At 46.2% G+C, this 71,890-nt stretch overlaps 1 protein-coding gene across 1 annotated transcript; it reads left to right on the top strand.

Annotated features, from left to right (window-relative positions):
* Positions 1 to 20,778: 20,778 nt before the first annotated feature.
* On the top strand, positions 20,779 to 41,238 carry CXCL12 (C-X-C motif chemokine ligand 12). Its single transcript, XM_005307327.4, has 4 exons — positions 20,779 to 20,939; positions 26,780 to 26,897; positions 30,132 to 30,218; positions 37,836 to 41,238. Exons 1-4 carry the CDS (start codon positions 20,879 to 20,881, stop codon positions 37,849 to 37,851), a joined length of 282 nt encoding a protein of 93 aa, XP_005307384.1. The 5' UTR covers positions 20,779 to 20,878; the 3' UTR covers positions 37,852 to 41,238.
* The last annotated feature ends 30,652 nt before the right edge of the window (positions 41,239 to 71,890 follow it).

Raw genomic sequence — 71,890 nt, 5'->3', positions numbered from 1 at the left:
TGGGCTCTAAAACGCCAGCTATGTTTTTTCTGGCTCCCATATCACAACCACGATCCTGACTCAGCAGGGCACATTAGCATAGGCTTAAATTTAAGCACCCCGAACAACTACGCTTAAATTATGCTTAAAGTTAAGCACGTGTTTAGAATCGCTATCTCAATGTACAAGCAAGTTCCCTTTTTTCCCTTCATTTCTTTAAATGAAATGATATAAAACACTCAGAAGTGACGATTTTTACAATACTGTCAACTTGCCCGTATTTTGCATCCTATATATTTTATGCTGGACATTTAGCTCCTCAACAAAAATACCTAAAGCAGCACATTTAGTAAGAAAAAGACAGTTCTAGTGGTGCAGTGTGGCCAATGGAACCGTGTTCCAGCTGTTTTAACTTTGGTGACTCCTGACATGTATTTGTCTGCACAGCCTTAATGCTGGATTGGCATAGGAGGGTTTGAAAACTGTTTTCTCACAGGGACTGTGAGCACGCCATGGAGAAGCTGAGAAGGTCTGATGCTCAAGCTGTGCATGGAGTGATGCTCTGGTAGGATGGGGGGACTCCCAAAGATTGGATGGAACAGTGGGTGGAAAGCTCCTCCTTCACAACAGAAGTTGGCCATGTGGACAGATGGGCCCATGCTGTAGGTGCAGGGTCATTGCACTGAGCCAAATGGGATGTAGTTGGCAGAATCCGATCAGGAGTCAGACTGTTCTTGGCCAAGGACAGCAACTCTACCTGCATGTGCCTGCCACACCGTGAAGGGCCCAGTCTACTGCCACCAGTGGAGTTTGGGTCATTGGGGGAAGAGAGACAATGCGGCGGTGGGTGTCTGACAGACTCCAGGATGGGGAGGTGCAGAAGAGGAGTGAAAGGCGCAGGACCAGGCGAAAGAGGGAAAAGGAGCAATAGAGCAGGACAGGGCAGGGAGGAGAGGGAGAGGGGAAAAGGAGTGAAGGGGAGAATGGAGAGGTGTACAGGGCAGAAGAGGTGAAGGGAGAAGGAGAAGCAGAACAGGGGGAGTTTGGGTGAATGGGGGAGGGGAGAGACTGTGAGGAGGCAAGAGGCAAAGCAGGGGGAGGAGGCAGAGAGATATGGAGGGAGGGTGGGTCAGGACAGCATCAGTGAGGGACGGACCCTGTGAGGTGTTGAGCATCTCCTATGAGATGCTGCGGGCTCTCAAACCCCACAGCATCTTGCAGGACCAGGTGGCACCTGACGGCTCTGCTGCCCCATTTGTGTCCCTGCCCCCCAGCAGGGCCTTTTATCACTGCTCTGAGCTGTTTCCCCCCATGAACCTGGCGTTACCCTCACAGCCTGAGGAGTGGCCATGTCTGGAAAACTCCTATTCCTCTGACTCTGCAGCATCTGGTGTTAAGGCTGAGTACAGCCCCTCTGGCTGGGAGGTTTTGGAGAGAAGTCCTGTTTTCACTGGGCCTTTAGACAGTGAAATAATCCTTTTGACACTGACCCTGCTAGAGATGGCAGTCCCAGGCCACCAAGGATCTGCTAGACTTGAACTCTTAATAGCTAGAGTTACACTCGATGCTTTAGAATTTTGATTCCTTCCCAGCATTTCCTTCCTACATACCAGTGCACCATGGGCAGTACAGACCCTGCAGTACAGCTATCTAGAACTAAAAAAGCAATATGCAACCACTGGGAATAGCTAGCAATCAATATAAATTAGAAGTTATGAAGTGCAGAAAACTGATAAGGGAAGCAAAAGACATCTGGGAAAAATCCATGGCTCGGAGGGCTAAGGACAATAAGGAGTTTTTTAAGTCTATGAGGAAAAAAATAAATCCTAACAATGGTATAGGTCCATTACTACATGGTAAAATTATGAATAATGATGCGGGAGTGTTCAATAAACATTGCTTGTCTGTATTTGGAAAGAAGTAGGATGATGTTCTCATAGTATATAAGGATAATGAAGTACTTTCCAGGTCGTTAGTAAATGAAGAGGATGTAAGAGAAAGGGATAATCATTTTCAAATCATCAAGCACAGATAACTTGCACCCAAGAATCCTAAAAGAGTTGGCTGAAGAGATCTTTGGCCTAGTGCTGTTAATTTTTAATAAATATTGGAAGACCAGGGAAATTGAAGAAGACTGGAAGAGTGCTAACATGCCACTCTTCAAAAAGGGCAAGCAAGATGACCTGGGTAGCTATAGGTCGGTTAGCCTGAAATCAATCCTGGGCAAAATAATTGAAGAACTGATATGGGATTCAGTGGATAAAGAATTAAAGGATGGGGATATAATGAATGCCAGTCAATATGGCTTTATGGAAAATAGGTCTTGTCAAAGAAACCTAGGGGAGTTCCTCACAGATTGGTCTTGGGACCAATCTTATTCAATCTTCTTATTAATGCCCTTCGCACAAAGCAGGAGTATGCTAATAAAATTTGCTGATGCTGCAAAGTTGGGATGCATCGTCAATACAAAGGAGATGATCAGAATGTTATACAGGAAGATCTGGCTGATCTTGAAGACTGGAATGACAGAAATGAGATGAAATGCAATAGTACAAAGTGCAAGGTCATGCATCTAGAGTTTAATAATAAGAATTTCTGCTACAAGTTTGGGGTCTATTGGTTGGAAATGACAGAGGAGGAGCGAGACCTCGGTGTGCAGGTCCTCATAAGATGATGATGAGCCACCAATGTGATATGGCTGCAAAAAAAGCAAGTGCAATTGGTAAGACTGAAATACTGTATTCGGTTTTGGTGTCCACATTTTAAAAAGGGTGTTGAAAAATGGGTAAAGGGGCGGATAACATACCTGAGAGCGAGAGACTTAAGGAGCTCATCCAAAAGAAGACTGAGGGGTGACTAGGATTGCCAGCAGGGCCAGTGCAAGGAAGTTTCACGCCCTAGGCGAAACTTCCACCTTGCGCTCCTGCCCCCCCAGTCCTGCGGCAGCTCCCCGCCCTAAGGCGCCCCCCCCCCCCGCGGCAGCTCCCCCCCAGGGAGCCGTGCGGCAGCTCCCCACCCCAGCTCAACTCTGCTCCACCTCCTCCCCGAGCACACTGCCCCCGCTCTAATTCTCCTCCCCTCCCAGGCTTGTGGCACCAAACAGCTGATTGGCACTGCAAGCCTGGGAGGCGGGAGAAGTGGAGTGGCGACCACGCGCTCAGGGAGGAACGCTGTAAAAAAAAATTGGGGGCACTGCTTTTTGGTGCCCCCAAATCTTGGCGCCCAAGGCAACCGCCTAGTTCGCCTTAATGGTAGCACCGGCCCTGGTTGCCAGGCATCCAGTTTTCAACCAAAATGCCAGGTTAAAAAGGGACCCTGGCTGCTCTGGTCACCGCTGACCAGGGCGTTAAAAGTCTGGTCGTCAGTGCAGCAAGGCTAAGGCAGGCTCCCTGCCTGCCCTACCTCTACGCAGCTCCCGGAAGCGGCCAGCATGTCCAGCTCCTAGGCACATGGGCGGCCATGGAAGCTCTGTGCACTGCCCTCACCCTGAGTGCTGGCTCTGCAGCTCCCATTGGCTGGGAACCACAGCCAATTGGAGCTGTGGGGGCGGTGCTTGCAGGCGCAGAGCCGCATGGCCGCCCCTGCACCTAGGAACCAGGCCGGACATGCCGACTGCTTCCAGGAGCCACACGGAGCCAGGGCAGGCAGGGGGCCTGCCTTAGCCCCGCTGCACTACTGACTGGAAGCCGCCTGAGGTAAGTGCCGCCTGGCTGGAGCCCACACACCGAACCCCCTCCCACACCTCAACCGCCGGCCCCAGGTCGGAACCTCTCCCACACCCTAACTCCCTCCCAGAGCCTGCACCCCAAGACCCTTCCCCAGCCCTGATCCCCCTCCCAGAGCCTGCACCCCACACCCCCTCCTGCACCCCAACTCTCTTCCCCAGCCCTGAGCCCCCTCATGCTCCCAAAATCCCTCCTGGAGCCCGGACCTTGAACCACATCCTGCACCCCAATCCCTCACCTCCACCCCAGAGCCCGCACCCCCAGCTGGAGTCCTCAACCCCTCCTGCACCCCAGCCCAGTGAAAGTGAGTGATGGTGGGGGAGAGTGAGTGATGGAGGGAGGGGGGATGGAGTGAGTGGGGGCAGGGCCTCTGAGAAGGGGTGTGGTCTTGGGGCAGGGGTGGGGGAAGGGTGTTCAGTTTTGTGCGATTAGAAAGTTGGCAATCCTAGGGGTGACTTGATTACAGTGTGAGTAACTTCATGGGAGAAAATACTAGGGGGAGTTAATTTAGCACAGAAAGGCAGAACACATGGCTGGAAACTGAAGCCAGACATGTGCAAATTAGAAATAAGGCCCAAGTGTTTACCAGTGAGGGTGACTAACCACTGGAACAAACTCCTCGGGAACTGGTGGTTTCTCCATCTCTCGATGGCTTCGGATCCAGACTGGAGTCTTTCTGGAGGATGCTTTAGCCAAACACAAGTTACTGGGCTCAATCCTCTGGCCTATGCTATCCATCGAGGATCGAATGGACCCTTCTGGCCTTGAACTCTATGACTCCATAAGTATTTGTCCGTATTTTCTCAATTAAAAGTATCATACAACTGTAATTGTGTCATTCAAGACACATAATACTGTGCTGTGTGGTTCAGCTACCATGAGTCATACAGTCACTGACTCGTCTAGTACTATCAGAATTTTAGCTCAGCACTATGCAGCCAGGAGGAACATGTAAGTGCAGTGTGTGTGCAATGTCTAAAGCACACTGCTATTAAATGTTGTTTGCTGTGCTGTGTTGTATGTGTGTGTGCAGTGTGCACTGCACTTAAATGCATAGTGCAGTGTGTGTGTATGTGTGCATTCATGTACTGTGCAGTATATGTGTGTGTGTGCACGTCCTGTGCAGTGTGTGTGTAGATGCATGTACTGTGCAGTGTGCGTGTGCAATGTGCTGAGTGTGTGTGCATGCATCTCTGAAAAGTCAGGCCCTGGGTCACTCAAGCTGGACACCCAGAATTAGCAGACAGTTTTGCAAATGTTGTGCTCAACGTCTCTGTGCCTCAGTTGCCCATCTGTGCAATGGGGAATAATAACCCTGCCCTGCCTCCCAGGGGCATGTGAGGATAAATACATGGATATCCATGAAGAGCTCAGACCCTGCAGGTACAAGCCCAATAGAACCACCCAGGTGGACATGAATAATTACGTATTTTGTGCCGGATGCAGATGGTGGGTGGTGAATGAGGCAGGGACTGCACAATTGAGGAGGAGGAGGATATAAAAAGCAACATTGAGCAGCTGCTGTACCCCTGAGCACCATCCATTCTGTGCACTGAATGAAGCAAGGCCCTGTGGAGGGAATAGTATGTGATCAGGTCATTAAAGACAGGGTATATGCACAGACTGAAGGTTGTATGGTAGTGGTAGCCATGTGAGCCTCTAACCAGATATCTGTCCAAGAATGAACCCAGTGATTAGCCACACATTAAAAACAAGGCTCAGGCTCTTTTGCTGCCATGTTATATCAACCTTCACTGGGCCCAGGCTACTCGACTTCTCCCACCTCTGGAGCTGCCCAGGCGAAGCACTATTCATCTGGTTTTGTGCTAGTGTAGACAAGCCCTGAGTGGGTTTGATTCGGCTCTCACTTACCACGGCCGGCTCCAGCTTTTTTGCTGCCCCAAGCGGCAGAAAAAAAACAAAACGGTTGAGCTTCCGCCGAAGTGCTGCCGAAGAAGAAGAGATGGAGTGAAGGACCCGCTGCCGAAGTGCTGCAGAAGACCCTGACGTGCCGCCCCAATACCAGACAGAGTGCCGCCCCTTTCTATTGGCCGCCCCAGGCACCTGCTTCCTTCACTGGTGCCTGGAGCCGGCCCTGTCACTTACACACATCAGTGGGGAAAGCATCTACCACCTGCTTCGTTTGCAAGTGAAGACGGGACTTGAGGGACTTTTATGACCTTTAAAACAATCATTCTATCCCCTGCATCCCAGCTGCAGGCAGCCCACCTGGCAAAGGCATTTGCATTAGAGGAACAAGCTACCTTCCGAGGGAGATCTAAAAGGCTTTTGTTTCACTGCTTCCACTTAAGGTCACCTGTTTGACAGCCTCTGAGAACTGGCAAAGAGACCGATACGTCCCCACAGACCCAACGAGGCTATAAATCATGCCAACAAAGACCTTACCCTGGCGTTTATGAGCCCATCATATACCTGCCTCCCTTGTGCAAAACGGGCCAGTACAAACACATCCCTAACAACACCGGTGCATGGAGCTTTTGCAGTGTGGCTGCTCTGAGAACATGTCCTGCAAGGGAACAAAGCAGAGCACAACGGTGACTTTCTGGTGAGCCCCTGTGCATTCTTCTTCTTGACAGACGAGTGGGAAAAGGCGGCTCCTATACACTCTGTCCTGGGCACAGAGCAAGGGATTTGGCCTAAAACTGATTTTGCATTCTGGACCCAATCCTACAAACCAGCCTTTCCAGGCTGTCACATGTTTGCCTTTCTATTAAATGTTAACCTTCATTCTGAATTTCATAAGTTTCTGACACTTGCCTTTTTAATGACTACCACCAGCATGCAAGGGTCTATACCCAGAAGTGACTCATGCACTCTCAGCCTTACCTCTGGCTTAGCAAAGGTTGTGTTTTGTTTTGTTTTCCTGGCGCTATTATAGCAGGCTCCTGTTATAACTAAGGTTGCAAATCAGGCTCCATTATAACGCTAGACCATCATAGTTTTCGGAAGCCCCTAACTTTCCAAGCTGTTCACCCTTGGGGCTGACATTTTCGGTGCTCCATTTCCACCTAGCTTCCTTTCACTGAAGTCTGACCCTTCTGCTTTTTGGAGCTGGGAGGGGTGGGAAAAGGGGCTTTTCACACTGGGACAAAAATAATCGCCCTCCTCGGAGGTGTTTCTTTTCCATGGGGGATAGCACAGAAACAAAGGAGCTTTAAGGGCTAGATTCTCTGCCTCGTGTAACTTCTGTTGGGGGAAGTGGGTACAAGAGAGGCAATCATGGCTCCTAGAGCATGGAGTTGCTGTCCTGTATGTCGGCGGGTTACATTCCCCCGGCCTAGAACAGCCGGAGCATGCCACACTCCCTCCCTGCCCTTGACACACTCTCTGCTATGCTGGGAATCACAGCAGGGTGATATAGACACCAGCTATGTTACCTCTATGCTTGCCATGCACTTCTCCACCCTTGGGCATTCCCAGCTGCATCTAAGATCTAAGAAACTTCTACCCTCTTTGTGCTTCTGGAACTGCACAAAGGGGCTGGAGCGGGCCAAGCAGCTGGCCCTAAATCTTCGCAGCCCTTTTTGTACAGCATGTGCTTCTCGAAGTTTTAAAAAATCAATTGTAAATCAACTGAAATATCCCTTTTGTGAATGGGACATAGCTGGGAAGTATGCCAGTTTTAAACACCTACTCAACTAATTCACTGCCACTGGGTTGATGTTCTTTAAACATGACTTAATGTTTAGATCAAGAAACGAGATTAGTTTAAAGTTTCTAGCCGGAGCAGTTCTGCAGTTTTTTGACTGCAAACGTTCTGAGTTAAGTACCTTTTCTGAGAACATGCCAAAGAAATGTAAACTTGCAGAACCCCAGCCAATATTCTTCAAACACGCTTTATGTTTAGATCTCGACAAGTTGTACAAAACAAGCCAAGTCTGAGGTTTCTAGTGCAGCAGGGATGTCATAATGTGAATGCAGATTTTCTGAGTGAAACAACTTTCAGCTGACCAAAGCCCCTAAAATTAAGCTTGCAAAGCAGATTCCATTCTAACTCCCTCTTTTCAGAGGTTTGTAAGTTCCTAAAACTTTAATCTTTGGGGATGCATTTTCCATGCTTGTTTTGCTGCCCAAAGGTGATTTTTTTCTAGCAAACTTTGAACAAAATCCCTCTGTCAATTTTGGAATTTTACATGGTGGGGGGAAAAAACCACACTTTTCCCACTGAAAAAACAAAAGACCCCCAAAAGTTGCATGGTCCTATTTCATTCTGGATTCTTAACATGACATTTATCATGGATTAGTTCTTCCTGTGCAGTATGTGCTTTGCCAAATTAAAAAGTAAAAACAACAAAAACCTGATGGGTGGGATAATATTTTTTTATAGGCCCAACTTCTGTTGGTGAGAGAGACAGGCTTCTGAGCTTCACAGAGCTCTTCTCCAGGTCTGGGAAAGGTACTTAGAGTGACACAGCTAAGGCTTTGTCTACACTAGCACTGACCGATGTAAGTTTCACCAACAAAAATGCTGGAGTGGACAGCGCTATGACAGTGGGAGACGCTCTCCTGCCAACAAAGCTACTGCTGCTCGTTGGGGGTAGTTTAATTATGCCAGTGGGAGAGCTCTCTCCTGTTGGCGTAGAGCGGCTAGATGGAAGACCTTACATTGTACAGTGGTGCCGCTCTAAGATCCATAGTGTAGACATAGCCTAAATACAAGTTCAAACAGATAGTTTAGCATAAGTAGTTAGCACATATTCTAAAGGACCATTGAAGGTGAAGTGACCCATTAATACCCCTGCAGTCACAGGACAAAAAGGGGGTTAGTGGGTTACACATTGTTGTAATGAGCTGATAAAAAACAAAAACACCCCATCACCTGTGGGTGAACACTTCTCACAAAGCGACCACTCTAGATCATAGAATCGTAGGACTAGAAGGGACCCCAAGAGATCTTCTAGTCCAGTCCCCTGCACTCATGGCAGGACTAAATATGATCTAGACCATCCCTGTCAGGTATTAGTGAGATAGACAATCAGTCTTCAGCCTCAAAGGAAACCTACACAACGCTTTCAAAAGACGAGTCTGGGAGCTTCAATTCATAACTTTGCTAGACACTAAAACTCATGGACTGAACAGAGACACTGGATTTATGGCTCATTACAACAATCTGTAACCCACTAACCACCTTTTTGTCCTATGACTACTGAGGTCTTAACCAGCTACTTCACCTTGAATGGTCTCTTAGAATATGGGCTAATTCCTTATGCTAAACTATCTGTTCAACCTTGTATTTAGCTGTGACACTCTAAGACTTTTCCCAGACTGGAAAAAGAGCTCTGTGTAGCTCAAAAGCATCTCTCCTTCATCAAAAGAAAGTTGGGCCAATAAAAGATTTTACCTCACCCACTTTGTCTCTCTCATATCCTGGGACTGACCCGACTACAACAACAGTGCAAACTAAAACCTGATGATCAAGTAACATCGTTATGAATGCTAGAAATGGTCTGTCTGTGTTTATACACTGAGATACAGCAGGAACAATACCAATTTTGGGGGGCTGGCTGGAGGGAGTGACCTAAGTGGGGAAATGAAATGACCGATACATCTATAGCTCGGCTGAGTGATTCCTAAGGAGAAACATAAAAGTCCAGGGAGAGGAATTATTAGGGTAGGGTAGTTAGGAGTCACGGGATCAAGAAAATTAGGCTGAGTATAAGGACAACCTTCTTGACGGTGAGCTCTATTGGACTGTGGAATAGCACTGCATGGAAGAGGGAGAAGCCAAGTGTCCCGAGACATTTTAAACCAGCCTGGACAAAATAGTAATGAATCTTCAATAAGGAACTAACCTGTATGCCAATGTATCTGGCTTCAAGACTAAGCTTGATAAGTTTATGTAGGGGATGGTATGATGGGATAGCCTAATTTTGGCAATTAATTGATTTTTGATTATTAGCAGGTAAATATGCCCAATGGCCAGTGATGGGATGTTAGGTGGGGTGGGATCTGAGTTACTACAGAGAATTCTTTCCTGGGTGCTGGCTGGTGAGTCTTGCCCACATGCTCAGGGTTTAACTGATCGCCATATTTGGGGTCGGGAAGGAATTTTCCTCCAGGGCAGATTGGCAGAGGCCCTGGAGGTTTTTCGCCTTCCTCTGCAGTGCTGGAGGATTCTCTGCACCTTGAGGTCTTTAAACCACGATTTGAGGACTTCAGTAGCTCAGACATAGGTTAGGGGTTTGTTACAGGAGTGGGTGGGTGAGATTCTGTGGCCTGCATTGTGCAGGAGGTCAGACTAGATGATCATAATGATCCCTTCTGACCTTAAAGTCTGTGAGTCTATGACTAGATGACCTCACCATTCTTCTCCATCCCCAAGGGTCTGTGACTGAGTGACTCTTTGGGGTACTTTTCTGTTGGTTTAAGTTTTGTAAGCAGTTTGGGCTGCAGAGGGGTACAAGACGCTGTATAACTATACGATGTTATTATCCATTATGATTTTACTAGTATTTGAATTTGTAACCATTAGTACCAATATACAGTATAAGTAGAGTGGCCTAAGATTTATCATCAAATGCAAATTTTGGAGAAATTAGGAAGATATGCTACAGCATAAAGGAAAGATGCCCAGTACTGTGACCATTGTAGCCCCATTGACAGAGCTACACACTGATCTATCCCAGATGAGGAGTTGGCCTTCTGTTTTCATGCCCTTTGGAATAATATATTCCTGTCTTTGTACCTCTCGGCTTTATCTCTATGCAGAATTCCCCCCGGGCCATGCAAAATTTCAGGAGCTGACGCTGACCTAACTCATGCAAATAGTCATTAGTTACATCAGCAAGTCAACTGGGTTACTAATGTGAGTAGAAATTACTTTTGTGGGTAAGAAGGTGGCAGGCTTTGGCCCTTGCTACTCCATACCCAATGAACTCAATGCTATCCTTCTGCTATCCCTCGATGCGAGGATGAGGTCTGCCAAGGGGGTTCACTGGTGGGCAGTGCTATAAGACACGCATGTAACTAGTGTATGACTGACTCGAATGTTAAGTGACGTTAATAATTGTTTATTGCAAAGGAAACATTTCTACCATCTGGCAACTTTGGCTGTCTAATGTCAGAACATTTCAAGCAGATGAAATATTTCCACCCCAGTAAACAAACTATTGTCCTAATCCTGTGTCAGTCTGAGATTCATACAGCTGCTTGCAGCCTTGACCACAAGTTTTGCTGAAAGTGATTTGAAAAATAGATCATATTTACATTGTCTGCCTCATTGGTCCCTCTGGTACTTAGTGTATACAATAATTGGGTGCTAATTCCTTTCTCCTGGCATATAACATACGTATCACAGCCCTGTACTTAGATTTAGCTAATGTGAACAGAGGAGCAACTTCTGGGAGTAATAATGCTTTCCCTCTCCCCAGAGATGTGATCCCCAACTTTGCTTGCCCTATGGCTAGTGGGAGGAAAAAGAGAAAGGGGTCTGCTCTCTTTCCCTAAGCCAAACCCTCCTTATGTTTTTTATTCTGTGCTGCTCTCTCCTAGAGCTGGGGGAATCACAGAATTTTTTGGTTCTTTGGCAGTTTTGAAAAGTTGAAAAAAAATTGTGCCAGGTTGGACAGAAACAAAAAATGTGGAAATTTTCAATGAACCAAAAACTTGGGGAGGGGGGATTAATTCCAGGTGCAACAGAATGAATCATTTGCTTCATTTTGACAAAACAGAAGCGTTATCCAATGTCAGAGGGTTTTAATGGTTTTGAATTTTTTTTTAATAAAATTCCAGGACATTTTGAACTGAAAGGTCATTTCAACCCCCCCAGATGGAAAAGTTTCATTGTGGAAATGTTGAAGCTAAACGTTCCAGTATTTTCCCCCCACAGTGAACAAATTGGTGAAATCAACGTGGATCTGTGAAGGGTTTTGATGTCGCTGAAGCTGCTTTGTTTTGCTTAAAAATGCCACCCCGCTCTATTCTGGCCCAAACCATTCTTTGTCTCTGCCCTGCCCTAGCTCCTGTTGGTGCCAGCTGGCTCTGGGCTGCTGTACCTGGCACAGACTGTGCTCCAGGGAGGGCGTAGACAATGCAGCATTTCCTCCCACCCTGCAAGAGGCTCCACTCCCCACCTGAGGGATAATGGGTACACTGAGCGCAGGATGGCTGTGAGGGAGCCAAGGACTCAGTGCTAAGGAGGATGTTGGCAGGAGACAGAGCACAGGGGAGACAAGGTGACACTGAGCACAAAACTCACAAACTCACCTTTCTTGGGCATTAATCACATTTTGAAATTCAGCTCAGGTTTGTCACAGGTCTGGGGAGGTTTGGGGCCATGTGAATCAACCTGGGCTGCTGTCAGGCCCATCCCATGCTGGGGGATTTGCACGGCATCAACTAGAGATGGGCTCCAACCAAAGCCCTGGATCCAAGCTGCCCCTCCTGAGCTGCAGGGAAGGTCACACTCATGGCCAAACTTTGCAGCTGGCCCCTGTGCCTCTAACCATTGTGGCTGAGTTCCCAGAGCCGAACACCCCAGTGTCTGGGAAAACTCAGAGCTAGGTCTGCACTTTGTGGCTCTGGCCGACCTCTGGATTCATGAGTTTTGTTCGGAATTTGGGGCCCCTTGCTCTAGGGGTGGGATATGTGTCTGTGTGGGATCAGAGTGTGGCCCTCTGTGAATTGAAACGCTGAATCTGACACCCCGCCCCTCAACCACAAGCTCTCAACTCCCCAGAGATGAGAAGCAGGAAGGGTTCCCTATCCTGCCTCTAGGGGGAGCCAACAACTCCCCTCATTCCCTCTGCCTCTCTCACGTACTGACTGTCTTGTGCAGACACCCTGGTCACTGGCTACAGTACATGCAGGCAGCACTGAGAACTGACTCAGGCCTTCTGGCTCTAGGAACATGTCTCCAGCACTAAAGCTGAAGGAAAATCTCTATTAGCTTTTAACTGTTGATGGCCTCCAGTATAAATCTCCCACAGGGATCAGATCTTGGCCCTATGCTAGTCAACGCTTTATCCGTGACTTGGAAGAAAACATAAAGTCATCACTGATCCAGTTTACAGATGACACAAAAATTGGAGAAGTGGCCAATAATGAAGAGGACAGCTCACTGATACAGAGCGATCTGGGTGGCTTGGTAAACTGGGCGCAAGCAAACAATATGTGTTTGAGTTCAGCTAAATGTAAATGTGCACATCTGGGAACACAGACCGTAGGCCAAACTTACAGGCTGGGGAACTCTATGGGAAGTAGTGACTCTGAAAAAGATTTGGGGGTCATGGGGGTTAATCAGCTGAACATGAGCTCCCAGCATGACACTGTGGCCAAAAGGGCTAATGCAGTCCTGGGATGCACAAAAAGGGGATACTCAAGTAGGAGTAAAGAGGTGATTTTATCTCTGTATTTGGCACTGGGGCCACTGCTGCTGGAATCTTGTGTCCAGTTCTGGTGCCCACAATTCAAGAAGGATGATGATAAATTGTAGAGGGTTCAGAGAAGAGCCATGAGAATGACTAGAGGATTAGAAAACCTGCCTGATCATGATAGACTCAAAGTGCTTAATCTATTTAGCTTAACAAAGAGAAGGGGTGACTTGATTACAGTTTATAAGTATATACATGGGGAACAAATATTTAATAATAGACTCTTTTATCTAGCGGAGAAAGGTCTAACATGATCCAATGGCTGAAAATTGAATCTAGACAAATTCAGAGTGGAAAAAAGATGTAAATTTATAACAGAGTAATTAACCACTGGAAATTTTACCAAGTGTCGTGGTGGGTTCTTCATTGCTGACAATTTTAAAACTAAGATTGGCTGTTTTTCTAAAAGATCTGTTCCAGGAATTATTGTGGGGAAGTTCTCCGGTCTGTGTTATCTAGGAGGTCAGACCAGGAGCTCCAACTAGATGATCACAATGGTCCCTTCTGGCCTTGGAATCTATGAAATGGTCAAACATTTTCATTTGAAAAACATTTTTACTGAAATTGGGCAATTTATTTTAACAGAGACATTTTCATGAATGATTTTCTCAATTGTTTCCATTTTTTGACAAAAATGTCTTTTCGTTTTTTCTTCTCTGGTTGTTTTCCCATTTTCAGTTGTTGCACTGCAGGTGTTTTTGTTTTGTTTGCTTGTTTTAGTTTTTTTCCCCATTGGCAATTTTGGCTGGGAAGCTTAGTTACATGGCTTTTTTTTCAAAAGCTAATTTCAAAAATGAATATTTTTTATTTCAAAATGTTAATAATATTCTTAAAACATTTCAATTTTCATAAATAAAACAAAAACCTGAAAACTTCTGAGGAACAAAAATCAGAAACCTTTCAAACCCCAGTGGAATGGGCTGGTTGCCTCTCCAGACTTATACATATTTTTGTGAGCAGCAAGGTGGGTGAGTTCATATTTTTTCCTGGACCAACTTCTGTTGGAGGAAGGGACAGGCTTTTAAGCTTCACGGAGCTCTTGGTCTGGGGAAGACAACCAGAGCAATTTGTCCCTGCCCCCAACAGAAGTTGGTCCAATAAAAGATATTACCTCCCCCACCTTGTCTCTCTCGCATCCAGGGACCGACATGACTTCAACAACACTGCAAACAGTGGAATACATTTTTGTGGCATTTTTTCAAACATAAATTCAAGCTTCTCTAGTCTCCAGTCACTAGAGGGCAGTAGGACACATACAGACTGGCCAGTGTATTACACCTTCACTTGCTGGTCTGCTGATGATACATCTGGAAGATGGCTGGGAAGTTTGTTTCTGGGTCTGAATTTCCCTATGATTTGCAGGGGTTTGCACTGCAGCTTTGGTGCATGCCCATTTCCAGAGTCCAGAGGAGGCAGTGCACTGCCCCCAGCTTTGAGCTTGACAAGAGACCAAAGAAAAAAGTGTGCATCAGATGTCATGGAACAAGCCAGAGTGCTTAGCAGCTCCATCTTCTTGTCTCAAACACAGGCTGCCAGATCTCCAGTCCAATACTCTGCTCTCCTTCCATGCCTGGCTCTCCCCTGGGGGGCATTGAGCTTAGCACTGTGGCCTTTACTGATGGGCAGGCCGCCTCGACCCGCTGGCCCCAGTACTACAAATAGTACACACCTTCCCACTGCTGTAACAGAGGAAGCAGAGGTCCTGGAAACAGTCTCCATCACAACACAACCTTGATTATCCCCAGAGCCCGTCCGTCCTGTGCACTGAATGAGGGAGGGGTCCTGTCGGGGGGAAAATATAGTATGTGCAAACCTGGCTGGTTTCTGTTTGCATGGGGGCTAATCAACCTTTTTTTTCTAGTTTTGGTCCATTGAAGAAGCCTGAAAACTCAATAGCCCTGAAACCCCAAAGCGAAACCCACGCAGAGCCAAAGCCAAGGTTTTGCACGGTCTGGGCTCACAGCTATAAATCCTTCCTGGACGTTGGCTTTCTGGGGGAAATAAGCCGCTTGTGCATACTTGGCTGGGATTCGCTGAAAGCTTTCCTCAAGCCTGGGCCGAGATCTAGGTGTGGAACAAAACTTGAAAGCAGGCAAATTATATCTAGTTTAGGTTTTTTTGCGAAAGATTAGCTCAGCTGAGGAGGAGAGTCTCTGTGAGGAAAGGGGAATTCAGCCCTATAGGACCCATCTTGCCCCCACTGAAATCAGTTGCAAACCTCCCAGCGAAGCAAGTTTAAACCTTAAAATATTGTACTGAAAAACCACAAGCATCATTCTCTGTCGTGCTAATTAACCATCTACAAACAGTTATGCACTTGACCTCTGGTTGCTCTCTTGCCCTGCCCCCTCTAAGGAATCTCAATATATACGTGAAAACAGGAATCTATTTAGCTGCAATGGGAACAGACTTTTTGGAACAGCATCTGAAACCCGGTTGTTTTGCACAGTGTAAAGGAGGCAAATCAAAAAACATACTTTTGTTAGGGTGTATTGCTTTAATGACAAATACGTAATATTGAATATTGGGCTTGCTACCTTTTCCAAAGGCCTTAGGTAGAAAGCCAGACACAGTAATAAAGAAGAAGGCTAGGGGGTTGTTTTACAGTTTTTAAGTAAAAAAAAATATAAAGAAAGGAGATTGGGGAGGAAATTTAGCCCAATAATAATTAAAACATATTTTGGGTTGTTTTCCCATTTGTCAGTATGTTGCTCAGTTCTCCAGGGAAGGACCTGTCTATTTCTTTTGGCTTTAAAATGTATAGACTTGTGTGTTATGTAAATAATAACAACAATGAATATACAATTCTTAGAAAAAATGCATTAAGATGGATTTAAGTATGATAGTATGTGTCAGTACCCTAAGGGTAAAAAACATTACAGGGATGTTGTAATTATATCCAAAACAAACATTATAAATCAAAGAAATTCAGGGTCAAAGTCAAACTTCGAAGGAATCCAAACATGTCAAGGTATGGAAATGCACAGATGAGGCACCTAAACAACCTAAACTTTGCCCTGTAATGATGCCAGTCAATACTTACCTAATTATGATTATAATATGTTAGTGTGGGGTCCCAGTTTAGATTAATCTGATTTTTAAAGAGAAAGGAGTTTTTCATTTCTTTCACATGGCGGCATCATAAGAGATGGAAAGATACAGTTGAGGCATGCAAACAACCTTAACTCTGTCCTATAGTGATGTCACTAGAGAGGGGAAAATAACATCTTTAAAAATCACTTTAATCTAACCTGGAAACAGATACTTAAAAATGCTTTAATCATAATGGTCTGATTATTTTATGGTGTCACTACAGGGTAGAGTTAAGGTTGTCTGTATGCCTTAATGGTGCATTTTCACCCCACAGCATGTTTGGATTTCTTAAATTTTATTAACATTAACTCTGAATTTCCTGGGATTATAACACTTAGTTTGGGGATAATTATAATTTTCCTGCAATGTATTTTACTCTACATTGGAATTAAGATTGACATTTAATAGCAGTAGTTTAACATAGTTTTTATTTGTCAATTTTAACAGCTCAGTACATGTCCCTGACATTAGTACATGGATAATAAAGCCATGACATATTGGGAACTATTACTGAATTAATTAAAACAAAATGAAATCAGGGCTAAAATTTTCCCAGTCTGAGAAAAGAACTTTTTAAAAATTCTTACCTCACATAATTAATGGAGATATGCAGGTTTCTGGTTTTGCTTCATTTAGGCAAAATCTATGGAGTATTTTTTAAAAAAACTTTACATAATAAAACGTTTAAGGTTTAGATGATGGCAGTCTTATCATGTAAAGATCCACAAAACAGATTTTTTGTTCATGTTGAATAAATCCATTATATGTAAAAATTAATGTGATCCAAATATTATTCTATGACAAAAAGTACAGCATATAACCATATTTGTCAGAAATACTGATCATAATATAACAATGACTGTATTATCCACTATAAAAGGTAGGGTGTCTTAAATTTTGTTAGCAACTAGGAGTGAGTCAATTTTCACCTTTCACTCTTCAGCCTTGCTTTGCCAGTGCGCTGAAAAAAAATTAAAATCTCCAAAACACAGTGGAAGATCCAATTGCAGTTTCATAGCTATGTTGAGTTTTGCATTTAAAGTAGGGATTGAACCATTCTGTTCTATTTGAAAAATACATTTTATCATCCCCAGAATAACCACACGTTTTGAGTACAGAATAGATTACTTAGTTGGGAATTAAAACGAATTAAGAATCAGCTTTTTAAAGAAATGTAACACCTACTGTCAGTTAATTTAGATTTTTTTTTAAGATTATCTATAACTCTAAATTTCCTAGGTTTGTAATACTTGGGAGTGATTAAACACCGCTGTGATGTTTTTAAATCTCAACCTTAACTTCTGTTTAACAGTTTTTTATCTGAGTAAAATCTACTTTTCTTGTTTAGCTACTCTAAGAAAACATTTACATTTTGGCAAAATGCAGTTTCCTTCTTGCTGACTTTTCTGTCCTACTGTTATTACAAGGAAGTACTTGCAAGGTAGTTCGTTCAACACAGTAGATAAAAACATAGTTTTCTGTAGATTACATCTTTATGGTATTTATAGAATACTCCTTTTCTGTCTACTAAAGCTTTAAAAAATTCTTCTAACCATCTTCTTCTAATTGCAGGTTGGTTTAGATCTGTGCAGAGGATAGAAGTTCCATACGGGGAAAGATCTCAAAATGAGATGTTGCAATTTGGCTGGGTCCTGAACTGAAAAGTAACACGCAACTTTCAGAAGTCCCCAGTAAGGAAAATTTAAAAAATATAGTTTGGTTTTGATCAAAACATTTATTGAGACAAAAATGTTATGAAACATTCTGTTTTGATTTTTTTTTACTTTACATTTTCGATGCCATTATTATGCAAAATAAACAATTCCAAAAGGAAAAGTTAATTCAGACTGTACAATGGAAATGTTTCATTCTGAACATGGTGACAGGGGACCTTTTGACATTTTCAGAAAGTTGGTTTTTTCCCCTGGTTTTCTCTTAAATGAAATTTCAGTGACGCCAACATAATTCCCTGAAGCCTTTCGATGGCACTGCATTCTCTGGTGGCAAATGGTTCTGTCCCAGTGACCAGCTCCGAGTATAGGGCACGGTTAAATCATTGCTCTTGTATCTAAAGAAATAACCCATCCATCTTCACATGCTCAGAGCAGCACATCCGCTGATGTGCTGCGACTTTCCCTGCACTGCGGCCGGGCGATGCTCGAGGTCTGGACTGAAGGATGCACCTCAGCCAGTTTCTCACACGAGGGAGCCAGTGTGCTCATACCAGAGTAGCCAGCTGAGGGATGATTGACATTAGAGTAGGCTTGGACCGAGGAGACAGAAAGAAAGAGTCAATTTAGTGTTATGTGAGGTGCAGTAGTGCAGAGTTATATATATATATATATAACTTGTTCTCCATACTTGGTTCTTAGTCACTCTCCCAGGAGCTGCTGTTTAGATGATTTCTTTTTCTCTTGTGTGATAGACTTTTATTGCATTAATTTTCTCATGGTGAATGACATTTGACTATCTCTAGATGATGTGCTAAGGGCTGGTCTGCACACAAAGGAGCAATCAACAGAAACTGCATCAGTTTTAATTTACACCTTCATTCCTCTGGTGCAAGTCTATGTCTGAACACTCTAATTTCAGATGCTAATGATTATGGTAGCACCCAGGAGCCCCAGTCATGGCCCAGTACCCCATGGTGCTGGGCGCTGTACAAACCCAGAACACAAAGGCAGTCCCACACTATCCCATAGAGTTTACAATCGAAGGGTCCTATTTTCCTTCTGCTGATGTCAATATTCAAAACTGAAATAGGATTCTGTTATTCAGAAATAAGTGTCCTCACAGAGAAATAACAAGAGCTGTGAAGTAAAACCGATGTAGTTATTTCCATGCAAATTTGTGTCCACTTCTGCCCTAAGCAGCTTCACTAGGGGTTGACACATTTCTTTTCTTTTGTTTACTGTGCAGAATGCGGTACTGTTCAGCATTCTGATACTGTACTTACCACTCAAACATTAGTGAGGAGTGAAATCGTTGTTGTTATGTTGTTTCATTGTTGTTTTCTGTGTGGGTAGTAAAGGAAAAATGAAGACAACTTCTTTTTAAAAAAAAAGCTGTACAAATTTCCATAGGATGCAAATTTATTATAATTTCCAAAAGATCTAATTGACTTAGGAGCCTAAATTGTGTTGGCTTTCAATGGGACTTGGGCTCCAAAAATCTCATAGGTCCTTTTGAAAATATAATAAGAATAGTTAATTTGGATTGTACTACTGCTCAGATACCACAGTGTTGGGAGATTAGATAGAGAGAATGGTGGGTATGGAATAGATCGATGGATCCATCTATCTGTCTCATCTCACTGGTCTCCAGATCCAGGGCCCCATTGTGCTGAGCACTGGTGGGGTCTTTCCATTGACTTCAGGGGAGTGTGGGTGAGGCCCTGGGGGCAGACCTGCCCACTGCATTGGTAGGGGAGTTGGCACCCTTCAGCCCTTTATTAACAGCTCAAAGGTGTCTAATAGTGCCATGATCTTTGGGCAGGTAAAGAAAAGGAGCCTGGAGCTAGAGAAATGAGCTATCTCGGTATTCCCGCTTCGGTGTAAGCCCCCTCCTGTATCACCCTGATCAGCACCTTCATTGCCCACCCCTGCCAGCCCAGCATTGCCATTATAAACTGGCTTGCCCCCCTCCCCTAGCCTCCCATGCGGGCGCCTCTAGAACGCAGCCCCTGAGTTTGACTCAAAGCCACAATGTTTATTTAAAGGATTGAATGGCAACAAACAGGCCCCTGTGGGCTTGGATCAGAGACAGTGAAGACAAGCTCAAGTCAATTACACTTGACAATGCTGTAATGGCCCGTGCTAAGTGGCCCCATTAGCCCGGCCGGCTCTGCAAGGCTATGGGGCCTTTTCAGGGGAGTTGCCGGCTAACCCAGCGGCATCTGCAAGACAAAGGAGCAGAGATGGGCCTGAAGATGTAGAGCTGGGCTCAGCTCACGAGGGTACGGTGTTTAGACGCAAGGAAAAGCATCCCCGATGCCAAGACATTGAGGGCCTGCTGCAGCTGTCAGACTGACCGGTGTCAATGCGCTGGAGGGAAGGGGGCAGTGGGTTACCCCAGTGTCGATGCATGGCAACCAGGAGATTTACCCCACAGCAGACTCCGGCCCAGCGCCAAATGGGTTCCGGATCAGTGTGGCTGGGGTACCCAGAAGCGATCCACATCCCACGTGGCCGTGGGCAGCCCGCCCAGTTTAATGGGTGCCGCTTTAATCTTAATTGCCTGCTTTACCCGGCTTCGGCCAACTCCTCCTTGCAGGCTCGGGGGTGAGAGGCTCTAATCCCTCCCCCCTCGCTCGACAAGTGCATTGGGGGTTCGTGGTCTGTCCCCTAAGCCTGCCCACCCCCTTCTCCTGCAGCCTCCCCGGGGCAGCGAGGCGTCGATTCTGCAGCTGGCGACCCTCTCGGGTCCCCGGGCTCCGCAGCTCGCTCCGAGCCCGGCCTCGCTGGACGCAGGCTGCGAGCGACTCGCTGTCTGGTCGGGTTCCAGCAATGGGAGCAGAGGAAGGATGTAATAACATGCCACGGGCAATAAATCATCGCTGGCTACTCCCCTCCCCCTCGCCCCGCATCGCCGCCCCCCTCTATAGAGGGGAGGGGACCAGGCATTTCAGCAGAGCTCAGCCGGCAGCAGCAGCCTCCGGACTTTCACTCCCAGCTCGCCCCCCTCGCCAGCATGAACGGGAAAGCCCTAGCGCTGCTCACTTGTCTGCTGCTCTCTCTCTCCCCCTCGGAGGGTAAGTGCGATGGCTCCACTCCAGCCCCCCGGGTCGCGGCGGCCTTTCCCCCGTGCATTGCAGCCGTCTGCCCAGGCACCGTGGGGCTGGAGCTGGGATCGGGGCATGAGGCGGGCGGGAGGAGCGCTGTCAGCCCACGGGAGGGAAACTTTGCAGAAGTCTCGGCCCGCTTGCAGCTCGTTTCCCCGGCTTCTGGGGAGTGCGTGTCTGTGGAGCTGGCCGGTCCACAGCGACTGCTGAGCCAAGGTTTCCGTTGGAAAGAAGAAACCATCAACGCGGGGTTTGGGAGCGACCCCTACGGGCGGATCTCGCCACGGCTGGGACTTGGCGTCCGCCCCCCCGTGTGCATTTGCTCGCGTGTCCTTGCCCAGCGGTGTCCAGTTGTGTACAAAGCTCGCTGGCCCGGACAGTCCCCAGCCCCTCCGTGCGCCTTCTCTCTCCCGTGCGCCGCAGCGATCGCTGAGCAGGGACCGGCAGCCCCCGGCAGGGCTCGGGGAACTGGGGTGCCAGCGGAGCGAGCTGCTCGGGCAGGCTGCCGAGGCGTTTCTGGGTGCAAAGCGAGAGCCGCCCTAGCGGTGTTTGTAATTACACAACAGCGACACCTTCTCCAGCTAACGGAGCGCAGCTCCACGCTACCCATTAGCAGCTGCGGAGCTCTGGGTCTGCTCCCAGCCAGCACCGGGCGGCCACTTGTCCGTGGGACTCCTTCCCCTGGAGCAGAGAGACCAAACCTCCCTCCTTTGGAGAGCAGCGGGAGAAAAACGAAAATGTCTCGGCTCTTGGCCGCTCCAGCCCAGACAGCTGGCGCCCCACGGGATCTGCTGTGGGTTGGATCTTGGGGGCACCGGGTAACTTTGCTAGTAGGGGCTGGCATGCGCTGCCGGCCTGGGTGCGCGCGGCGAGCCGGGGCAGCTGGAGGGTGGCACGTGGTGTGTTGAGTGTCTCTGGGGCTGGGTGTGCAGCGGCGGGTGTGCAGATTGCGGGTTTTACACCTGTGTCTTGTGGCGCTCCGGAGAGCCCTGACCAGGCCGCCTGCGAACCTATGTCGAGCCTGGTGCGCCCCTCGGGGTTGTCCGTGCGCCCAGACCAGATGCGATTAGGCTGCAAATGCGAACTAATCGCTGCTGCTAAGTTCATGGGATGTTTTCCATGAAATAGCCCCTGCCCTTGGGAAATCAAGCAAAACACCGGCCTCCTTGATACCCACCCGGGTCCTTCGAGCGATCAGATCCTTTCAGATATAAGTATCAGAGGGGTAGCCATGTTAGTCTGAATCTGTAAAAAGCAACAGAGGGTCCTGTGGCACCTTTAAGACTAACAGAAGTATTGGGAGCATAAGCTTTTGTGGGTAAGAACATCACTTCTTCAGATGCGTCTTGCATCTGAAGAAGTGAGGTTCTTACCCAGGAAAGCTTATGCTCCCAATACTTGAGTTAGTCTTAAAGGTGCCACAGGACCCTCTGTTGCTTTTTTCAGATATAAGTCCGTGAATGTTTGTATTGACGCGAGAGAGAAGAACTCCTAAGCGCAATCGTGGCAGCAGGTATCTCTGTGTGTGATAAATCGGGAATGTGCTTTTTACAAAATCTATTTGGCGTGAAAATGAATCTGATGTATAAATATAACACCCTACCCGGGATAAATTCGGATTCTCTTAACTGAGCGCCGGGGGCGTTTAGACACTAGCTGATCAACATTTTAGAGGCGCAAAATTGTATTTAAGGAGGAGGAAAATGTAAACGCGGACTGGTCTCAAATGTAGATTAATAAAACCAATCCCCGTCTCTCGGGGCAGAGCGTGAAGGGTTTTTTGCTTATTGTGCATTAGCCTTTGCTACCCCGCGGGATCTTTCTCTAGGTAGATGGATTGCTGATCAGACGCGCGTTTCTCACTCCTTTGCCTATGAAGTCCCCTTTCTAGGCTAGGATATGTTCCAGCAAACGGCTGTTTGTAACTTGCACGATCCCTGCCCAAGGTCTCCCTGCAGGAATTCACCCCATCGGTTTCCTCCGCGGAACTAGAAAGAAAACCCAAAGGGAGGCGGGAGATTTCGCTGTGTTAGTTTCACTCCCAAGATATTGACAAGGGGCCCGATCCGGTTGCCTCCAATGGCAAAAATCCCATTGCCTTGAAGGGTGCAGGATTGGGCCCTAGCAGCCCCGGACTCGCTTACATGTGCGTGCCCCCCCCCCCCGTTTAGGCATTGGGAGGCAGAGATTTTAGCTCTCCCACTATTTCACCTCTCCTGCCCCCACTCCCAATCTGGACTGTAACTCCTGGGCAGACTGTAACTGGCTGCAGCCTGGGTAAACTGAGCAAGGGGTGGTGACCATCTGAACCCATCTCACTATTCCTATGGGCATGGGTTCACAGCGGCACAGCCCTGCCTACAGTGAAGCTGCCCTGGCTGCGGTGCGCTCCTGCAGCCCCTCGCGCCCGGCATACCTGGGAAGGGGATGCAGCTTTCCTTTAGGGGCCTCTCTGCTCTGGCAGCAGCTCCAGGCAGGCTCCTTGCAGGGGCTGACTTCTCCAGGTGAATCACAGTTTGTGGGTTTAGAGACTAAGGGGTGTGTGTGTGTCAGGGATTGCATTAATAAATAAAGGAAACAGTGAGTTAGGAGCAGACCTTTGCCCCCCAATCTCACTTTATTAAAAGTGGAGCAATTTCATCATGGTGTGAAACTGCTGAATACAGCAATATTTAACCCCCTGCCCCCAAACCCTCTATATAGGAGTGATGTCCCAAGCCCCCGGGACCGGCAGGAGCCCAGGGAAGCACTTGTGAGTGGTGCTGGGGGTGGGGGGAGAAATGCCTGATAAAGGGGTCCCAGGGACTGCTCCTTGCAGTGGAAGTGGAGGGTGATTGCCCCCTCCACACTCAGCCTGCCCCGGTGGCTTTCTCAGTTGGTTTCTGATCCGCGGTGGAAAGCTGGCTACAGCAGATGAGTCAGTGTCCTGGTAAAATAGCCCCTTTGAGTTAACCCCTGCCGTCCTTACCCAGGCAAAACTCCCCGTCATCCATTGCCTACGCAGACATGGTGGGCTCGGCAGGTGCTGTTGTCTTCCCCTACACAGAGGTGTGTTTGTAGAGCAGGATACATAAGGTTTCAGGGCTTGTCTACATGGGGAAATGAGAGACTCAGGTGGAAATTTAAATTGCTGTAACCCCTGTGTGGACACACTCATTCCAGTATAAGAGGCCTTTTTGGAGATGTTATCTTGTACCTGTTTGGAAGGGATTTAAGCCAAATAGGGGAAAGCCACCGTATCCTGGAAAAAGAGTATTCACATGAGAGCTAGCTGGGTTTAACTATATGTGTGTGGTTGTGCTGGTGTAACTGGTACAGCTGTCCCATGTAGACAAGCCTTTGGCTTTCCTTCTGTAATAACACAGTGGAGTGGAGGCTCTGTTTTACTGCAGGATAAGCCAGGTGCGGCCAGCCCCAGGGGTATCACCCTGGACTCACCTGGCCACCTAAGGGCCTTGCCTCCGCTCAGGATTTTACAGGGAGATAACAAGGGGTGGAGCTGGAAGGGGTAAATTCCAGCCCCAGTGGGACCCGCACCGGCTCTGATCTGCTAGCGGACTTAGAACAGAGAGGCGCCCTGATGGTGGGCTTGGCGTCTTGTGCTGCTCCACCTCCATCCTGTTTTTAGCCTGCTAGCTGGATCAGAACAGATATGGGGGTGGGGAGTTACACCTCCAGGTGGAGAGGCATCCTGTGGGTCAGAGCCGGGGGCTTGTGTTTTAATGAGATCACTGAAGCACTGTAGCTATCCCGGTAAAATGCTACTTGCCTCAGTGATCCCCTGGGAGAGACCTGCCTTCTTCTCAGTGGAGACATAGCCCTAGTGTGTGTCCGTCTGAACTGGGGAGGGGGAGCTCTGGGGAAGTCATTGCCTCTCTAGGCTGGAGCACTAGCAGGGCAGCTGCAAGCAGAGGTCCCCTGGCTTCCCAGGGCTGATGCGGAGAGCTGACCTGATGCACATGCTGCCCACTCCCCAGTGCTCTTTGCAATGCCCACTGTAATGAGATGCTGCCTATGCAAAAAGAGCGCAGGTTTAAGACTTGTGCAGCCTCACTTTGATATATATGTTCCTTAGGTTATAAAATCACTAGTCAGTAGATAGTCACGTCTAGTCCAGGAGAATACCCTGATTCACTCTATGGGAGAAATGCTATGGATACTGACCAACAATCCCTACACATCCGCCTCCATGGTCATTATGCACAGCCCAGATTCTGACCACCAGAGTAAAACTGGAGGATTCTGCTGAGGTCGGGGGATACTCTGCATTTCTTCCCTGCAATTGCAATTGCTCTGCAGTGGGGATCAGACACTGGCTCACACAATCTTTCATAAAGGTTGCTTGTGATAAGGATTTTCCTGTAATTTCCTTCTTGGAGAAATGGTGGCATCCCCCAGCATTGTGCCCCAGGGTTTGTTTGAGGGTAACTGGAGACGAACATCAGTCAGTGTCTAGTGTTTGTAGATCAGGTGCAGTTTTACTGGCTGCCTCTTTTTTGACCTTCCCAGACAGCAGTTTAAGGAGCTTGCAGCTTGTGCGGGATTCAAAGCCCCTTTCTGTTCCATAGCCTTTAAGGGCAGCTTTGTTTGGGTACTGAGCTGTGCTGTGTAGCAAAACAAACAGAGATGTGGAAGGCAACACTGGATCCAAAACTCCTTCAGACGCTGCGCTGGGAAATTTGGATCTGAACCCAGATCCTGCGCCAAACTTCATGGATCAGCTTCCCTCAAAGAGCTCACAACCAGCAACTGAACAACTGTCCAACGGGAAACGGTTTGAAATCCTATGAAAGTCCCAAGGCCCCAGAGATGCTGCCCCCGACTCTGTTATAGTGTGCAGACGTTTCAGGAAGGAGTCACAATTTCAGCTGTGTACACACTGGGGGCTGGATAATGCAGTCCCTCCAGACCTCAGTGGGAGCTCAGCCTGGGGACAGAGGTCAGGATCAGCCCCAAGAGTGAGCTGGGCTGTCCTGCATACAAATCTGCTGCTGAATTTTAAGCTCAGGGCCTAGATATGGTCCTGCTCCCATTGAAGTAGATGGCAAACTACCCATTGATTTTAGCAGTATGGAATTGGGCCATGTAGAGCATGGAATGACTCATGACCGGGTGTCCTGAATGGCTGTGATTGTGTCATGTGCAGGAAGTTCAGAAGGATCCGAATCCACACTGTTGATGCCCTGTCTCCCGCTGCAGAGTACCTAGTCTGGGAGCAGCCCTCTGCCAGCAGGCACTCAGCAATGTGAGTACAGGCCAGGCCGTATGGCAGGACCCTGGGAAAGCTCCCAAAGGCCCTGGCATACGCTGCCTCAGATGATGGGATCAGTTCCCAGCCAGGAGCTTGCACCTGGGCAGAGCCCCTTGTTTTGATTTGGACTCCTTGGAATTCCTGGCTTTCTGCTGCCTACCTTCTAATCTGGCCTCAGGTCAAAATCATTTGGCAAGAATAACAGAGCAGACAAGTGCTTCACTCTTCTATCCTTTATCTCATCTAATTACCAGCAGCAACTCAGGACAATTGAGTGGCTCCTTATTCTAATCTCTTCTCCATTTCTTAGGGTCCAGTTTCTCACCCCTTCCTTTGTCTTCTAAAATCACAAGCAGAAGGATTAGAAGGCCCGGATGGGAACGGGAGAGGGTTTTGACACACTGCTCCAAGGCCACAGCTGTTCCATGGCTCGCTTCATCTATATGTTTTCTTCATGCCTATCTAGGAGAGGAACTGTAGGTGCCACTGGGCTGCAGGTTGGCACCACTGCCAAGAAGGAACAAGTAAATTGTGTCCTCTCTATTTCTGCATCCCACAGAGAAACCCGTCAGCCTGACCTACCGATGCCCCTGCAGGTTCTACGAGAGCAACGTGGCTAAAGCCAATATCAAGCACCTCAAAATCCTGACCACCCCGAATTGCTCGCTGCAGATTGTGTAAGTCTCCGGGTGCTTTTTAAGGCCTTCCTTGGCCTCAGACGGTAAGCTGGGCAAGGAAGGGAGCTGAAGGATTTCGCCAACCTCTGTAAAAGGTGCCAGTCTCCATGCACTGCCCCAGCCTGGGTTTGAATTTGCATGGGGCCCAGCACCTTCTGCAAGGTACGGAGCAGAGCAAGTAGAACAGTTTCAGTCAGCACATTTCCTCAGCGGGAAACGGCTTTTTAACAGTTTTCAGAAAAAAAGAATTCATTTTTATTGATGTGGGGAGGGGGGTTTTCAGAAAAAAAAAAACCACAATGGAAATTTGAGGGTTTTCATCAAAAAAACGAAAATCCAAAAAAGAACAAAGACAAATTTAGATTATAAAAATGTAAACATAAAAAAAATAGTTTTTGTTGAAAATTTTCATGGGGAAAAAAATCATTTCCCCAGCAGCCCTAGTGCTGACTAGCCTCAACTCTTGTGGGAGGCCTGATTATCAGGTCCAATCCTCTGTGCTCAGTTCCTGCTACTGTCAACAGTTCTGCTGTGGATCTAGATCTCTGCATGGCCTTTTAAATTGCACCATCAGAGCTGTAAAAAACTCTCCACTATTGCATGCCAAAAACCTGTGAGGTTTCATGTGATTTCTCAAAAATCCACATATTTAGTCAGATTTATTTTCAAGTAAAAATATATATATTAAAAAAAATATCCTACCCACACAGTTTCCTGCATGTACCCCGCCTTTCATTTTGGTGGAGGACAATGGACAATTCAGTCCAAACTGAGAAATAATTTTCTCTTCCTGAAAATGGCATAAACATGATGTGTTGTGTGTTTCGCCAGCTCTGATTGCTACTTGATGGAACGGAGAGGCATGCATCTAAACAGCTAAAGTACATGGATTTGTGTTCTTCTGGGAATGCCTAATACACATCGTGAGAGTCAAGAGAAACCCACTGGGAAGGCTTTGGGGGGATTTGGAATGATCTGAAGTAGTTTAAACATAATGACAGAAATTTGAGATTTGATGTGATATGCATTTTTCTCTTGATTAACATGAGAGCGAAGTAATTAGAGATGGCAAAGACCATGATGTATTGAAATGGAAAAAACCTGTTTTCTTTCCCACTGACATGGTCTGAATATGTTTATGATCTACAGAACAGATGATCCAACCCCCTCCCCCTTGTTTAAAATTTGACATAAAAGAGATGTACCCGAAATGGAATCCTAAAATCAAATGCCACAGAATGTTGGGGAATTCTGCCCCTTGGACCCAACAGAAATTAAAAAACAAAATAAATGCTAACTTCTAAAAATCCCATTTTAGCAGATTTTATCCAAACATTGAATTCCATTGCTATGTGGCATGATGTGTTCTGGATGGTGGATGTGAGTACTTTAAATAAGTAATCAAAGCTGTTTACTTTGAAATCCATCATTTTTTAGGACTGAAACATCTAATTGGAACCCCATATTATGGATTTATGAAGTGATCCTGTGGTTTTTTTTCCCCAAGCCAAATTCCCTTTGAAGTCAAGGGCAATTTTCCCTGAGCAAATTGTATAGGAGCTGGTCTTTATCTTTAAATACTCTGTGCATGGAGAGTGGTTGTTTGTGCTTTCAGTTTGTTACTCTCCTGTATAAGGCCAATTCTGCAGTTCCCATGTGAAGACAATGAGTCTGACTCTGCTCACACTTTGCACTGCTATACCTTCACTGATTTTGGTTTACACTGGTATAGTGATTTACACTGGCATAAGTGAGATCAGAACCAGGCCCAATGGAAACCTATTGGCGAAAGGACTGCAGGATTGGGTCCGCAGCAGTACGACCAGTACATGAGTATTCACACGGCTTCAGAACTAGCAACATTTTAGATCCCCCGGCTTCTTTCATTGGCTTACTTTTTATTAGACATTAAGGCCTCAGTCTTGCAGGTGTGGAGCACTTTGGCTTCAATCCAAGATAGCTCTTAAGCATGTGCTTTACTTAAGCAGCTAAGCAGTCTGGCTCAAGTCAGTGAGACTCGGGTGCTTCAAGTTAAGCGTGTGCTTAAGTGCTTTGTTGGATCAAGGCCAAAGTGCTCAGTACCTGGCAGGATTGAGTCCTTAATGAAGAGGAGAATTTGGCCTGTCTACATCAATGCATAGTAATAGGTGGTAATGCCTCGACAACATATTGCCAGTGCTGTTAGTGTGGCATTGATGGGCCTGATCCTGCAAGATGCTGAGCAACTCCTGCAGATGCCAGGTGCCCTCAACTCCCATTGTGCTCAGCTGGAGGTGAGGGACCTCAGCACTCAGAACAGGTACTCAGCACTTTGAAGGATCAGCGCCTGGCTTTACAGAGCTTTACATGTTCTGGATAAAGTGCTCTATATCTTGTTTCTACCTGACACATCCCATTGAACCCAGAAGCCAGTGACAGATGAATTTCCAGAGGCTGGGAGATGGAGTTTAGTTCAGATAAGCATCCAGAAGACTGGATCTTTATCTGTAACGTTTGTAATCTAAACCTCCTGAGTCTGCAAATCCAGGCTGGAAATTTCATGAGAACAGGCTTTCTCAAGAGATTTCTGGAACTTCCACTTCCGGGGCCGAGTGGAAAACACATGAGAGACTGTTCCTCTCTGGCAACTTGGCATTTCCAGTTCTTTCCCTGCCAGAAGTTCAAACTCATGTGAGAATTCAAAAAAAAAAAAAAAAAAAAAAAAAGAACAGAAGAACGTTTTGGAGCCTCTCAAAAGTCCAGTTTGGTTTCTGTTCTAAAATTGGGTGAAAGTTCAGAGTCGGGCTGAGCATCGGGCAATGTTCAGAGGTGTTTGTTAATTAATCTGTTGCAGAGACTGCGTATGCTCATCAGTTCTTTCCAAATGAAATGCAGCTCCCACATGGCAGCAACATGGATGCTAATAATAAAATCCGGAGAATCAATTTATTTCCTCATTCACGCCCATGCAACCCAACAGCTGCCAACAAATGAGATTCAGATGAGGGGCTGAATTATGCTAGCCCTTAAAACTGGTGTAAATCCAGAGCATTTCCCGTGAAGTTAGTGGGGTTACCCCAGACTCACCCTTGTGAAGCTGAGAGCAGAATTTGACATCTGGTGTAAGCTTGTGCAGTTCCATTGTCTTCACTAGAAGTCTACAGGTAGAATGGAGGGCAGACTTTGGCCCAGGAGGCCTTTTGTGCAATGTTATCCCTTGTCTTCACACCACAACTCTTCTCTTTCTTTTGACAGCGCAAGGCTGAAGAACAACAGTAAGCAAGTATGCATTGATCCCAAGTTAAAGTGGATTCAGGAATATCTGGAGAAAGCTTTAAACAAGTAAGGCAAGAAACATATGGACTTACAGATAACACACCCTGAGAGCTTAAAGGGTAGGACGTTTAGGGCTGGCTTTAATCATATGGACCAAGTACTCAGTGAAATCAGGCATTGCTATGAAGATGGGATCTGAGTTTACCCAGTGTATATTAAAACAGTGGCTTACAGTATTTTTTATACTTTATATTAAGATATTTGTCAGTATTTGGGGCAAGAGGTATCCTAGCAAGTCAAAAATGGGCTTCCCTCTTTTCTAAAAGAGCAGCTCTCCCAAGGAAAATGCTTCCTTTATTCCCCTCTCCCACACAATCCACAAGTATCTCAGAACCTTTGTTAGTAAAGTATCTCTGGAGCCCCTTCTCCTCTTTGTGCTGGGGTTCTGTGTGCACCGGCAGCTGACGGCTAGTGGGGATTGGCAGGCAGAAATCATGCCTTTGCCATTAAAATTTGCCAAGGCAACATCCATTGCTAACAAACCTTCTCCATTCCTGCCAGATGGTATTCAGCCACACCTGGCGAATTAGCAGGCCTGTTTTTCCTCATGGCATTGCAATGTGGCTCTCCTGCTGAGGGTCCCACACCAGTCAGCCTGGCTCATTAGAAGCTAGGTCAATTGGCTGCCGTTGTGAGTGAGCACAGAACAGAGACTGTCAGTCATTTCTGTGCAAACAGGTCTTTGCAGCCTGCCTCAGATGGGAAATGAATCAAGGGAAGAGGGGAGGGAGCTCCCTGCTTGGGAAGGGCTCAGCCAAGGGACCAGCCAGCAGTGGCCTTTGGAGCAGCGAGGCCCCCTGTGCACGCAGAACCCCTCACCCCTTTCTGCACCTCATTCAGCCATGCGGAATCCCACCCCAGCTGCTGCTTTTTTCGCCGTGTGAGGCAGGGCTGGAATCCAGATATTTGCAGAGGGGAAGAGACACCTCAAGGAGGGAGGGGTCAGGGGCATCAGAGGGGAAAAGGAGGTGGGGTAGGCTGGTGCATTGCAGAGACTCCATCCTCTGCTTTTCTGAAGCGCTTTCAGGAGCCAGGAATAAGAATTCTTCCTGGCATGGGGGCTTCGCAATAGCCAGGGATGGGGGCACCCTCCCCCAAAGGCAGTCAAACCCCTTTGAGACTGGGGTGAGGCTACAGAGAGTGGGGCGCATGGAAACCACTACGCAAATCACTAGCGATTCCAGCCCTGCCCTGCTCTGTGCCTTCCTTTGCCTCCGGCGTGCCGTCCCGTTGTCCTTGGGCCAACTTCAGTCCATGTGGACAGAGCTTGTCTGCACTGGAGTGGCACTGGAGTTCGGCACAGGCGATGCTAAGAGCAGAATGTGGCCTTTCACATACAGGTAGCTCCACCTGCTGTCAAGCAGCGTTGTGCTGCATTAAGGCCCAAGTTCAGCACGGTACTTAAGCATCTGTCTAATTTGGAACACGTGAGTAGCCCCCTTAAAGACAGCAAGAGCTTAAGTACCTTGCTGAACCTGCAAAGTAATGACCCTGGGTCACCTTCTGCTCTCACATCAGTGGAGACCTGGGTCTGCTCCATTGAGAACAAAGGGCCTAATTCTGGTCTCAGGTCTGATTCTGATCTTACTTACCCTACTGTAATCCTGAAGCTGCTCTATTGAATTCAGTAGATTTACTCCAGATTTACACCAGGGTAACAGATGAGAATTCGGTTCAGTTAAAGCATGTTTGTGTCCACTAAGCTTACAATTGTGGCATGATCTTCATGTTCCAATCAGAAACGCTGGCACCCATGAAATTTCCATGCTCCAAGATCATCCATAGATGATCTGGTCTCGCTCTGTAATATTTCCATGGGGCATGTTTTTGATATATTTTAGTGCACAGCTTTGACTTTTTCAATTACATGTATTTCAGAATATATTTATAGTTCATTAAACAAGTCATATATTTGAACTGAAGCCATGCAAACGTTGGTAGTTCAAAAACTGATATCCCTCCAAACTACTAACAGCCTGTAAAATAAATAATTATAGATCTATAAATGTTAATGTAGAGTATCAATTTCAATCAGCCATATATTATATTTTTTCACTTGTATTGAAATTGTATCAAATGTGACATTACCCTCTCTGCACCAGCAATAAAAATGGCTAATTGTTTCATGATACAACCCCCCAGCTGTATGTGGGAATTTATTTTTCTGGAAAAAAATTAATACATTTTATAGAAGGGTTTCTTGCAAATTGCTTAAAGTTCACTTGGTTTACTTATGTGTCAAGCTTACTCTATGCCGGTGCTTAAATGCTTAGGTCTCTTCTGCGCTATGATCCTGCAGCTATGGGGGACGGAAGGTGTTCCAAATACAGTAGTCTAATACTTGATTTGAAAAATGAATGGGTTTGATTTGATAGTGAAATATCCAGGATGGTTTTCAGTAGAAAAGCATTTTTCTCACTAATTCTGCTTACCCTTTATTACTGCTTTATATTCATTGCACCTTCACGTAATATACACAATTATGTGACATCAGTAGAATATATTAACATTAGGGCTGTCAAGCGATTAAAAAAATTAATCGTGATTAATCGCACTGTTAAACAATAATAGAATACCATTTATTTAAATATTTTTGGATGTTTTCTATATTTTCAAATATATTGATTTCAATTACAACACGGAATACAACGTATACAATGCTCACTTTATATTTATTTTTGATTACAGGTATTTACACTGTAAAAAAACAAAAGAAATAATATTTTTCAATTCACCTAATACAAATACTCTAGTGCAATCTCTTTATCATGAAAGTTGAACTTACAAATGTAGAATTGTGTACAAAAATAACTGCATTCAAAAATAAAACAATATAAAATTTTAGCGCCTGCAAGTCCACTCAGTCCTACTTCTTGTTCAGCCAGTCGCTCAGACAAACAAGTTTGGTTACAATTTGCAGGAGATAATGCTGCTTGCTTCTTGTCTACAATATCACCTAAAAGTGAGAACAGGTGTTTTCATGGTACTGTTGTAGCCGGCGTCACAAGATATTTACGTGCCAGATGCGCTAAAGATTCATATGTGCCTTCATGCTTCAGCCACCATTCCAGGGGACATGTGTCTATGCTGATGATGGGCTCTGCTCGATAACAATCCAAAGCAGAGTGGACTGATGCATGTTCATTTTCGTTATCTGAGTCAGATGCCACCAACAGAAACTTTATTTTCTTTTTGGTGGTTCGTGTTCTGTAGTTTCTGCATCAGAGTGTTGCTCTTTTAAGACTTCTGAACGCATGCTCTACACCTCGTCCCTCTCAGATTTTGGAAGGCACTTCAGATTCTTAAACCTTGGGTCGAGTGCTGTAGCTATCTTTAGAAATCTCACATTGGTATCTTCTATGCGTTTTATCAAATCTGCAGTGAAAGTGTTCTTAAAATGAACAACATGTGCTGGGTCACCATCTAAGACAGCTATAACATGAAATATATGGCAGAATGTGGTTAAAATCCAGAGCAGGAGAATACAATTCTCTCCCAAGGTGTTCAGTCACAAATTTAATTAACACATTATTTTTTTAACAAGTGTCATCAGCATGGAAGCATGTCCTTTGGAATGTTGGCCGAAGCATGGAAGCGGCATACGAATATTTAGCATATCTGGCACGTAAATACCTTGCAATGCCAGCTGCAAAAGTGCCATGCAAATGCCTGTTCTCACTTTCTGGTGATATTGTAGACACGAAGCGGGCAGCATTATCTCCTGTAAATGTAAACAAACTTGTTTGTCTTAGAGATTGGCTGAACAAGAAGTAGGACTGAGTGGACTTGTAGGCTCTGACGTTTTACATTGTTTTGTTTTTAAGTGCAGTTATGTAACAAAAAAAATTCTACATTTGTAAGTTGCACTTTCACGACAAAGGGATTGCATTATTGTACTTGTATCAGGTGAATTGAAAAATACTATTTCTTTTGTTTATAATTTTTACAGTGCAAATATTTGTAATAAAAATAATATACATTTTGATTTAAATTACAAACCAGAATACTATATATATGAAAATGTAGAAAAACATCCAAAACATTTAATAAATTTCAATGGGTATTCTATTGTTTAACAGTACAATTAAAACTGTGATTAATTGTGATTATTTTTTGAGTTAATCTCATGAGTTAATTGTAATTAATCAACAGCCCTAATTAACATCATTGGGAATTGGGAGCCCAGATCTTCTATCTGGCTTTAAAGACTACTGTGTAACCATGCTAGTCAACATTATTAATCTCACATACATTTTGATCGGCACAGCGCAAATTATATTTTTCTTGAAACTGCTAATAACCCGTAATTCCCTTCCCGTAATAATTTACAGCTCAACCCTGGTAATCCATCCTCACTCAAGTAAAGATTTGAAAAATGGGGCCCTTTAGGAGTTAGCAGATCCAAGAAGAAAGAGAGGGCAGAGTAAGCACCTTGTCCATCCATCTAGCATTAGTGTAGCCTAGACTCCAACCCTTCCTTAAGCCTCAGATATTGGAGCTCTCTAAGCTCAGCTGGCCGCTCTGGTACAAACAAGAAAGCTGGTGGGTCTGGAAGAGAGAGGAAAGTAAAATAGAAAAAGATTCCTCTTGAGTCTTCTGGGGGAAATAAGGAAACTTCAAACTCTCCTGTGGCCGGCTGCAATCTTAGTTCTAGCACTTGTCAATCAATTAGTGGCAGCTGTTCCTCCTTTGTAAATAACAACTAAGGATAATAAGTCATGGTCCATATCTCCTGATCTTCTATAAAGCCCTTCCAGTGATTGTGTCACACGCTGGGCCTTTGCTGCCGCCTTTCAGTGTGATCACGGGCAAGCCACTGATGGCCTGATCCTCGGGGGTGCTGAGTGCTCAGCCTTTCCCCATTGACTGCCCCCCTGCCCCAGCCTTTCACAGACACATGCAGCTACACGCTGCGGTGTGGACGCAGTCTGCTTTTCATGCGGCATGCAGCTGCACGTACCCATCACACTGCTGAACGAGGTGTGTAGTGTAGTCAGCCCCATTAATTGGTACTTGTACATTGCTTTGAGATCCTTATATGCCAGATGCTGTAGAAATATTCTGATGGTGATTATTTAGCATGTGGAAATGGCTTGTCACTGGGACACTTTGGGCCTGGTTCTGGTTTACACTAAGGCTCCTTTACCCCACTTTGGCAGTGAGTGCCGGGAAGTGGGTGTTACTGTAATTTATACCCACTTGAAGGCCACTTTACCTTGCCAGAGTGGTGTAAAGGGGTCTTGGTGTCAATGCAAATCAGTCCCTTTGTATCTGGCCAATTTCTATGGCCGTCTCTCTCTATTTTTCTTTGGAGTTAGACCACTTCATGATCCTTATTAAATAAATAGCAGCACCAAGAGACACATGGCCCAATTCGACTGTGTGGTGCCAGTTCCCAAAGGGCAAGGATGGCCCAGTGGGTAGGGCGTTAGTTTGGGAGAGACCCAGGTTCTATTCCTGCTCCATCGCAGCCTTCTTCTGTGATCTTGTGCAAGTCGCTGAGTCTGTGTGCCCTGCCCAATGGGGATAATAGCACTGCCCTGCCTGCCAGCAGGGTTGCAAGGATACATACAGTAAAAGATTGTCAGGGTCTCAGAAATTATGGTCAAAGAGGACTCATTTTCACACTCTTCAAATGGCCTTGTTGCATTTACACTGATTAAAGTAATGCGTTTTCTTCAGTTCAAAAACTGCTTAAAGAACCCAGCTTGAAAGTCACAAGGCAGATTTGTCTGACTATTCCCCACTCTGCCGTGGGTGCTAAGAAAGGCCTGTGCGTGCTGTGTATTAGCACCTGCTTATGATAGCACTTGCCAGCAGGAGAGGGTGGGGATTTCACACTGTTAAAAAGAGACCCACCTTTATGTAATGGCATATTCTAAAAACACAGGCCCTTTGTTGGAGAAATATTAGCACTACCAGTGAGCCTCCAATGGGCACTCACACAGTCTGGACTTGCTAATTAACACTGTACACAAAGACGTGAAATACCATATTTCAGCTTTGTTATTTAAAAAATGCAAAACCTTTTAATGTCCTATAGCGTGTTTCATCCCACTTAAAACACCCGACAGAGGAAAATACATAGTGCTTCACTAGTGCTTTGTATTTCCGAGCCACCCTATGGACATTAGCTGCTTCATTCCCAGGATAAGTGTGTAAGGTCGGTAGATGGAGAAAGTATTATCACCCATTTCACAGGTGGGGAAACCGAGGCACAGCGAGCCCTGCAGCAAGCCAGAATCGGAGGCAGGCTAAGGATTCAGCTGCTTGTGGCTCCCTGTCTTGAGCTTAGTTTTGTCCTTCTGATAACTAAGTGACAGAGATAAATAACTGTGGATTTGTTATTGATGTTTTAAATGACAAAACCAGAATGTAGGTGTGCAGCGCAGACTGTTACATTGGCCATGTTTCTGGGTATTAAGGAAAGCCACCTGTTTTCTTGGGAATATTAGATTAGACCGAGTGATTAGCTACATTTTGGCAGAGGATTGTACATGTCGTGATGCAGATGGGTAACATTCTCCTCTCCCTTGTGAATGGTGGGTCTTGGCTCCCATATTTTGCTCTCTCCGCATGCACAGACCTGAGATCTCCGGCGCTAGGGAGAGCAGGGTATGGGACTTAAGATCTTCTGTGTCTTTCTGAGAGAAGAAAATTGCTTAACTTTTAGTAACTGTCATGGTTCAAACGAGTGTCCGAGGCTACTGATCGCGGCGAGCTGAGAGCAGCTCTTGTCATTGGGTCTCATCACACAAAGGCTGATCTGCTCAGATAGGTAACAGCAAGGGACAGAATGTGCTTCTGCACAGCTGGCTGGGGTAGGGTTGGGTCTGAAGCTTTTTTAATAGCCTGATATTAACCCACAGTCATCTGCAAAGCTGATCCTCCTCAGATGCACCAAAGAAAGAGCACAGTGAGCTCCTGGGATCTGAGGGACCAGGCTGTAATGGACCACCTCTCCTTGAGCAAATGACCCCAAGCAAATGGTCACTCCCAGCTAACTCCAGGGGAAGGCAGACACCTGCCTGCCATCTGCTCTGACGTCCAAGGGGAGCTGAACAGAGCAGGGCTTGGCCTGTCCCCTTTCAGAGCTAGATTCCGCCCAGTGGCTCAGAGATGAGGGAATGGTGATGTACGTCCGTGCAGCACAAGAGCAACGTGACTTGGCTGTACTGCCTTTGCTCCTTGCTCTCCGCACCATCCCCCTTTGCAGAGCTGTCCCAGTGCCTTGCATTTTGCTCCCCGGGCCAGTTCTGATCATGTTTTAACCCTGCACTATCTCCACTTCCCCCATTCGTTTTTGCTGCATCTCTGTGCGCAGCAGCGTTCCTTGCTCAGGCTTCAAGGTCCAGAATGAGCCTCCTAAGTAGCCCTTTTCCTGCTTAGCGCTGGATACTTTACTAACTATGATCAGCATTACCTGCAAAAATAACCACCAATGCTGGGCTCAGGCTTCAGGGTCTCAAGAGCTCCTCCCTCAGGCACCACGCAGCCAAACTGCCTTTGCTTTTGTCTTGACACACAATGTAGTGGCAGCCCTTATGTGACTAGACCTGATAACTAAGCTCTTATCCACTGAAAGAAACCTTAATAGTATTTCACTTTGTTCTTCATCAACAGGAGGTTCAAGATGTAAGAGGCAAGCATTGTAAGCCGTCTACAGGATTTCTTACTGTAGGACCCAGAGAGCAGATAACCAGTATTAGGGAATGAATGCATTTCACTGTTATCATGCAGCACAAAGGCAAGGCTTCATGCATTTCCAAAGGCTTTTCTCTTTTTTTTTTTGCACAAATTGGCTTGCTTTCACAGTACAATTTTATGGAGTAATGTGTTTGTTTTTTTAAAAAAACAATCTTTTTGTAGTTTGGTTTATCATCTAGCACTGGTGGCAGCGATGAATTTAGACTAACCCTACAGTATAATATCGTTTTCCTTGCCTGTATTATTTAGCAATCGCTGTTAAGTTCATGCCAGCATCCAAGAGTTTTTACCTAGCAGGAGCTGTGAGGTGCAATTTGATGGGGTAATTCTTATGTTCCTATGCTCCCAATGACTCAGCACAAAAAGCAATGCATTTTCCCATTTCTGTAACCAGAGCTTGTCTGCAGCCCTACCTGAGACAGGACACAGGGCAGGAGAGCAACACTGGGGCTGGCCCAAGTCTGCACAGTAGAGCGAGATTTTGCGAGTGTGCGTGCAGGCAAACGTTCCCAGTTCCCAGGCGGAGATGCCTCTGTCTGCCGGTGAAACGATCTAGTATCCAGAGCTCCATTTGCAACAAGGTATCACTCAGGAGACACGTGCCACCTCCGGCAACTCCGCAGGCCTGTTATTTCTTCCTCTTGATTCCCAGCTCTGTAGCCACATATAAAGATGTATGAAATAGGAAACGTAGAGGAAAGGTATCTCAGCGACGGGGCAATCTCTTTGTTACTCTGTGCACTGAGAAATGGGGAAAACCGCGAGTAGCAAAATATCTGTGTGATACCCAACATTGTGTATTAGGTGGGTTTCTTTCGAAGGAATCTTCTCCTTTATGTGGAGCTTGTATTCTGAGCATGCAAGGGCTGCTATACTAAGCACTCTCTTCCGTTGCAAGTAACTTACATGCCAAAGGACCATTCTGTCTGTCCCAGGGATGTCTTATTTTCCACTTTGGTCACTGTGGCAAACTAAGTATTCTCCTCCCTACAAAATGATCGTGCTAGTGCAGGATGTGCTTCTGTGGGCACCAGGTCGCCCCATCAGCTTTGAAGCAGAAACCAAGCAGGAGCTCTGCCTGAAAACAGTGCGGGTGATTTGGTCCATCATTTCTTCCTACTACTTTGGTGCTTTTATGTCTTGTGCACCCGCTTTTGTAGGCATTTGTGAAGTAGGGATCCAGCACCACTGACATCAATGGTAGTTTTACAGCTGATTTCAATCGGAGCAAGATCAGACCCTCTGTCATTTGTGTAAAGGCAAAAAGAGCTTACGTGACCAAGAAAACCATAGATTAGTGCATCTTCCATATTGTGTGTTTTATCACCTAGGGGCCAGACTCCCTCCTGATATAGGTGTCTGCAGTTGCCAGTGACGTGGCTGGAGAGTACATACCTGCATCAGAGGCAGGGGTTACCCCCAGGTTTTTAAAGATGTCTTGGAGAAAGTGCCTATTAATTTCTATTCTAACACAGAATTATAATCTGTCTCTCCCACCTGCTGGACAGTGACTCCTCACGCACGTTGTCTGAACTGGGCACCAGCTCAAATCCTGCTCCCATTGAATCCAGTTTAGATTGAAATCTCGCTCTCTGACTCGAGGGGTGCATTTACCACAACAGCGGCCCTTTAAAACCCAAAACCATGTTCTGCCTTCCATGACGACCTCCTTTAAACAGCCCTCAGTGTGAGGACTGACCTCCTGGGTGACAGAGCCAGCCTCAGTGGGTCAGTGCTTAGAGCACTGCATTTGGCTCTCCCCCATGCAGTCTCCCTGCCTTCAGCTATCATAACTGGTGCAAACCTTAGTGTAGACAGGCAAAGCCACTGTAAGCCATGCATGGCAATTTCCCCCTGCCGGAGACAAAAACAGCCAGCAAGGCTGGTGCAGCAGCACCGATCACACGGACGGAAGGGCATTGGTCACTTGGAGGGCTGTCCCAGTCACGCAGAGAAGTAGATGCTTTGTGGAAGAAAGGAACATTAATGACCTATTTTATGGGCAAGTTATTCGCTGGGGTCTCTGAGGGTTCTGTTGTTTGCTCTATAGTATTTGCATCAGAAGTGTTAATCAGGAAACAGAAATGACAGACAGGCAATTTACACTAGAGAAATCAATCCCTGTACAATTGAAAGCTTCTTGCACTAATACTTGAATTGTGGTCCACTTCTAGCTAATACTTAGCCCTGCCATGAGTGCAGGAGACTGGACTAGATGACCTCTCGAGGTCCTTTCCAGGCCTACGACTCTATGATTTTATGATTCCTGTGGCCCTCTGCGATGTTAGCAAGTTGCGGTGCATCGGTTTCATAAATCTGGTTCCGCGGACATGGATCCGTGGTAAGTTTTGCTTTCTACATTTGGCTGTCGACCAAAGACAAATTCAGGGGAAGGAAGCAGGAGCATACAGGAGTAATGCCAGGGCTGGCCACACGTGAATGTGAAGAGGAAGAAAAAAAAATAACACTGAAACGGTGCCAAAAGAGCATTTTCCACAAATGTGAAATGTTCACGCGTGGCTATGTTCTAAGTGACAGCCATAGAATCCCAGGTTTAAAAACCAGAAAGGAAAGAAAATCTGGTATTTATCACTGTGCCAATACTCATGTTTATATGAGCTTTACAACTGTAGTAGCTTTAGATGTTGATGTCTTATTTGAGTCCTGCTTGAGAAAGTGTGAAGGGTGAATTTTCAATGTGTTATTAACCGGTGTGGTATTTGAGCAAGGGTGACTGTGGTTGGTCTTTTCCAACGGAGGCTGTATTCCGAGTTGAATGTACACATTTGATTGAATATGCAGTTCCTATAATTTCTTGTTGCTATTTTGCCTTTATTGGGATCTTGACGATCCCCTCTTCTCTGAAAACTTGTACTGATCTATGTCAATTACAGCATATAGGCACTTGTCAGTACTCATACCAAAATACAAACTTAACCTTTACCACCATGCAATTACATAATAGCCTTGTTTGCAAATCCGGATCTTCATTGACCCCAGAGAAGAAGGCATATACATCACCATGGAAGGGCTGCATGCACCCTCCAACCTCTGATCATTGAGAAATCAGTGTTGTAAGAATGTGGTGAATACTGTATTTTGTATTGTTATTGAGGAAAAAAAAACACTTCCCACATAATGTGAAAAAGTTTTTCTGAAAGGCAGCTTTATGGAGATATTATATACATTTGTGCTTTTTAAAATAATTCCTTTTCATATAGTTATTTTGAAAATAAACACTTTTTATATCTATATTATGTCTTTTGGTAAATGTGTATGCACTTATAATTTTCTTAATAAAATTTATACCCAAATGAAATTTGCACTTGTTTCAAATTAGTAAATGATATGTTTTTCCCCCTGCACACAAACAGTCAGAAGGGCATTTACATTGGTTCTTTCTTGTTCTGGTAATTTCCCAGTCTCAAATTAAGTTTCCCTGAGCTCACACAGGCTCAGACTGAACTCAACACGAGATGGCTGCCTGACTCTGCAGACAGCAGAATGCTGAGAGATTTTAAAGTGTCATTATTTTTCTGGATCTGCACTTCTCTAAGGTGTGGGGAGTTTAGATCTGGGGCTAGGCCCCTCTCAGTCCAGGTCCCTTTACTTTTATTAATTCACAGGATGTTTAAAAGAACAACAAACATATATAGGCAAATTATACTCTGCCTGGGAAACATGTTGTCTAATGTCGGGGTGCCAGAGCACGACATGCTATCAGCACATGGGAGCACCAAGGGCCAGGACAACATTCACTGCTCTCTGGACATGGAGGTAATGCCTGCTCTTCCAATGGAGTCAGTTAAGGCATCAAAATCAATGTCTCCACACACCCAATGTCTCCTGGCAGTGCCGCTATGTGTCCTGTTTGTAGTGACGGGAGCGCTGCCTGGCAGAGTTGAGCTTGTAGGATCAGACTCAGGGAGACACTGGGCGAAATCCTATCTCCAGCCAAGTCAATGGGAGATTTGCCATTGACTTCAATGGAGTCAGGGTTGTAACAGCTAAGCTAGACCCCCATCATATTGTATGTATAGTTGGGATTATGTTTTCCAATGAGCAATTCTTTGCAATTATCAACACTGAATTTCATTTGCCATTTTGTTGCCCAGTCACCCAGCTTTGTGGAACTCTTCACAGTCAGCTTTGGACTTAACTATCTTGAATAATTTTGTATCGTCTGCAAACTTTGCCATCTCACTGTTTACCCCTTTCTCCAAATCATTTATGATGTTCCAAAGCAGCAGAGAGGTCCGGGAGGGTGGGGACAAGGTACAGGCCTTGAGGGGAAGGAGATCTTTAGAGAGACCTGCATGAAAGGGTTAATAAGACGTGAAGGGAAGATGTCATCCTGGACGCGGTATCTAAGCCGGTCACTAAGTGGGGAGAATGTGGTGAGGAATGGGAAGGGGGTGAAAGAGACAAATAGATAAGGAAGGGACCAAGCCTGAGCCCCTGGGAGCCGGGGCTGGAGTGGGGGTTGGAAATTCCAGTCAGGACCCACAGCCTGGCTGTGCAGCTGAGCCCATCTCAAAACCTGGGAACTTTTCCAGAATTTATACTATTCCCTTATTTCACCTCCCCCGCCTTGAGCCGCTCCAGATTTTACATGAGACCCAGTGCATGCTGGGAGTTTTAGTTAATGCTCTGCAGACGTGGATGGATGGCATGTGTCCTATAAAGCTGCTATCTATTTATTTGACTGGTGCGTCTTAATGCACTGAGGCAAGAGCCTGCAGCACTGTCGTTAGCGACTACAAATCACACGAGCTCCGATATAAATTACTGCACAAATTTCATGCGTTTCCCTTCCAGCCTTCAGGAGGTCAGCACCTACCACTGGAAGGACGGTGGGGTCGTTCAGGGGACGCTCACCATATCTGCCAAGCCGTGCAGGAATAAAGAACCCAGTGCAGGAACAGGACTGAGTGCAGAAGGAGTCAGAGCCATGGGGGAACGGGCGTTGTTGTCTGTGGGCGGCGTGTCAGCCCAGTCCCCTCCAGCACTGCAGTCCTGCTTGCTCCAGGAGGGCAGTAATTTGTGCTGGTCTGTGCCAAAGGGGGCGTTTCCCCTTGCACGCTAGTAACACAGGGACAGCTGGCAAAGCCTCACAGAACTGAACGGAGCTTAGCCCACCCCACAGAGGGAGCCTAGTCACTCGCTCTCATACAGGGGCTGTGTTTAACACCCCTCCGCCCACATAGAGGTTTTAACTACCCCCTCCCCCCCACACCCCTCATACAAATCTTCTCTGGCCCCCATTACTTCAGTATCCCAGCTCTCCCCGATGCTCAGGGCACTTGTCCGCACACACCTCGGGGAGGTAGGACAGTGCTATTACCCCCATTGTACAGAGGGGAAACTGAGGCCCAGATCCTCAAAGGTAAGTAGGTGCCTAATTCCCATTGACATCATGGGAGTAAGGTGCCTAAATCTCTTGGAGAAGCTGGACCAGAGAGACTAAGTGCTTGTCCCAGGTCACACAGGGAGTCTGGGAGAAAGCAGGGACTCAGACCCAAGTCTCTGGCTAGTGCCCTAACCACTGAGCTGTCCTGCCTATCCCCGGTGTCTTGGTTAATTTCTCCAGTCCAAGATTGCTTTTACATACCCACCCACATACTTAGATATTTGTACATGCACCCCGGATACCAGTTCAGGGTGTTACACTCCTTGCCATATAGGTAGGCATTCTGTACCCTAACCCTAACCCTCCCCTCATGCTGGGATTCTGTCACTTGCCCCCATATATGGGTTCCCCTCCATACCAAGAGGGTTATTTTAAACAACCTAAACCAAGCCCCATATTTTCACACCTCATAAATATGGGTGTTTTAATAAACTCCCACTCATTTTTGGTTTTCTTTTTATTCTCCTTCCCCCCCTTACTGGGATTTTTTTTAAACTTCCTCTGTCACATGGGGGAAGGAGGTGGGAGAATAAACCCCCCTGGTTGATAGGGGAGTAAAAATAGTACCTGATATTCAGGGAGGGTTTAAACACCCCCTTGTGGAGGAGAGTAAAATACACCCGTAACAGGAGGGGAGAACATGACAACCAATACAGGGTAGAGTGAAAAACCCATCAGGGAGTAACAGACCAAGCACCAACAATTCTTCTCCAATCTCCCAGGTATGTGGGAGTGTGAGACAGAAAAGGCCTCAACCAATCCAGGCTCCGAGAAGATGTCTCATCAATGAGGAGAAAGTGTGTCGGACGCTGGGGGAAAGGAAAGAGATGTCAGAAATGGCATCGCATTGCCGAGCAACCTGCCGCCAGGTCCGAAACAGACAAAGGGATCCAGGGCCCATACACAATGTGTGATCTGCCTCTGACAACAGCATCAGCAACTCCAGATGTTCCAAACCCCTTAATCAGGCCTCAGAATATCATGAGATTGGCTTGAGGATCATGTGTTTTGTAAAACAATGATAAATGTTGGTTGTTCTTTTGTTTCTTTTTGAAAAAATGTTTGTCTTTAAGCCCCGGTTTATATCTGTTCCCCCCACCCACCCCCGGCTTTTCTCTGCAACCAGGGGTGGCCAACCTGTGGCTCTGGAGCCACATGTGGCTCTTCAGAGGTTAATATGCAGCTCCTTGCATAGGCGCTGACTCCAGGGCTGGAGCTATAGATGCTAACTTTCCAATGTGCCAGGGAGTGCTCAGTGCTCAACCGCCTGCTCTGCCCAGGCCCTGGCCCCACTCCACCCCTTCCCCTGAGCCTGCCATGTCCTTGCTCTCCCCCCCTCCCCACCAGACCCTCCTGCGCACCATGTAACAGCTGATTGCAGTAGTCGGGAGGCATGGGGCGGGAGTGGAAGGCACTGATTGGTGGGGCTGCCGGCGGGCAGGAGGTGCTGCAGGTTGGAGTGGGGGGAGCTGACATATTACTGTGGCTCTTTGGCAATGAACATTGGTAAATTCTGGCTCCTTCTCAGGCTCAGGTTTGCCGCCCCTGCTCTACAACCATGAGGGAAAGACACTTATGAGGGTAGTTAATGAAAGCTGAGATTTTTCACTTAATCACATGACTCCCAGAGCTGGGGCTTTAAGAAAAACACCAAATATTGCAAGGCTCATGATAAAACTGGCAACACTGTGATAGACACCGGAGAGGAGTCCGTCTTTTTCTCACTTGTATACCTCATTGAATTGAATAACTGAAATACTTCCCCCTCTGTGCTGGCTCAGCTTTGCTAGGCTGTGCATTGTGGTTCAGCCCACGCCCCAGCCCTCCCCTCCAGCTCTATGCCGACCAGCTCAGGGCATGGAGTTCATGCAACACCTGCTTACTTCTGCATACTCAGACCCAAGGTGAGGGGCTGGGGTCTTACTTCTCTTGGCACCCCAGTGTGGCTGTGTAGTCCAGGGCATAATCTATGGGAAATGGCCCTACACAGGTGTCACTAAGCGCAGAATTAGGCCTGCAGAACCTTTTTTACTGGTGACGACAGATATGAAGGAATGAACCCAGCTTGACTCTCAGATCCTTGTCTAACCCCACCCACCACTAACAATGTGGATCTTGGCCCCCCTCTACTGGCTAATCCACATATAGCCATTTATGAGTCTGCCTTACAGTTATGGAAGCTGATAGCTCAGCTCAGCAGTAAAGACGCACGCTTTTAGATGCAGAGATCCTGCAATCAGTCCCTGCAGTGCTGCTGTACAAGCGATAAGCGAGTTTGCTAGCCTGGCAGCTAACAAACAAACATCTTTCTTCTTGTCCACTAGCACATTTGCTCTGGAGAGGCAATAATGGTGGCATTTTCACGATAAGGTTATGTGTTATGTGTAACGCAGGATGATAATCATAATACCCAGCTGGCATGTAGCTGAGAAAGCAAACGCCAGCTGCTTCAATGCTCTGGATCCTTATGCTTTTTGCTTACGTCATACCCAGGGGCTGGCTTTCCACCCAAACTGGTTTCCATTACAACTGCAAATTAAACATGATTCAAAATAATCAAAGTGCAAACAAAACAACCTCTGGATGCTTGAAAGACTCCGAAGTTTGCTGCTCGCCTGGGTTCCATGGCAGCCTTTCACTTCAGCTCAGGGAATTCTTCATTAATAGAGGTGGGAGGGATAGCTCAGTGGTTTGAGCATTGACCTCTTAAACCCAGGGATATGAGTTCAGTTCTTGAGGGGGCCACTTAGGGATCTGAGGCAAAATCAGTACTTGGTTCTGCTAACAAAGACTTAATGACCTTTTAAGGTCCCTTCCAGTTCTAGGAGATAGGATATCTTTATTTATTTATTTTATTTGATACCAAACACAAATAGGCCAATAGGCTCCATCGCACTGAAACTATTCAGCCCAGTTCCAAGCAAAGCATGTTCTCCTTCCAAGGGAAAATGCTCAGGGCCCCAGGGCAGCAGTCACTCAGATAGCTCCTTGCAGAAGCACTCACTCTGCTGACAGCAATGTAGGTTCTGCCCCACCGCGGTTTCTTCTTTTGCAAAGGGACATGCACAAAACAGCATGTTCAAAATTGGCTGCTACTAACATGAGTGTGGGTTTGGGCTCAGAACATCTGTAGGATCATGGGTGTCTTTATCTGGAGAGTTGCTTTGGCTCTGAGATCAGAAAGTAAGTTGGAAGCAAAAAGCTTTAACACAATGTTAAGTTTTCTTCTGTTGCTCTGTTCATTGGAGGGTCTCAAAGCACTGTACAAATATTGAGGAATTCAGTCCGTGCTGAAGCTATGTCATGTCCATATTATGATCAGGGAAACCGAGGCACGGAGATGTTAGGAGACTTGCACAAACAGTGGTAGAACTGAGAATGGAAACCAGGCGCCTCCCCTGCCCCCAACCACTCAATCCCAGGCACATCCCCCACACCCACGCCCCGAGCCAGGAATTAAACTAATGAGTTCTGACTCCAACACTCCCTGTTCTAACAACTAGAGTAGAACTACACGCTAACCACCCCAATAGAATCCAGGCATCCAAACTCCCAGTCCTCCCTGTACTAACCACTATATACCACTCCTCTTCCAGAGCTGGGAATCCTGCTTCCTACCTTCCTTTGCTCTAGCAACGACATCTCACAATCCTCCCAGAGCCAGGAATGGAACCCAGGAATCCCAACTCCCAGCCCCCCTGCTCTAATCTCTTTTCATGGAAAAACAATTCTACAGTGCCGCTGCTTTCTCTTTGTGGTGTATGCCCCATCCTATGTCCACTGAAGTCAACAGAAAGTCTCCCTTTGATTTTAATGGATGCTGCATCAGGCCCTTTGATTAGACATCCCTTATGGCCTGTGTCCATCGTGCCATCTTGTTTTGCATTCTGGCCAAGTCTGACAAGCTCACAGGGCACGGATGGGCCAGCTCTTCAATGGGAGGCCTCCAGCAAATTCTTCTGCAAGTCAGGAAGTTGTGCTGGTGATTCACTATCAGGCAGACCCCCAGCCTAGTGCTCTACTAAACTTCTGTTGCTTTGTATCATTGCTAAACAGGAGCCCTAGACAGGCTGCTGGGTTTCCTTGGTGGATTAAATGATCCAACAAGGCTTAAGTGATGTTTGCAAAGTGCTGCAGGATCCTAAAATGAAGGGTGCCATGGGAGTGGCTTACTCTATAGGGGGAGCTGAGAATTCTTGACTTTTGTCTGCCCAGGAGAAACTGACTGTGCTAAGAACCCTTTGATGTCCCTGATCCACCCATACACAGACGTTCTCCAGCTGGTCTGCAGGCATCCTCCGAGAAAAGAGGCTTCCAGCCAATAGGGAGGGCAGAAAGAGGCCAGGCAGGGCACTCTTTACCTGTACAAATAGCAGCTGCACCCCTCAGTGCACTCCAGCCATGAGCTACATCCACAGCAGCCAACCTCTGCTTTGCCTGCGTTGCTCTCTCCACTGTCCATTAGAGAGAACCACGTTGCCTGTTGGCCACAGGCTGATGGCTGGGGCCTGGTCTCAACTGAGGCAGGGCCACCCAGAGGGGGCGGGCAATTTGCCCCAGGCCCCGGGCCCTGCAGGGGCCCCCACGAGAATATAGTATTCTTTAGTATTGCAACTTTTTTTTATGGAAGGAGCCCCCAAAATTGTTTTGCCCCAGGCCCCCTGAATCCTCTGGGCGGCCCTGAACTGGGGCCAAGGCAGAGATCCAGAGGCAGTTGGGAACCACAGTATGAAACAACGAGTCCAAGTCCAGAGGTCAGAGAGCCTGGCAGAGCTCAGCATAACCCAGGCCCCCATCCATGTTGGGCTGAAATTAAAAACCTCCATGTGCAACATAACAAAGGCAACGAAAACAGTAAGCCGTCTGAGTCTGGAGGGAAGAGCTGAGAGCCCGGTAGGATCCTGCAGTGCTCTGCCCAAGGTGCTCTGATACAGAAGCAAAGGACAGGGTAACAAGATTGTCCAAAGAGGAGTAGGATGACATCACTGCCAGCTGGAAAGACCAGGTGGTGAGAATCTGGACTTGGAGCTGCTGTGATCACAGGTCTATTTGGGCCAGCCCAGAACCCCAGTGAAGATGCCTCTATTTATAAAGCTACTAGCCCTCAAGTCATCCATAGGATCTTCCAGACAAAAAGGCAGGGTATTTCGAGTCTTTAACCTAGCAGAGAAAAGGAAAACAAGAACAAGGAAATTCAAGCCAGACCTTTCAGATTGGAAATAAGGTATAGATTTTTCCTAGTGAGGGTGATTAATCATTGGACCAGGAAAGTGGTGGATTCGCCATCTCTTGGTGTCTTCAGAGCCTTTCTGGAAGATGCTTTAGTCAAAAACAGGTATTGAGCTCAATGTAGGAGTAACTGGGTGAAGTTCTCTAGCCTGTGTTATACAGAAGGTCAGATTAGGTGATCGAAATGGTCCCATCTGGCCTTAAAATCTGTGATTCAATGTAAAATCAAGCAGAATTAAACAAATACATTTAAAAAAACCACCCGTCAGGGCTTCCTTGTGCAGGAGAAAAGAGGCTCAAACTTTTCTTATTCCTTTGCAGATCACCTTTAAGAACAAATAGTCCCAGTTCCAGATGAGCATTCCTCATCTTGCCCAGGATTACTACCATGAGCAGGTCAAAGGGCCAAGAGGCTTGGCATGAGGCTGTTGCTGCTGCTGTGTGGCTGGAGACAGTTCTCTGGGGGGCTGAGCTAAAAGGGCCCCAGCACACGGTTAGCCAGATGAGGGAGGCTGAGGTCACCTTGGAAAGGGAGAGACATGGCAGAGAGCTGGGAAAGGATTAAAATCCTGGCCCTGTCATTCCCCTGTGTCTCTTCAGAGTTTGGCTCAGCCCAAGTGCTCACCTGATGATGTTGACTTCCTTTGTATGAACTGCCTGAGCTCCTACTTCTTCCTTTTCTGCCCACATCCCAGATTTGTCCCACATTCTTTCCTCCAAATCCAGCAGACCTACCCCTCCTCTCCTCAGGCCCTTTCTTCTCTCCATGAGCTGACTCAGACAGACCTCAGTGGCCCCCCACACAACTTGGAGTCATAGAATGTCAGGGTCAGAGAGTCATCTAGTCCAACCCCTGCTCAAAGCAGGACCAATCCCCAGGCAGATTTTTGCCCCCTGATCCCGAAGTGGCCCCCTAAAGGATTGAACTTACAACCCTGGGTTTAGCAGGCGAATGCTCAAAGCACTGAGCTATTCCTCCCCCTCATCCCAAGGCTCATCACAGGTCTTAGAAGCTCATAGCTGTTGGGCCATTTCCCTATTTTCCCATTGCGGTCTGTGTTTGTTAGTTAGGGCCACTTCATTTGTGGTCACTGAGGGGAATGCGCTGTCTAGGGAGATTGTGAGAGAGCAAAGGGAGACAGAGGACATGAGGGAGCTGTCTGCAGGAGACTCGAAGCCTGGAGCAGGCTTGCTAAATGAGCTAACCAGTGACACTTGCTGTGGGGAGGTTCCCTATCTCCAGCAGCTGATTCCTTATAAGAGAGCTGAAGCAGTTGTTTGACAGGGCTGACTCTAGGAAGTCAGCTCTGAGCAGGACAGCTGCAAGTCAAACCCCAGGGTGGGTCATTTCTGAATGGGACTCTGGGAAGGAATCCTTTTGCTCACCCAGGCTCTGAGGGGAGAGCCATGCCTGGGGACAGATTTTTGGGACTTTGAGTTTTCCTTTTGAGTTATTTGTCTGAATAAACCCAGACCCCAGTCAGCATGGTGACTGGACGAGCAAGTGTGTGGAGTCTCTGTAAATGGGCCTGGAAGAGGGAGAATGAAGGGCAAGACACCCCAGCCACGAGAGGGCACTGGGGGTGGCCAACTCATTTACATTTGGCACCTGAACAGGGATGTGAACCTCCCTGCCTCCAAGAGGGGCCCATGGAGGAAATCTTCAGCTCCAGGAGGCCTTCCTAGCCACCCAGTAGCACACGTAGGAGGCCCAGCTGGCTGAATGTGGACGGAATCTGCTGTTCCAGGCTGAGGCAGCCAGGAAGTTTGCACAAATCTTGCTGAGCGCTCCCACGAGGATTTTCCTGGGCCGATCCTAACCGAACTGACTCACTCTGATAACCTCAAAGCCTTTCTACAATGTTTGCATGGGTGGTGGCCACCACCAGCTGGAAGAGGAGCTCCTGTGCCAGCTGGTAATTCAAAGCTTGTTGGAGCTGGCCTAGGTTTTGGGGCCCCCAGAACAAGAAGGCACCCACAGTACTGGGCCCCCATGAGGGACATAATCCCTATCTCCCCAGGGATATCAAGGGCCCAGCACTCCAAGGCATCAGACTCCGTGGAGGCCTTTGTCAACCGTGCAAGAGGGCTCAATCCTATGTTATCATTGGGGTCAGCCGGGACACGTGTGGCAAGAGTACCCCATGATGGAGTGTGATTGTCTTGGGTCTCGCTTCATCTAATGGGATAAGACCTCAAACCCACTAAAGCAGGAGGCCATAAGACCCTTCCTGGTTCCCATCAAGACAGGACCACACCGGGTAGTAGGATTAATGGACTCTGGCTGTGGCCAAAAGCTCCTATACTGAGACTTGCTCCCACCCAAAGTCCTTGAACCCAACTGAATGGTCCAAATTTCCTGCATACATGGGGAAAGACATACTTACCCAGCCACCTCTATTATTTTACAAGTAGCCAACCAGGTGGGGCGTCTCAGGGTGGGGGTAGCAGAGCACTTTCCTTGGTCCGTAATCCTGTTCAGGATTGGAAGCACCTTCCCATGCTCCTGAATAGACACTCTGTGCCTCTCACCCCAGGCAATGCTCAAGGGCTGAGTCGGTCTTGGGCCTGTGCTGGGGCTCCCCAATCAGGTCTGGAAAGAGTCTGTCCCGAAAAGCGGACCCCCGGAAGGCACCTCCTGAAAGGTCCCCTATTAATCTCCACTCACGAGAGATGGAGACCCTTCCTGTCCTGGGCTACCATCCTCTAGACGACACCTTTGATCTCATCGCTCCCCAGCATGAGGATCAGACCATCCAAGAATGTTTTAACCAGGTAGCCATAATTTGGGAACTCGATTGCTGCAAATCCATCCATTCTGTCCTGCACATTGCAGGACTGTGACTCTCAGCTTAGCAGGGCATGATTAATGACCCTCACAGTGGATTTTCCAACTTCAAAGTGATTTCCCACTGACGGATAGCGATCTGGTGTTGCAATTTTCCACCGTGGGTTGCCACTCGCCTCTCCACTGTCAGTGCTGCTCTCAATTTGGTATTTCTGCACTGGAGGGTGGGGATGAGCTTGGCACACAGACCCAGGAACTTAACCTCGTGGATCCAAAAGTTCTGCAACCACTGTTTGTCATCCCAAGCCTGCATTGCGACAGGATCCCACCAGTCAGTGCTTGTTTCTCGGGCCCAGAAGTGTGGTTCCCTCATCTGCAGCGGCTCCATAAGCCCAACAACAATCTTGAATTGGCTCTTGCTATGTCCCACAGCAACTTGCCCACCAGGAAGTCGTCATGCTCCACCTGGCTCTTCATGAGTCTCTACCAATACCAAAGGATCGGGCTTTCCTGTGCTTGCAATGCTCATGACAATAGCACAGAGCTGTGCAGGCTCCATGCTTCTGTCAGAGAGAGTGGATGGCATCAAGTCCCACATGGGTTCATGGGATTTTCAAAATAGATGCAAAAATTATGGGATGGAGATGGTGTCATAGGGAGGAGAAAGTAGCATGAGAGTAGTCACCCCTGCTCAACTCATTTTTGGCCCACTGTGAATTGCCAAAACTTCCCAAATAGTGTGCTGGATGGTGGCCAAGTGCACACTGGGAGACCTACCCATGGTGTATTGTGAATTGAAACAAGCACTCTTGGTGAGCATGCGCAGCGCTGATGCACGTGCACAAGTGATATGTTAACAGCGTCTGCTTCTTGCCAATGTGACTTGTGTCCATTTGTAGTGTAGGCATGGCCTAAGGAGAAATTCTCTGGATACTGGTCAGTGTGACTAACCCATACTCTCCGGCCCCCACCATACCCAGGAAAATGATTTCCAAGCTCCTTTGCACCTGGAACTGCGCCTGTCCATAAAACTGATATAAATGTCATTTCCAGCACTGTCTGATTTTGACAAAAGTTTCTTGGGTTCCACTGAAAAGCAAAAACTTTTGAAGAAAAAAATTAAACTAAAACTTTTTAGTTTTTGTCAAAAACTTTCACAAAAATAAGAAATATTGGCTACTACTGAGATTACAAAGCCCTTTTTTCTCCTGGATGGCCCATAGAGAGGGTCTGAAAGGTGGATTATTTTGGGGGGCTTTTTTACATTAGATATTCACATCCATCTTAACACTGCTTAACCTGGAAGACTCCATGGTCTACTGGAGCCCTAATGGGTGTATGACATCACAGACACCAAGGAAGTGAAACCTGAGCAATTGAGAAGGGACAGGAATATGAAACGGTTTGTTTTTCTTAACATTTGTTTCACACAAAGGTCTGAATAAGCAAATTCTAGAAGTGCTGTCTTTTAATGGTTAAGAATCCCTCCCCTTTTAAATCAGAAACCCAGACCTGTCAAGGTATGGAAATATACCAAAACAACCTTAACTCTGCCCTGTAGTAATGTCATGAGGGGAAAACTATTAAAATGTGTTTTAAAATCAGTTTGAACTGAAGTGGAAGTCATAACTATAAGGTTATTGCATCACACCACAAAGGACAGAGTATGAATTAACTGTGTGTTTCCATCTCTTAACATGCCTGGATTACTTTTAAATTTAATTTTAACTCTGGATTTTCTGCTTATATAATCATTGGTTTGGGGATAATTACAACATATAGTGTTTTAAATCCAGAAGTTACTGATGTACTAGTCTGGACCTTAACTTTAGTTTAAAATTGTTTTTTATTTGGAAATTTAAATGCTAAGTGTTCCTGTTGTTCTTATAGCTCAGTGCAGATTATTAGAGGAGACACACACACTGTGCTCTCTCTCTCTCTCAGAGAGCTGACTTTTGTTCATTATAATTACGTATATTGTGGTGGAGCCTAGAAGCCCTTTTCATGAACCAGGACCCCACAGTGCTAGGTGCTGTACAAACACAGAACCAAAAAGATGGTCCAACCCCAAAAAGCTTGCAGTCTGACTAAATTCATTCTTGTTTTGCTGGTCTCTGAATCTAAAATCAAGGTTACAGTGAGTGTAACTATCTGTCTATTCTCTGTGCCTGAAAAGGATAACACAAGACATGGTACCATTTGCCAAGCTAGTAAAAAATATGAATCATCTTATTTTACTTTCCCCCCTTTTCCCATATTCAGATTTTGGTTGATGGGAAATATTTCAGTCTCAGATGGACTAAGGGATTGGAGAACTAATGAGCTACCAGAGGAGACTGCAGAGCAGTGATGAGGTGGGTGGTGTTTTGGCCACCTGACAGCAGAGGATGAATTAGAAGGATGGGAAGTGCTGCATCTGGGAAGTCTTGCTTTGTTGCAGTTTGCTGGCTGCCGTTCCCATGTGGCATGCTCTCCCCTTGACCTAGGTCATCCTCTGTATCAATAATCCCAAGCGCCTGGCCATTCTGGCTCCTCTTCTCCACCACTTTTCCCTGATCTAGGACTTCTCTCTTTGTTGCTGCCATGTTATTTGTTGCTGACTTTGGAATTCTTTATCACCTTTTTCCAGGCTTCCCAGAATTGACAGGCTGGATGCCTGCTTGGCCAGCCTTTCCCTTTGTCTGTACAAAATCAAAAGAATTATGTTCTCTGAGAAAATTGTGACTTCAGGTCTTTCCCAGTGCCAAAACCTAATTGCAACACATGGAAGTGCCCAGATCAGTCACTGTCATTGCTTTGATAGCCTGATCCTGGTCTCACCGCACCTTGACACCAGTGTAATTCAGTGGAGTTACTCCTGATTTATGCCAGGGTAACTGAGAACGCAGTCTGGCCCTCAGTAACATAACTGCTTTAGAAAAGAAGATGTAAAAGCAGCATAACACTCTAGGCTCTGTCATGATCTGGTTTCTCTCAACCTTAATGAATAAAGGGTCAGCTGACTGCCAGCTACACCTGTGCAATCTTCTGGAAACCCATGAGAAGCAGGGAAGCATCTGGTGGAACTTTTCCACCATCATTTTGGCTCTCCTCAAACCCCATAGAGACACTGCTGTGTAACAGAAAACACAGAGTGGTTTATGGATCAGAGCATAGGGGTCGGGGAATAGGGCTCACGTGTCTGTGTATGTCTGCATCCCATCCCAGGAAATAATTAGAGATGGCTGGAAATTGGGATTTCATCCTGCAGGAAATCCCAGTATTTCAATATTTGTTTTCATCCCAAAACAGGCTCAAAACCCAGGGGAACGAAACTTTTTATGGAATGGAAGTTTCCAAAATATTTCAATTTGGAAATGACTAAACATTTTCTTTCAGCTTCGTTTGACATTGAACTGCATCTGCCTGATCTACCAGGGTGACTTATGGGTGATGTAGTTGTAGGACAGCCTCATGCCTTTTATGGGCCAGGCTCTCAGTCCAAAATACATTTCCCATGATGCATCAGTGTCATTGATTCACAGCAGCGGTTTAACTAGAGAGAAGACCACAGTGCATCATGGAAGATGTAGTCCTACCAAGGAGTCTAGTCCATAGAAGAGAATGGGGGAAATGAACCACCTGAGCTACAACTCCCATGATTCATGTGGCAGCTCAGGCAGACACAGATTAATGTCAGACTGACTGGAAATGAAATATTGCAATTTTCCCAATGGTTAATTCAAAACTTTCTGCAAAATCAGAATTTTCTTGGGAAAACTTAATTTTTCAGAAGCTGCATTTTCTGTTGAATAAACATTGTGACAGAAAATTCTCAACCAGCTCTAAGTATATCACACAGTGTAATAGGGGTGTTTCCGTGGCTGGTATTTAATTCCATAAATCCCACCCATTACCTTAGGGTGGAGACCCCTCCTAGAGCCTTTGTGGGGGACAGGAATTAACCTAGGAATCACTCTGTCAGGACCAGGATGTGGGCGGTTTGACCTAGTGTTAGAGCTGCAGACAAGCACTGGGAGCCAGGGTCATAGGCCAAACCAGGAGTCAGGAACCAGGAAGCAAACCAAGGGTCAGAGCTGAAATCAGAAGCAGGGCGAGGGAGCAGGGTTGGAGCAGGACAGGAGCATGGCTAGGAACAAGGCTGGCACAGGAGCAATTGCAGCTGCACTCGTAAGCATTGAGCAGCCAGATGTGCTGCTACTGCTGAACTTAGATACAGACCTGTTGGCTCCTTTCAGCTCATCAGTTGATTCTGCCTGAAGGCTGAACTGGCTAGTCCCAGGCTCAGCTGAGAGAACTCAACCCCATGGTTCCTGGCACACTCCAGTGTTATCAGCAACAGTCACCTTGATCAGCAAACCCAGTCCCAGTGCCTGCAGCATCCATCCCTCAGTCACTTATCGAGGGCCTCCTTCTTCTTGGGGTTTGCCCAATCCTCCTGTGCAGGTGCAGTGCAGGTTCCTTGGGGTCACAGAGAAAGGCAGCCTTGGTGCCTGTCTCCCAGCCCAGCTCTCAGTCATTTGGCTGCCTTGTTTGTCCCAGCAGCAGCTGCACATGCCTTTTCTGCCAGCCCATGCAGTCCCTTCTCAAAAGGCGAATCCCATTCTCCAATCGGAGGAGCGCTGGCAGCAGGAAGTAGGGATGGATTTCCTTCCTGCACTCCAGCCAATAGAACTGTCAGAAAAAAATTTGATGGAACACTTTTCAGTTGCAAAAAAGGCAGTTTTGCCAAATCAAAACATTTTGTTGGCGCATGTCAATTTCGGAGAAATTGACAACAGGAAAGTCAGAAAGATTAGTTGCAACTTTCTGGTTTCATTTTGATAATATCAAGATGTTTCATTTTGTCAAGGTAAAAACATTTCCTTTTGACTTTCATATTTCATTTCATTTTGTTTAGATTTTAACATTATAACATTCATTATGATATTATGTATTACATTATACAATTATGCTAATATTCTATTCAATATATACAATATTTATATATGTAAATATATAAAACATTATAATGTTTCAGCATTGAAATGAAATGTTTTTACCTTATTAGAACAAGACATTTTGCTGTTTCCAAATCACGGTTTGGATCACAGATTTTTCTTCCTTCAGGAGATGATTAAATTTCAGCTTTTTGTTCTGATTCAGACCAAAAACAAAATTCAAAATGGCAGAATTTCCCATGAGAAGGAAATTCTGTTTTCTGACCAGCTCTATTAGCCAACCAAAGCTTGGGAGCAGCCTTCTCCTGTCTGCTCCTCCCCAGTCAATCAGAGTTCTGGGAACAAGTTTCCCCTTCATATCACTGCTGCTGATCTGTGGAGAGGGGACTCCATACACCCTCCACCTGCGTTACTCAAGTGGGAATAATGTGTGGGACATTAAGGGGGTATGGAGGGGAAACCCATTCCCACTTAATGCATGGGTGCACAGCACTACTGCTTTGTCAGCAGGAGGGCCTGAAAGCAGTGGTAGTCAAGGAAAGTTTCTATGATGGGCTAGAATTAGGTACAAGTTATGGACCTATACAATATGACATTTTGTGTCTGTTTTATATTAAGTCATTGCAATCAGTTTCTTTCTCTTTCTGATCATAGCAGATGTGCAGTGCACAGTATTTTTTGTCCTGTCTCAGCTCTGTTTGAAAGAGAGAATGTAAAATAGGAGGATAAAACAAAAAGAGAAGAATTTGTTGCTCTGCCATGATTCTCTGAGGTGCCTCTGGTTCAGTTATTAGCACAACGTATGTTTATTACCGATGGGTGAATCTCAAAAATGGCAGAGGTTAAGCTCAGAGGAGCAGCCAGAGTTTCAGATGTGATTCCAGATCTCATCTGCACTAGAGATGGGCAAGAGCTTCAAAGTTCATACCTAGCAGGGGATCCAAACTTTGGTGTTGTCCAGCTCTGGGTTTTTCTTTCAAGTCTGTGCAATAATATTGGTACCTCCAGTTCTCATTGGTCTCTAAAATCAGACCTTGGGAGAACAGGCATTCATATGAGATGCCCGGTGCTAATTTTGCTTGGGAATGCCACCAGAATAGTCTGCTTCGAGCACAATTTTTTCACATTTCTGCTTTGTCTCTGACAAAACCAAGAAGTGCAAAATATATAAAAGAAAGAAATACAAAATAACCCAGATTTGTTCAAAACTGAAACATGGTTCATCTTCTCTTAACTGCATCCCTCACACCATGTATCTTTAAAACCCCGAAATGTACAGGTCAAAAGGAAACATTGCAGCAAAAGAAAGCAGGATAAGACCTTTTTTCTCCCCTCTCTCATGCCAGCTTTACATTGGTACAACTGCACTTGAGTTACTTCTTATTTACACTAGTCTCAGTGAGCTCTGAATCAGGACCTAGATTTATCTGAAAAGTTACAAACCTGCTGATCAATCTGCCCATGAACCAAAACCATGGGGCTGACTGATTTCAGGTACACAGATATGAGCACAAAGTAACTCTACCGAAGGCAGTGGTGTTTCTCTGGCTAACTGAGATGGGGACTTGGTCCAATACCTTCCACTGGGACTTTTCAATTACTTAGTTTTACTGGTTACTCAGGACCCACAAATCTGAGCTGCTGTTTGAACATTTGTCCTCACAAGAATTAACTAGATTATCTTTAACTTTCATCCTCCCATCGCAGTTTCTTAGACTTTGGCTGGAATCCTGTTGAAAAGGATTTGCCATTCGGGCCCAAGACACATCTCACCATAGGCTTTCGTGCTCAAGGACACAGAAAAAAGATTCCTTCTCAGGCCAACCATATGTTCAATGTTTGTTAACAAATAAAACACAAGCGAGAGTATTACACCATGCAGAGATTGTCACTTGTAACTAAACAAGCCTTTAGAGCTGCAAATCATATAGCTTCCCAAAGATACATGTGAGGAATGCAGCAGCAGCAACATTAAAAGTAGAGCTGGTTGAAATTTGTGTGCAATTTTTTTGAAGGAAACAAAAATATTTAATTTTCGTAGAAATTAGAATTTTCCTTACTTTCCTGCCCTCTTTTTTTCCAGTGGGAAAAGTGTGTGTGGAGGGGGAGGGGACAGAAAGGAGAAAAGAGTCCAATGGGAAAAAAATTAAAAAGTGACAAATATTTTTTTTTTTAATTTGAAAAGGGAATTTTGTTTCATTTTGAAATTTTTCATCCAAAAGTGAAATTGTTGATAAAAAAAGAAAAAGAAAAAAGTAAAACAGAATAAAACCAGCCCTTCGACCCAATCATTCATTCTGCTGCAGTCAGTGCCAAATAAAATAAAATGAGGAAAAAAGTGGGAGAAAGGGGAAAACCAAAATCCTCAAATTATGATATTTCAGAAATGTTTCAGTTTTTTTTCAAAGAGTGAAATGAAACAACATTTTTGTATGAAGGGGAATGAACATTTTTGGTTTCATTTCAAAGCCATCCCACTGAAAAGAAAACTAACAAAAGAAATTCTTTGCCCATGAAAAATTTCATTTTCTACAAAGCCCCATTTTTCAGAAGGAAAATATTTCATCTAAAAAATTGTGACCAGCACTAGTAATGCGGAGAGCTGGGCAGGAAAGAGTTTCCCCCACCCCTGAATATTTACAAGTTCAGAATTTTTTCCCATTCAAAATCAGGGTGAAACTGAGACCGTCTGAAGTTTTTTCATGAAGAAGCAAAGACTACCAGCCAGAAGAGCCAATAATACGCTCTGAAGCAGGCAGGGCAGGCCCTAACGACTGGGCTGTTGATAGAGCGCCAGGAAATTCTCTTTATTTTTTATATTTTTTCATTTTATTTTGGGGCAATTTCTTGTTATTTTGTTTGACCCATTTCCACTCCCTGGGGAGTCGAGTTCTGCCTGGGGGGGGAGACCCTACCAGGGTGGGGGGGTTAGGGAGCAGGCCCTATTGCTGGAATGCTTGAGTCCTGCCCTCAGGAGTACTGAGAGGCCCTGGTGGGGGTGTGTGTGTGTGAGGAGGGTGAGGCCCTACCCCTGGGGGAATCCTGTGCCAGGGAGCAGGCGGGAGGCTGTCAGGGGGGAGTTGCAGAGCATTCATGCTCATCCCGAAGCAGTGGCTTCTGTCTCTGAGCATTGCGACCTGGGGCACAGGATCACACAATGCCACTCAGGTTTGACCAGGCTGCCCCCTCAACATGATGATGGCGGGCAGTTAGCCCAAACCTGAGAAAAGCTACCGTGACAAGGTACTGTTAGTAGCACTCTGGTCACTGCTGTGACTGCAGCATGAAGAAGGCTCCAGGCTCAGCTATGAGCAATTAAACACGTTATAAGAGCACCTGGGTGGCAAGCCCTGGGCTAACGATATAATTGGGACTCCTGGGAGGATACAAGTGGAAGGAACAGGAAGCAAGGGGAGCTCAGAAGGAAAGCTCAGAGAGTGAGCCTGGGCTGAGGCCGCAGGGAAGCCGCCTCTTGCTCTAAGCCTGTATTACACTGTTATGCTTTGCAAGGAAAGAATAAATACACACAAGCTGACAACCTGGTGTGTGTTTGTGACTGTGAGGTCACATGAACTGGCCAGGCAGTGAAGTACCTGGGTAGTGACAGAGGCACCCTGTGACTCCTGCAACCCCTTATGCCAGATCACAATGCCTGCAGCAGGGAGCTGGGCCCAGCCACTGGGGCAGGAGCCGCAGGAGTGGGCGCTGCAGGGTGAGTATTTCATTTTTGCCATTTTAATTATGTTTTCTTTTTGCAAATGTGAAATACAGTAACACAAAAGCACGGGGCTCAAGCCATTGGCTCTTCAGGGGCAGCTCTCGCGCTCTCTCTCTCTCTCTCCCTCTCCCTCTTGGGTGTTGACCAGAAGTGCCAGACTGCACCTCAAAAATTATATTTGTAATGGGAAGGGGTGTTGTGCAACACAGACACCAGGAAGTCATGAGTTCTGGTGAGGAAGGATGGCTCAGTACTTATGATGCTAACCTCAATTCAAGAGACCCTCCTTCAGTTCTCTGCTTTGCCATAGCCTTCCTGCATAATATCAGACAAGTCACCTTCTCTGTGCTTCAGCTTCCCCTCTGGACAACAGGGATTGTAGCCCTTCCTTACAGCATGAGGGTGTTGTGAGGCTAGATACAGTGAAGATTGTGAGGTGCTAGATACTCGACTGGTGGGGCCAAGTAAGTACCTTAGATAGAAGGTTCTGTTCCTAGCTCTGTCACTGATGTGATTGATAAAAGTTCTGCGCTTGTGCAAAGGGCAGTTTTTAATATGCAAAGTGATCCATCTGCATTATGGATCATCCACTTGGCAAACTTAATTCTCTGGCACAAAGCTGCTTTAATGATCACAGATGTAGAAAAGCACCAGCCCTTTGTTTCTGTCACATGTTTATGGCTTAACAATGGTTAAATTCAACCTCCCCCATTGTGCTCCTTATGTGCTACGTCCCATGACAAGAAAGAATCTTTATTGCAGTTAAAAGCTGTTTTATAGTGGAAATCCCACCTCACAGGTAACGAGCAAGGCAGTAGCAGGTGGCCATCTGACCACCACCCCCCAAATCACCAGGAGCATTCCCCTGTCCCAGCTGGGTGTATCCGCCAGAGAAGCCTGGAGATGCTGAGCTCAGCCATGTGACAGCGGTTATAACCCTTTCTAAAACTGACATCCTTTCATTTGATGAGGGCCAGAATTAAAGACAAGTCTCAGTCCAGTATTCCCGTAAGTCACCCTTTATTCAAGGTGTGAGAAGAAGGAAAATAATCTTTGTCCACAGAGGAAAATCCCTGAATGGCTCAGTCTGGAAGGGAGGCTGGCAGAGAACCGGGGAGGGAGGTGCAGGGCTTCCCAAGCTGCCTGGAAGCAAGTGGCATTGCAGAGAAACAGGAGAGAGTCCACCCTCCCAGCTGCTGCACAGCACAGGCACTGAGGAGCACCGAGGGGACTACACACTGCCAGGCAAACCCACTCCTAGGGCTGGCCGGGAAAAGTCACATGGCACATCTTCCCATTGGAAATCAAAACTTTCTCTGGAAAAAAGATTTGGTCAAATATTCCATCAGGAAAATTAATAGACGTATAGATTTCAGGGGACCACTGTAATCATCTAGCCTGGCCTCCTGTATAACACAGGCCACCAAGTTCCCCAAAACAATTCCTCTTCGATCAACAGCAGCTCATTTAGAAAAACTAACACAAAGCAACCAGGAAGGGATGAAACGGAAACACAAAACATTTTGGTTTGAATCTACAGTAGTCTCTCAATCCACCTGAGCTGCTGCAATGCCTCATGGGAGTTGCAGTTTCCTTTCCCATGTGCCACTACAGCAGTTCAGCCATAGGGAGTGACAGCAGGGTATCCTGTGAGATGGAGTCCAGTCTAGAATGAGGTGGGACAAAAAACTGCAACTCCTATGCGGCACTCAAGTGGCTCAGGCAGATGGCGAGATTAATGTCAAGCCAAAACAAAGCATTTCTGTTCCAATCTGTGTGGAACTTGTAGGGAGGAGCACAGGTGGCAAGAGGGCAGAGTTTGGAGGAGGCACCAGGAAGCCAGTCTGTGTGCAGCATCTCAATAAATAGTTCTTCTAATAAAGAGCCAGTTTAGTTTTAGAAACATGGAGTCTTCCATATTATTACCCAGCACATGTTACATGAATCACGGTACACCAATCTTCTAGAATTCTTTGAGGGGGTCAACAAGCATGTGGACAAGGGGGATCCAGTGGCTATAGTGTGCTTAGATTTTCACATGGCTGTGATAAGGTCCCTCACCAAAAGCTCTTAAGCAAAGTAAGCTGTCATGGATTAAGAGGGAAGGTCCTCTCATGGATCAGTAACTGGTTAAATGATAGGATACAAAGGGCAGGAATAAATGGTCAGTTCTCAGAATGGAGAGAGGTAAATAACAGAGTTCTCCAGGGATCTGTACTGCGACCAGTCCTATTCAACATATTCATAAATGATCTGGAAAAAGGGGCAAACAGTGAGAAAGCAACTTTTGCAGATGATACAAAATTACTCAAGATAGTTAAGTCCAAAGCAGATTACGAAGAGTTAGAAAGGGACTTCACAAAACTGGGTGACTGGGCAACAAAAATGGCAGATGAAATTCAATGTTGATAAATGTAAAGTAATGCACATTGGAAAACATAATCCCAACTGTACATACCAAATGATGGGTCTAAATTAGCTGATACCACTCAAGAAAGATCTGTTGGAGTCATTGTGGATAGTTCTCTGAAAACATCCACTCAATGTGCAGTGGCAGTCAAAAAAGCTAATAGAATGTTGGGAATTGTTAGGAAAGGGACAGATAATAAGACAGAAAATATCATATTGCCTCTGTGTAAATCCATGGTATATCCACATCTTGAATACTGTGTGCAGATGTGGTCATCCCATCTCAAAAAAGATATATTGGAATTGGAAAAGGGCAACAAAAATGATTAGGGGTATGGAACGACTTCCACATGAGGAGAGATTAATAAGACTAGGACTTTTCAGCTGGAAAAGTGACTACTAAGGGGGATATGATAGAGGTCTATAAAATCATGATTGGTTGGAGAAAGTAAATAAGGAAGTGTTATTTACTTTCTCTTAACGCAAGAACTAGGGGGTCACCAAATGAAATGAATAGGCAGCAGGTTTAAAACAAACAAAAGGCAGTATTTCTTTACACAACACACAGTCAACCTATGGAACTCTTTGTCAGAGGATGTTGTGAAGGCCAAGACTATAACGGGGTTAAAAAAAACTAGAAAAGTTCATGGAGGATAGGTCCATTGATGGCTATTAGCCAGGATGGGCAGGAATAGTGTCCCTAGTCTCTGTTTGCCAGAAGCTGGGAATGGGCAATAGGGGATGGATCACTTGATCATTACCTGTTCTGTTCATTCTTGGCAATGGCCACTGTCAGAAGATAGGATACTGGGCTAGACAGACCTTGGTATGACCCAGTATGGCTGTTCTTATCTTCTTATGAAACAATTTAGACCGTTCCAACCAAAAAATTGTTGGAACTTTTTGTTCCATGCCAAGTTTAGATATTTTATCCTGCTTCAAACTGAAAACAAATATATCAGTATCTGAATTTCTATTTTCGATCCACTCTAGTCATTCAGATGTTTCAAGAATACTGTTATCCACACAAGAATATTATTTGGGAAAGGCACATTTTCTTTGCAAGAAACCATATGTCAGATGAGACCATTATGCTACAGATTCATGTAATAAACATAAATCATGTGAATTTGAAGTTAGCAGATGGACTAATTAGAGACCAATTATTGGTGTAATAGATAACCAGGTCAAAGCAAGTTTACTGCAAGAAATAGATGGGACTTTGTAGAGAAGAGTGAAAGTTTTATAGCTGAGGCTATAGGAACGACATAGTATTTAGTGTAACATATTTTACCCTATCCTCCAAACCCAACACTTGGCACGGCACTAGACTCTGCTGATGACAGCATCATTACAGTGGTAGAAACCTCATATAATTTGTGCGTGTGTGAGACAGGCGGGCCACGCTGGTGTAACTCATGTCAGCAGGAGCTGAGACAGCCGCATCCTCATCAGGTACTGCAGGGAGATGGGGAAGGCGGGGCCTGTTTCATTAGCAAAGAGTGAAGCTGCAGGTTAAGTGGAACAAATGGAACTTTATTAAATTCTGTGCACTGGTTTGTCCACTTGGCTGAGTTGCTTCCAGCCCAACTCCTCACAAATGCTGTTTTCCTGGTGTTCTGCCAATAACCGTCCCTCCAGGGAATATGGGCCCTTTGAGTCTCGTTCCACTGGTCATGACACATCTTCTTTATTTTACAAATATTTTAATATAAATATTTATTAAAAACAAATAATTGATGCCCAGACCCCCCCCCCCCCCACATCCCTTCTGCCAGAGGCTGATAGCACATAGCCAAGTTGAAGTATTATCTTTTCTACAGATACAGCTGGTTACATAGTCTTTGTAGTTTGGTCTCCTCAATGGGTGACTGCACCAGATGGGACCTCTCTCTGTCTCTGAGCCAGCAAACTCTCTCTGTGGAGTCTCTTCCCATCTTATGGGATTGGCCCCTGCATGGTTCTGTCTGGTCTGTGATGATCTTTGTAGGCTCTCTCTGGGTGTCATCTCCTGGCTTGTAAGTGCCGCCTGTTCCTTTGGGTCACTTGTCCTTCTTGCAGTCACCTTGTATGACCTGTATGCCACTGCACCCCTCATGTCTCCTTTAGTGCATTCCTTCACAGATCCCTCTATATGGCTGGATCCTCACAGCAGTGCCTGTCTCCAGAGCTGGTGTGTCCTTGGATGTCCTGTTGTACTCTGGTGCCTGCTTTCTCTGACTGTTTGGCCATATTCTCACAATGGTGTCCCCCTCCTGGCTGCAACAGATCTCCCCTCATTGGTAACAGTGTTTTGGTTCTTGGCCCCATTAGTTTTGGTGCCTTGTGATGGGGAATTCCTGTGCGCCAAAAATGCTCAGAAGGGATCCGAAGCAGAAGAAACAACCTGATGTAACTGTCTCTTAGCTGTTTTCACAGCTGATACCCACAGAGTAATGGTAAAGTGGAATGCTGATGAGGCTCTGGTGTCAAACTCCCATTTGCGTGCAAATTCCTTCAATTTTCCTGAGGCAAATCGGGGTCCATTGTCAGTGAATACAGTGTCCAGAGTGCCATGTCTTGCAAAGGGAGCCTTCAGTTTGCCAATCACAGACTTGCTTCTTATATCACGCAGGTCATCGATCTCCCAAAAGTTTGATTAGTGGTCAACTGTAATCAAGTACTACTTTCCCTTGAAGGTCAATGAGTCAACTTCCACCTTTTCCCATAGTCGGGAGGGCAGTTCAAGTGGTAGCAGAGTCTCCTTCTGCTGGCACCTATTCCACGGGCAACAGATGTCACACCCTTTTATCACGGAGCAGAGTTGTCTTCATTCCCAGCCAGGAGACACACTCTCAAGCTTGTCTCAGACAGCTGTCAATGCCCAGGTGTGAGGCAGGTAGTTGTTGGTTTTTTTTTTTTTTTTTTTTTTTTTTTAAATTTAATTTTTATTTTTGCATGACAGCCTTATGTAATGAGTTGGGGACAACAGCTCTCTGGCCTTGATATGATTCCATCCAGCACACTCCGCTCATCTTTAATTTGATAATATGGTTCTCCTCCTACCGGCACTTGGCTGCTGTCTTTTGGCCACCCTGCTAGCATTGCTGTCTTGACGGCATGTGGTTGGATGCCCTTTTACGCAGTCTCTTTGATTTCCATCAGTCTCACTGCTGAACCCCAGAGAGAAACCCATTGACATGCCTTATTACATCCTGATCCTCTTCCCCCAGCTTGCAGATGCTGGGTAAATAGGCCCTGCTCAGGGTGCCAGTGAACACCACTAATTGTTCTGGACAGTACCAAGCTCTCCCTGGCAGTGCATCGACGTGCTGAAATCTCTCTGGAGCACTAAGAAGGGGCTTTGCCGTGATTGTCTCCAGGGTTTGTGGTCTGACTGCACTATTCCTGGGTGGCCATATGTGTACTGATGGAATTGCTCCACTCCAAAGACCACTGCCAGGAGCTCTTTTTCTATTTGGGCATCTGTGACAGGCCACTGCTGGCAGAGATGACCAGCTACACCCAATCCTTTCTCCAAAGCATCACACTGGAGTGTCAGTGGCTTTCCTGGCTGGTCGTACTTCAGGACAGGGGCATCTGTTATAATTTGTTTCAGCATTTCAGTACTTGCTGCTGGGGACCCACCTAGCCCCACTCAACATCCTGCCTTGTGAGTTGCTGTCTGGGTTTTGCTACTGCAGCCAGATTTCAGAAAACATGTCATTCCTAGGAAGCGCAGTACCCCTTTCACATCCACTGGAGCTGGCATATCCCTGACTGCCTTGATCTTGTTGGGATCTACTTGCAGTTCCTCTGCTGGGGGCCTGGAACCCTGGCCATCTGCTCTACTTTGGTGTTGTCTCACAGCATGTATCTCTTGGGGCATTGTGCCTCTGGGGACTTCCATCCTTTCTCTTGAGGCTTCTGCTGCATGCCCCATGTCTGAGCATCTGTCTGATGTGAGATCACCTGCTGGGAGCTCCCAAGGGTGGTGATCCCACATGCAACAGTCTGCCAAATGGCCAGCACCCGTTTGCTACCCAGCCAGCAGCTGGAGGTAGGGAGAGACCATGATCCTTGGCTGATACAAATTATCACAACATCACTGAAGTCAGTGGAGTAGGCAAATTCACACCTGCTGAGGAACTGGCCCTTATGCTTTGAAAGGGTGCAGGACTCTACTTTGGCTCTACTGGAATGGATTCCTTCCCTCTGCCTGTCACCATGCTCCCAGTGGCAGTGGAGACAAACAACACAGTTGTTCATGGTCCTTCCATGTGAGACCATAGCCAGCCTCTGGGGCCCACAAATCCTACAACTGTGGGTCCCTCAATTGCTTTTTGTGGGGCTGATTGAATTACAGTTGTAAGGCACCCCTTGGCTCCCACTGAATGTTCCGGGGCTGCAGTGACCTCTCACCTGGCTGCTGCTGGGTCTCCCCTTCACTGAGCAGCTTATTCATAGATTATAAAGCCAGATGGGACCTCTGTGATCATCTGGTCTGACCTCCTGTAGAACCCAGGCTATGGGACTTCCCCGAATTGGATGTTTAGAAAAGCATCCAACCTTGATTTTAAAATGGTCAATGATGGAAAATCCACCACAACTCTTGATAAATTGTTCCCATGGTTAATTACCCTCACTGGTAAAAATGTACACCTTATTTCCAGTCTGAATTTGTCTAGCTTCAACTTCCAGCCATTGGATTGTTACACTTTTCTCTACCAGGTTGAAAAGCCCACTGTCAAATATTTGTTCCACATGTAGGTACTTAGAGCCTATAATCAAGTCACCTCGTAACCGTCTCATTGTTAAGCTAAAGAGACTGAACTCTTGGAGTCTGTTACTATAAGGCATGTTTTCCAACCCTTTAATCATTTAATCCTTTAACCCTCCCCAGTTTGAGTGCAACCCTTCTGCCAGGTGTTGTTTGCAGTAAAAAGGGCTGAGTTCACTTTTCTTGTTTCTTTGGAAAATGTAAATTACACCGGCTCAACCCTCCCCACTCTAAACCAGGGAAACTATATACGCCACCCTGCGAGCCCTTGATGGTCAATACTTCCACACTCACAAGCACTGAGTCCAGGGATTTAGAACCAAGAACTTTATTGAGGGAAGGACAAGAGAATGAATGTAGGAAAGCCAGCAATTAATAACTTAACAATATTCAGTTAGACTCTTCCCCCCTGCTCCGAGAGCTCTGAACAACAGTCCCATCCTAAGTCCTCCTCTGCAGGGCCGCCCAGAGGGGGGAGGGAGGGGCAAGTGGGGCAATTTGCCTCGGGCCCCACAGGGGCCCCCACGAGAATATAGTATTCTATGGTATTGCAACTTTTTTATGGAAGGGGTCCCCAAAATTGCTTTGCCCCAGGCCGCCTGAATCCTCTGGGCAGCCCTGCTCCTCTGGCAGTTGTGAGTGGCTGGTGCTCCCCACTACCAGTTTGTTGCCCAAGGTTGAGAAGTCCAAGGATTTGGGCAGGTCAGTGCTACTTGGGTGTCTCCAGGGGCTCTATGACCTGACCCAGCTGAAGAGATTTCAGATTTGATTGCTGAGGAGGGAGGCCCACACCAGGGTGCCTCAGGTAGGCTTCAGTTATCCGCAGCTTCAGCCCAATCTACCTCCATGCCATCACCTGTGTCAGCGCTGCCTCGGCTCTTTGTTTTCTGGCAGCTAAACTCTGCACCATCTACTGAGTGGTATTTACGTCACCTCCTCTCTCTAGAGAGAGCACAGTGGTATATGGAGTCCTTATCACCGCAGAAGCACTCTCAGCAGAAAACAGGCCCCCTCTTTCACCGATCTCCAGGCTCCCTTATTTAATTGTGCCTGACTGCAGTCCTGGTCAGGGTGACTCCTTACCCAAGGCACATCTGGTGTCTATCAATTATCCCTTCATTTCCCAGCAGGAACAGTAGCATTTTGTTGTCCCCAAACTCAAAACTTAACTGTGTTTTAATTAAAATGTGCCAGACTGTTGCACAACTGAAATGCAAATGAGGCCTGGCCTATTCAGTCTTTCCCCTTGCTCACCAAGAGATGGCGGCAGAGAGCTCCCTCCCTATGGCGTCCCTACCCATCTGGAGTTCTCAAGCGGCTCTAGGTCGCTCTTCTCCCTATTCACCAGCAGGTGTCAGTAGTGAGTGCCCTCAGGCCATAAGGCTTACAATCTTCCTGACTTATGGACACGAGGACTGGATGCAGTACTCCAGCAGCAGTGACACCAGTGCAAAACACAGAGGTAAACTAACGGTCTGTTCATTAGTGGAGCCATCTCAGCTGCACATGCCTGGTGTGAGAGGGAATAGAAGGATATTGGACCCAGCCTTAACCCACAACTTTAAGCTTTTGCAGCAGCCTTCTCATTCCCTTACCCACACATGGAAGCAGAAGGACATCATGAGCATCAGCCCCCACCTTCAGTTCCTTTCACAAGTTCCTGTCTATGACACTAGTGCCTGGTTCTGTTTGCTCTCCCATCACACGTCTTTATTCCCACCTGGAGCCCAATTAGTGGCAATTCCCTGCTGGAACTTTCCTTGCCAAGTCTCTTCTGCTCTCCTGGGGGCACCTTCCCATCCTGTTCTTAGTCTTTGTTCCTTGAGTCTCCAATCGCTGTTGTTCGCCTCTTCTCCACTCAAGTGGCTCCCACTCACCAACAGCCTCCTTCTCCTCTCCCCAACATCTTCTCAGTTATCAAGGGCAGAGCAGTTATTGCTGGTGTGTGGGGTGAATTACTCTGCTTTCCCCTTCTTTCCTTTCTTGTCACCATGATTCTTTCTTCTCCTCCACAGCTCTTCCATCTGCGATGGTTTTTAGCCTATTATCTGTCTCCTGCCCATGCATCCCTTCTATCCAATTCAACTTACTTGGTTTCCATCAATGACTTCAGCTGCAGTTCAAGCCCTTCTGACATCTCCAAGCTGGACTCCTGCTTGCACGTAAAGTGCGTCTAGATTCACCATAGAGAAATCGGAACATTGTATGTCTTCAGCATTGGCTGCAGTTAGTCTAATTCCCACTTGCTGTTTCTTACAATCATAACACCTTATGGACCAGCTCCTCAGCTGGTGTATTACAGCACCACTGATTTCAGAGGGGTCTAATCTGATTTACACCTGCCAAGAATATGGCCCATCCAATCATCCTGAAAAATCCCAGAACGCTCTAACATGGGGTGGCTACAGGTCCCTTCACCTGCCACCGAAATGTGGCCTCCTCAGTTCCATTATGGCAGTCATTTTTGCTACACATGGTTTCCATATAGAGTATCCTTCATAAGTCTCCTAGCTGGATAAGCTGCAATGCATCAGCCATGCACATTTTAATCCACATATTCGTACAATGGGGGCTATACACAGACTAACATGTGTACTCCCATACTGGACCATATTTCACTTATAGGCTGTGAGGAATCATTAAAAACACGGGGAACAAATGCCCTCAAAAGTATACCTTTATCTTGCCGGCAGTAGTACAGATTATGTGTGAGATGCATTAGGCCTCTGCTTTCTCCAGATGCTTGGAAACTCAGCTCCTGTATGGGATACAATATGCATTGTCCTGCGAAAGGCTAAACACAGCTGTGCTCACTGAGCAAAGAGATTCAAGTCCTGAAAATGGCCAGGGATAATAAGTGTTTTTCCCTGTTAGCCTTAATGGCACAGTGAAACATTCAATACACAGCATACAGTGAGAGGGGACAGAAATAGGTTAATGATATAGCCAGCTATGTAGAGGATGCACATGATACCACGTGACAGTAAGGTGCCATTCTAGCATGCCTAAATGCTGTTTCACTTACAGTGCAGATATACAACTTTGTGGCTTATCTGAGTACCATCTGTATTTCCTCTCAGTGACACACCGACTCTGAGTTCACAAAGCGAGATACAATTTTTCCAGCGGCCAGTGCTGAAAAACTCCACCTGCTGCATGGCAGGGTGGACCCTCTCTCACTCCAGGGGCTGGTCTTAAGTCACAGTCGCTAGAGAGCCAGCATTTAGGGGCGTTAGTCAAAGACATGGGAAACCTAGATACAGCTCCTTGTTCCTCCATGGGTTTTCTGTGTGACCTTGGGCAAGTCCCTTAGCCTCTCGATGCCTCAGTTTCCCCATCTGTACAGTGGGGATAAGAGCCCTGCCCTACCTCACCAGGGTGTGAGGCCAAATACAGTGAAGAATCTGAGGTGCTCAAATGCTATGTTAATGAGGGTCATATAAATATCCCAAGATACAATTTACATTTGGGTTACAGAGTACATGTGCAGTGTGAAAATTTTATTTAAAATGATTTGTTTCATACGAAATTTTTCCTGAGAGGTGTGGGTTTTTTTGTTTTGTTTTGTTTTCCATTTTGCTTTGAGTAAAACCCAACCCTGGTCTTTTAAAAATATTTCCCCTTTCTTACCATGGAGAAAACAAGGGAGTGAGGAAGTGTTGGAAGTGTTTATATAATAATAATAATAAAAAAGAGAGAAAGTGGCAGGGGGAAATCCACTTTCTCCTTTTTTTTTTTAAGTCCCCACCTCCCTTTTCCCAATAGAAAAAAACTGAGGTGGAAAAGAAACAAAAAATAAGAGCATGATTTCCCCCCTTGCAATTTCTAAATAAGAACTCTCTGAGCAGAGCTTTGGATTGCCCCCTGACCCCTGTATCGCTCCCCACTCTGGTCTCGCACCTCCAGCCTTCTCATTCTAGACCATTTTAAGGGATGAAAGGTGCTTGGGAGAGACTTTAAAGCCAACAATGAGGAGTTCAGATGTGGTGGCCCTCAATTTCCTAGTGGTAACTGAAATCCAAGCCCTCTCTCCCCTGCATTTATTGCCCTATTAAAAGGCTGTTCCTGTTTTGTATCAGCTCGCGGACGTCAGTAAGCCCTGTTTAAAAGGAAGAAGTCTGAGGTGACCAGTCCAGGAGAGTATGATTAGACTACATGTAAATGCAGGGCTCAGCACTTACCCAAACCTCTGCCACCAGGCTGTACTAGAACCACACTAAATCTAAAGCCTTGGATACAAATACCCTAGACATTTGACCCATCTTTGACTCACACTAAATCCAGGCCCTGATCCTGGAGAAAGCGCCACTAGCTTTTACCTTCATTTTCATACACTGCTGAGCTTCTGTCTTCATGCCAGGTCTGAAAGATGAAGTGCAAATAGATGACAAAGGAGGCCACATTGGTGATAGTTCCAGTCTGCCTGGAAGCAGGAATGGCTGAAATCTCTTGAGAAAGCATTTTTGCCAGATTTCCAGCATCAATTTGCAGACTCCTTAAATCTGGGTAAAATCCTGATTAGCATCCTATCCTTCATGCAAACTGCCCATCACCCACAAAGCTACGCTATCATTTCAGTCTGCATGATGCATTTTAGGGATGAAACAAGAAAACAGCAGTAAAGGCTTCATGGTAGATCAAGCTGTGTGTGTCTCTTCTACAACATACTGCATGTGAGCGGAACTCAAAATGGAAGCCGCCTTCGGCAGACATGCTAA

The sequence above is a fragment of the Chrysemys picta genome, chromosome 7 (assembly GCF_011386835.1).
Source record: "Chrysemys picta bellii isolate R12L10 chromosome 7, ASM1138683v2, whole genome shotgun sequence".
NCBI classification, from domain to species: domain Eukaryota; kingdom Metazoa; phylum Chordata; order Testudines; family Emydidae; genus Chrysemys; species Chrysemys picta.
This window is presented reverse-complemented; position numbering and strand designations above follow the sequence as displayed.

What these genes read in the sequence shown, in the direction of transcription:
- CXCL12 (XM_005307327.4), top strand. Translation starts at nt 20,879, where the DNA reads ATGAACGGGAAAGCCCTAGCGCTGCTCACTTGTCTGCTGCTCTCTCTC. An exon ending in CTCTCTCTCCCCCTCGGAGG is followed by an intron (nt 20,940 to 26,779) that starts GTAAGTGCGATG and finishes TGCATCCCACAG; the next exon opens with AGAAACCCGTCAGCCTGACC. An exon ending in AATTGCTCGCTGCAGATTGT is followed by an intron (nt 26,898 to 30,131) that starts GTAAGTCTCCGG and finishes TTCTTTTGACAG; the next exon opens with CGCAAGGCTGAAGAACAACA.